Source organism: Neltuma alba, unplaced genomic scaffold (genome assembly GCF_004799145.2).
Source record: "Neltuma alba isolate B1F8T4 unplaced genomic scaffold, ASM479914v2 tig00011541_pilon, whole genome shotgun sequence".
Lineage (NCBI taxonomy): Eukaryota > Viridiplantae > Streptophyta > Magnoliopsida > Fabales > Fabaceae > Neltuma > Neltuma alba.
Genome location: NW_021636203.1, coordinates 460,850 through 532,557, shown reverse-complemented (window position 1 = coordinate 532,557; position 71,708 = coordinate 460,850). Strand labels below are relative to the sequence as shown.

Here is a 71,708-nt window from a genome sequence, read left to right as displayed (position 1 = left end):
TCAAATTATTGCCCGCACATCTTATTAAAATATACGAAAGTTAAGAAGTACTCATTTGAAAAAAATAAGGAGACATGGTAAAGAAAAAGATACCTGTGTGCATATATTTCAATGCACGTAGGAGCTGATAAAGAAAAAACTGATGATGTTCACGGGTCAAATCATCATTAGCTTTAATGACTTGATGGAGATCAGATTCCATGAGCTCAAAGACTACATAAATATCTTTGAAATCTCTCTTTGAAGGTGGCATCATTATCCGCTTAATTTCTACGATATCAGGGTGCCTTAAAAGCCTGAGTAATTTAACTTCACGAAGAATTCTAATGGCATCAGATGCATGGTCAAAAACATCGTGGATCTTCTTTATTGCTACTTTTTCTCCAGTGTGTGTGTCAATCGCCGCACAAACAACTCCATAGCTGCCCTTCCCTATAACTTCAAGAAGCTTGTATCTATTGGCATCCCCATACTCAGTGAAGAAACCCAATTCTTTAATATCCTGCGCATTAATAAATCTATGAAGACTTTTATCTTTAAAATAATCACCATCAGTTAACAAGAAAACACTAGAATCGACTAGCAAAGACACCTAGAATCAAATACAGAAACACTAAAATCACCAGAAGTAATGATTGTTGAAGCAGGCCAAAAGAAAAAAAATCAGACAGAGAAAATATCAAAGTCAAGTAGCTTGTGGAAGAAGGTAATGGTACTAAGGAATTTTTTTGGCTGGAGCTAATGCCATTGTCATGCTCATCACAAACACTTGGAAAGTAAACCGCTAATGAAAAGTGGGAAGCAGAAGACTTCTCCCCAATATCCAATCACACAATCCACATGAAACCGCATAATTACAATTGTCATCCTTCATGTTTGATCTTTTTTCGAATTGTTTTTGCTCTCCGCAACATGTCAGCCAAATTTTCATTTACATGATCATTTCCATCAATCAGATTGTACCACAGTAATGATTTAGCGCAGAGAGAGAGAGAGAGAGAAACGTGAATCGGAGAGCGAAAGAAAGGACCTTCTTGAGCTGATATTGCTGCATTTTGTTCTTCGTAATTTTCCTGTTCTTTTCCTCCCTAATCTTCCTTTACCTCGTATTGTCTTTCCACTTTCTGAAATATAAATAAAAAAGCGAGCATAGCCTTCACAGTAGAGCCACCATCATCTAATTCTCCTCACCCAGTGCTGCAAATCTCGAGCCAAAAATCCCCCTCGCACTATCGCTTGAAATCCCTTGGATTTAAAATCACACTAACGCCAACAACCACGTTTTCCTCTCTCAACCACTTCCTCACACAAAACCCAGATCAAAGATCGGACTTAGACGATTCAAAGTTGCAAACTTCGAAATTGGGGTTTCATTGGATGAAACCCCAGAGAAGGAAGAAGCTGGGATTGGAAGCGGTGCAACAGAAACCTCCTTCTTCAGAGGTTCTTAGCGCAGGGTAAAGAAAAAGCCAAGAGATTCCCAGGAAAGCAGGAAGAAGAAACACGGGAGAGAGGAGAGAATTGTGCAGAAGGTGGGAGAAAATATGACTGATCGTCTAATTATTTATGGATTGATGTATTTATTTACGAAATGAAAACGGTCTCTGGGTCCTACGTCGGCAGCCGTATAATATATAACTAAATTAAATTGTACTACAACATAATGAGCCTGATTCCCTAACGGCTTCCTTTTAGGGAAAATCAACATCGTATTCGTAGGTATGCGTCAACATATTTTTGAAACAAAAAAAAATAAAAAACATGGTCGGAAGGTTGACGCGTGGCAAGTTAGAAGTAGGTAATAAGAGTTGAAAAGAATTCGGGTTGGTTTTTAGGTAATTCTAATCCGTCGTAGTCAACCCGTTAACTATTATTTTCACTTTTTAAATATATTTTTTTGTATAATATAGAAAAAAAATATATAATAAAATTGTTATCTTTTCTTCAGATAGTTAATTAAAAATACCAAATAAATAATATAATTTTTTTAGATAGGATATAAAATATAATTATGTTATTATAATAATTTATAAAATAAAAAACAAATATGGGTTAAGCTAAGCAGTATGGGTTAAAAAGTTTCATTTGCTGACAATTTAACTTTTAGCCAATCATAAACAATCATTTTTTTATGGATTGGTTGGGTTGCATCCATAGGTCCAACACATTAATAGCTCTAGTTCAAGGCTTATAATAATATAATTTATTATAAAATACCCAAAAAATTTAATCATTTGATATTTATAAATTTGTCTCAATTAAAATTTAATCTCTAAGAATTTTGACTTCATATAGTTCAATCATAGTTAAAGTACACATTCAGTTCTTTAATTTTAAATAAGAATTTATTTGGTGTCTTGACTTTAAAAAATACTACATGCGGTTCTAAATATAAGAACCAGCTAACACTATAAGTTAGCTTTTATATTTAAAACCAGAAGTAATATAGTTTTAATATTTTAACTCTAAAATCATATTAAATGATAATTTTTCCTAATAATTATAGTTGTTTTAAAAATTTTGACTTGATATAATTCAATCACTATATTTTAGTTAATTATAATTTTATTAATTCATAGTTTTTGATTGATATTGATTAGTGTTGTCAAAATTCTTAATGAACTTTTCTCGGTCCTTAGTACTCCTTATTGTATGTGTGCGTCTCTCTCTCTCTTTTGGTCAAAGTATGCGTGTGTCCCTATTAAACTCAAATTAAAGTTTAATTTGCTAATTTATTAATAGAATATTTCATCAATATCAATATGAAACATAAAATGTTTAGACTATATATCATAGTAGTGTTTAAAAGTTCCATATAAATTATTCTGAATTTCATAGAAATAAATAATGCAGGAATACAATGGAGATACCTAATCTCAATTCATTATAGAAATAACAAAGATTTTTATTTATGATTTGAATCACTTCAAAGAAACTTCAAAAAGACTGACCAAAAAACAACGTGCGTATTCTTTTTTTTCCTTTTATGAAAAATAAATGCCTCTTTATAGTGCATATAATATATGCTTTAATTTTCTTGCAAGTATTCTTTTTCCTTTTACTAGGCTAAAGAATTATTCGAGGAAAGGAGCTCGTATACGAGTGATAATAAGATTTGGAGTAAAGTATAAAATGATGATGAATACATCAAGTTTAAATAATTAATATGATTTCAATTATATGTAACATTAGCCAATTATTAGCTCAAACTTTTAAGGTGATGCTAATAATACAAAGGTAAATGGAATTAGAAACTAGGACATGTCCCTATAGTTTTATTTTATTTTTAATTATGTAAGGAGTTGATTAAAAATCAGGTAAAATTATAAGAATCTAATTAAAATCAGCTGAAATTATAAGGATATTATAAAAAGAAAAATGAAATCTAATTGAAAAATCAAGTGAAATTATATGAATCTACATATTAATTTTCTCCAGAAATTATATATGGATTTCTAAGACTCTCGCACTTTTTTAAAGCAGAAATTATACGTCATTTAAGGCTTCACATATGGTTCGAGATACTTGTCTTGTCATAAAATATGATACAATTAATCAAAACAAATACTTGTTCAATTTTAAAATGACAAATAGATAATTTTAATATAAACATGTCAAAACCATTACAAGAATAGTTAAAACCATTTTAAGAATAGTTAGCATGACCTATATATTTATCAATTTGAAATTTAACAAGTATTTTTTTTGGTCAATTTCCCTATTGGTTAATATTAAATAATTATAAGCAATCACAGTAAGAAAACCAGGATTATGGATTATATGTAATATGATTTGCTAGAGTAAATACTAATATAATATTAATCTTTTACGTCTCTTAAAAGCTGGGTTAGGTACCCATTAAAGGTTCTTTTTTAAAACTTCATATCATATCATATATATTATCAAGAATAATTTCTTTATTAAATAATCAATATGCTATTGGCCAGTAGTGCCTTTTGCTAATTAATTATTTGTTTAGAAAGAATGTGTTTTAATTTTATTTTATATTATAAGGCCCCCGCCCTGCATTGTTTTATTTTTGTCGAAAGTAATGATATCAACTTAACCAAAAAGGAAATAAAAAGATAAAGATCCACATGGTGCATTTAAATAATACATTGACATGGAAAATAAAATAAAATTTGAGGGCGTCGATTTTCATTAAATGGAATGTTTTTGAAATTGAAATGATTATACTATCTAATGTCCTCAATATAATATTCAGTTACCTAATTTGAAAAGATTAAGAAAGTTACTAAATTTCTATTCAAAAAAAATATTAAATTACTTAATTATAACATATGTTATATGATCTCTCTAAAATATTTATGTGTATCATTAGATTATATGTCAGTTTATATGAGACAAATTAGTTTGGAGAAAAACGATAAATATATATAATTGAATACTTTTATTGATCTCTCCAAATTAATCAATTGGATTTTATATATTAAGAACCAGAAATAATATGATTTTTTATGCGTGACAATTATCTAACTCCACTAGAAATCTAGAATGTTCAACTTCAATTTGGATTTGATCCCATATTATTATTATTATTATTCACTGATTTGATTTGTTTTTTCCCGGTGCAAGCTAAATTATTGCTTCTCTTTCTTTCCTTCCCCCACAAAAAAGATACTTTATGATGTTATTAGCTTAAAATTAATGAAAATATTATTTATGAAAAAGGATATGTATTAATTATGATTAAACATCTCTTTCATGATTTCTGTAATTACAAACTATTTACTTTCTATTGCAAAGATGCTTCCTGCAATGAATGAGAATGGACAGTCAGACACAAAATGAAGATAAGTTTTCAAGGTTGAAAAAGCCAAAAAAGTTTTAGGATCGATGAGTGCGTATGAAATGTGAAAACCTCCATTTCTATATTTAGATTATTGTACACCCAATAAAAAACTTGGAGGTTCAATGAAAGTTATACTATTTTTTTCAACAAATATCCAATGCCAATATTATTAATTATCTTATATTCGAAATAATATCAAAAGTAACTTTACATATGTTTTAATTCGATTCTTTAATTTTTTTTTTAAATATTTTTTCGGTTCTTCGACTCTAACACACAGAGTTACTATTAAATGATTTTTTTTGTAACAGTTATTGTTATTTTAAAATTAAATTTAACATGTCAACACCTGAGAAGGTTTTATTATTAATATTTAAAATTTTAATGCCAATATTTTTTTGTAAATAATGTTAAAGTTAAAAGACCAAAAACACTGTATGTAAAATTAAGTTACTACCTCTGATACTAATTACAAAAGCTAGTTGACTAATTTGAGGAGATTAAGAAAAGAAGTTAAGTTAGTTATTTGTAATAAATAGGTATTGTCTTTCCTAAAATATCATTATTAATTAAGTGTGTTGGCTAGAATTATCATTGTTAGAAGAATTACCTTGGAAAAAAATGTATAAATATGAGAGACAAAATGGATTGGGGTCTTATATTTAAGACCAAAATAAAAATCAAACAAAGTCTTATATTAAGGACCGAAGGTAGTATTACAATAAAGACTTGTATCAGGTTAAAGGAGTAAAAGTGTCTTTTGAGCATTATTTGACCTTAAATATAGATTGTTTTATATCTCACTAGAACTTTTTATCCACAATATTCAAAGTTTAAGACGATGTTTAAAGAAATTCAAATTCTTTTTATTGGAGACATTTACTCATTAATAATAACAATAACTTGCTTATTCTGAAAAGTGAAATCATCTTTGCCGACAAATACAAGTTTTTTAACCTTTTGGGCTCCAACTCAATGTTTATCCTAGCGGATAAAGTAGCCTTTTATTTTCTAGTCTATAAATTCGATTGTATATTATTAATTTTAAAATAAAATATGATATTTTTTATGAGCACCCAATTTTATTTCAATTTCTTCTGTTTTTTTCTCATTAAAATTTTTAAGTAAATTAGTTGAGGAATATTTTCATCATGAAATAACCATTATCTTAGGTGAAAATTGGAATATAAAACAGTTGATATACGGACAAATTAACTTATTTAAATCCATGTATCTGAAAAACATCACATAGTATTTGATATTAGGTCAAGGTGGATTTAACATCTTTGAAATATTTTCTCAAGTATATTTATCATCCTGAAATATTTTGTGGTGTATTTGACACTCTGAAGTAATTTTTAGATGCATCTAGCACCCTCAAGTATTTTTTTGTTTTAGTACTAGATGTACCAAAGTATATTTTTGGATGTTAGAAGCATCTAAAAAAATAATAAGGGTGCTGAATACATCAAAAAATACTTTAAGATGCTGTATGTACTTTAAAAAAATACTTCAAAATGCTAAATGTACTACATGATACTTTAAGGTATTAGATACATTTAAGAAAATACTTTAGGGTGTTGAGTGCATCTTAATTGTATGATATTTTTTTCGAATGGATAATTGTATGATACTTCAATTTACATTTGGATGTTTCTTGTGCACCTCAATTTGGCATATTTCAATAGTGACCAGCATAAGCTGTTTAAATACATTTTTCTTTCTAAGGGTAGGATTGATTTTTTTCTATAATTAGCATCAACTACTCGGGTATTTGCAGGTGTTTTTAGAAGTATTTCAAAATTAAATGAAACTTAGAAAAATAAATTAACCTTTACATCAATAAATAACAAAATAATAGAGCTTATTTGTTCTATATATAATATATCTACGCACTCATATATATATAATTATTAAAATATTGATAATGGGTAGGGAAGAAAGAGGGGGGGACACAAAAGGAATGAAAACTGAAAAAGAGATGAAGTAGATTTCTCTTGAAATTTTATTTACTCTTTATATCATATTCTATCTTACTCTTTTTTTTGGGGGGGGGGGGGGATAATCAAATTGAAAGAATATAAATTTAGAATATGTTGGATGCATATATCCATCTTATGATCTTAAATATAATATAGACGAATGGATTTGGTCGATAATGATTCGTTGTCAAAAGTACGAGTCATGAAGATTACAAGGAACCATTTGACAAATATGACTCCATGAGCTGTATTAAGAATATTCTTAGTTACATTTTTTTCCCTAAATCAATTTTACGTCATTTGATGCATTGCTTTTCGTGAATTAAAGTAGGATATTGTTTGGGATGTAATTGATCTAATCGAACTGCTTAGATTTTTTTTTTTTAACTCAGAATATTCTCAAGTCATTTTAGGGTTGAAACTAATCTCTGTCGAGGTAGAAGCATTGAAATTGAAACCCTTCCAATAAGTGTACTTCTCAAAATTTAAACTTGTATCCGTATAAGTGAGATCACTTATTATCTCAACTAACAACTAACAAGCTGGAGTTAGATTTTAATAGTAGTCTCCTTGATGGTCTTGGAGCCCAGATAGAAACGCCACCCTGTTAACAAATAGTTGGGGGATATGTTTGACGTAAAAGCCAAAACTTCTCAATGTTGGATTGATGGCAATATAAGGTGTGTCATCTTATTTATAAAAGGTGAGGGATCAAAGTCTGTGGGAACCAAAGGTTATTTGCTAGATTGGCATTGATGCCACCCCAAGCTGTCCATAACCAGCCCTTTGGTACTATTTGTGTATTGAAATGTCACTTTCCACAGTTGTGAGTTTAATGGTCACATATAACTTAAAGAAAGAGGAGTCATATCATCCATTACCAAATGTCACATACATAGCCAAAACAATACATATATGCATTGTCTTTATACAACATACGCAATAGGTTTCATTTGCATTATTGGGATAAAATATACTCCCCCATTTTTGCATGTGGTGTTATTTGAAAACTATCAATAATAAGTAGGAACTTCTATTGAATTTAAAGAGTGTTTGATATGTCGTTTTGTCTCTTAAAGCTTTTTTTTTTTTTTGGTGTTCCAGTTGGCTTCTATGCTATCCTCCAAAACTTGATCATGAGTATTTTGGTTTGAAATTATGTGTAATTAACTCTCTCTCTCTAGGCTGACCATGGGCCTTTCTCCCAAGGTAAGCCCATTTACCTTTTTCCCCCTCTCTCCCTTGTCATTACTTTTTGGTCCAAATAAAACTTTTTCATTGTTGGGCTTGATTTTCTCCATCTTGAAGGGAGGAGAATTGAATTTCTTCTTGTTGAAATTTATTGAGGGAGTTTGACCCCAATTTGTTGAGTTTAATGTTGTATATATTCTTTTTGGTGAGAGATTTATTAGCTGCCATATATAAGATGATATACTATATGAGCACAATTCTTGATGAGATTTAAATGAACTAGAAAGAATTTAATTGTGCCAATATCATTCTCTTAAGATCATATGAATTATTATCGATCTTATAAGGAAATTGGTTTTATTAAAATTAAAATAATTTATGAACTAGTTCACCAAGAAAATAATCTATAGATGAATAATAGGGGAAGGGGACCTTTAAGAGATTTGTTGCTTTAATAGAAGTCAGCACAACTATTATATAGATGAAAGTAAGAGCATCTTCTAATAGTAGTAAGGACTTTTAAGGACTCTTAAATTTGATTTTTGCTCAAAATTTGAAAATCAAACATTTAATCACTTGTTTAAGAAAAATAAACCATGTCCTCATGGCAACAAGAGTTTGTTATATATCATTCTTAGGTTAAAGGATATTTTTAGTCTTTTAAGTTTACATGAGGTCTCATTTTAGTCCCTTATGTTTAGAAAATGTATTTTTGATCCTTTAATTTTAACACCGTTAATGTTGCTAATGGAAAATGCTAAGTAATCAAATTTAATTGCTGACTATGTATTGTTGACAAAGCATATATAAAATTTTAATTTTTTGTGGCAAAAAAAATTCAATTTTTTAATTTAATATTTTACATTAAAAAATGAAAATAAACCTGGGTATTGAAATGCTTCCTCTTCTTCTTTTTCAACCATAGCCTCTCTACCTCTTCAACTCACATCTGCCACTGCTACAACTAAATGTACTAACCCCAATCTTCAATATTTCCTTCACCTAGAGCTTACCAGAGAAAATTCTTGAGGATTTGGTTTGGTTTTTTCATCAACTGGGCAAATTTGAAGTAGCAAGTAGAACGATGAGCCACTGACAAAACCCAACTGGAGAGAAGTTAGTGAGCCCACAAAACCAAAATGACAGAGCACCGAAGCTGGAAGATTTTTTGGGGTACTCCAATAGCTAAATAGAGACACAAGATTAGAGGAATGAAAATTTTGATGTTGAGGACGCTTTCTTTAGGTTTTTAATTATTTTTCAATTTACATATCTTTAAATTAAAGATTAATACGTCATTATTTAATTGTTGAGTCAGCATTTAAATTTGCTGAGTTGGCATTTTTAGTTAGCAACATTAACGGTGTTAAAATTAAAGGATGAAAAATCCACTTTCTAAACTTAAAGGATCAAAATAAAACCTCACGTGAACTTAAAGGATCAAAAGTATCCTTTGGCCTCATTCTTATTTTCATTCTTCTAAGGAAGCCAACTCAGAAAGATACTTCTTCTCTATCTTTAAAGCATAATTGTTATTCATTTTTAACAATATTCTTGTTAGATAAAGTGCATTAAATAGAGATAGTTAAAATTATGACACTAAATGGAAGACAAAACTCAAAAGAAAATATTTCTTACTTAATAGTATCGGTTCTTCATATAAAAACTAGTTCACATTTAATTTAATCCTAAATATAAGAACTTAATTCATTTTATTACGTATCTTCTCAAAATATTTTTATTGATTATAAGATATTCCCATCAAAGTGTAGTTCCAATACGTATGATTAACAATAATAGTTTCAGAAAATCAATATATATTTATTATAAATAACTAATTTAACTGATTTTTTTAGTTTTCTTAAATTGGTTATTTAGTTTTTATATTGAGGAATGGTGTGTAAATTTTCTGTTCTCTTTGATGATATGTGTGATTTTATTATATAAACTATAAAGAAAAAAAAGGGTTGATTAGTTGTATGGTTGAAAAGGAACGGAGGATGCTTTTTTTAACTTTTGGAATTGACTATGAGTATGAGGAGAAGAATGAATGAAAACATTGGAACTTGCATTCCCAAATTAACATGAATGGCCATTGGTCTTTAGCTTCGGCTGTCCCATATTATTTACTTCTCCCAAAGCCTTTTCTCCCACCCAATGCAAAACAAGAACAACCAGCTTTGTATCACCCCACTTTTTCTTTTCTTTTTTTTAAAGATAAGTAAATTATATGCTTTTATCTGAATTTTTTTTAGACATAATTATCTTCTATTAGAGACAATCATCTTCTAGCAAGATTTATAAAGCACTTTGAACTATACCTCGTTAAAACTGAAAAAAAAATGTGATTGAGTTATTAAATGAGTCTGAAAATAAAATAAAACATTTAAATTTACATACCAATATTTAATATCACCAATTATATTTAAGAAGTTATAGAAGACGTAATTAATGAGATTTTAAATAGAAGTAATCTTAAAAACACAATAAATATCTTATTTGGTGACTTAATATAAATAAATTAGGGAATATATATGTATATATACTTTTTTTAATGTCAATAAAATATGGTTTTTAATTGATGTTTTAAAATTTTGGGCCATAAAATGTCATTATTCTCCTTATTGAATCCTAAAATATCAATTTTGGCTAGCAAACAATAAAAGAAGAAGCAGTTCAGCTTTGTGAGGAGCATCCGGCAGCAGAAATGGTACGATGATGCTTTTCATGGTGTCCCTATTTTCCCCTTCACGCCTTTTCCTTACTTTTGAAGCTTTTTGGCAGAGATGATAGGACTGGGAGAGAGCAAAGTAATATTTGGAAGAATAGCTCACAAGTGTGATGTAATAGAATTAAATATAACATTTTCAAAAAAAAATTATGCTTATAAATTTAAATTTAACAGTTTATATCTTCCAATCCAACTTTTATATTTATAAGTGGAGTTGTATTGGTTATAAAGTAAACTTGCAAAACTTATTAAAAAAATTAAATTTTTTGAGATCTTTTATTATATGTAGTTTTTCAAAAAAATTTATCATTTAATCTCTGCAAATTAATTAATTTTTAAATTTTAACTTAATGCAATTCAGTCACTAAAATTTTGATTTGTTATAACCCTCCATAATATTAATTAAAATATTGATTTTCACATTTTAGAAGATAAAATTATAAGAACAAAAGTTATTTTAAAAAGTTTTGAGATTAATGTTTTAAATGATTAAGGAGGTGTTTGGCAACCATCAAAAGTACTTCTCAGAAGTATTTTTCTGTAAAACGAGACAAACTCTTTCACATATTTACTTCGTAAAACGTAAAATCACTCCTGAAAGTATGGTTTGATTTCCATTCAAACACTGCCTAAATTACAGATTCTACCAAATTAAAGTTGGAATTGACGAGTTAAAGTTTAAAAACTGAGTTACTACTCAAGAAAAATTATAAGGACTAAATAATCAATTTCTCTTTCAATTTTTTAATGTACGATCTATAGATAATTTTTCTTTAAAAAATTTTTTGTCTTCGTCTCACAAGTCGTATGTATATAGTAAAAGATATAATATGGTTGATTTATTTATAAAGTGAATTGAATAGAATGGAATCAAATCTTTTGCTGCTTTATCTTTTCCCAATGTCATCTGTATATCTCTTTTTAGTCAACTTAGGCCACCTAACCCTTCTTCTCTGTTCGATTTAATATTAACCATTTCTTTTTTCTGCTTATATATCGTACATGCTCTCAAATAATGGAGGGTGGAGAAGAAACCAGAGAGTGACAAGACCTTCATAATAGATCGATTTAAATGAATATTAATGAGTTCAAATAATTCGAAGCTATAAAGGATTTAATTTAATTACTAGCAATGTGCAAACAATAATAATAGTAATAAGAACCTTATTTAAGTCGATTCTAAAACAAAAAATAGGAAAAAACATTTACTTTTTAATAATATTTTTTCTAAATTAATTGACATATGCAAATAGATAATGCATGGCAGCAATGATCCAATGACCTCTGTTAAAGACAGCTTGTAAAACAGCAAATACGACTTTATATTTAAAAGATTTAGATTTACTAATCTTAAGTTGATGCAAAATACAACTTATAAATTGTTTTTTTAAAATATTAAAGTTACTATTAAATTTAAAGAAGTTACAATTTCAAATTATTTTCTCGAAGCTTGACTATAATTTTTAAATAAATTAATAAGAAATATTATAAAATATAATCACATAAATTAAAGCCTTTCTTCGTATCGGGAAAGGCATATTTTACTTCAACTTATTAACAATGTTAAAAATAGGGAAAATTTAAAAGAAATAACAGTTAAATTTTAAAATTTAAACTAGAAATTATCACAAAAATATATTATTATTTGTTTTTCTGAATAATAATTAATATTGATTTAAAATTTTAAAATTTAATAGTTATTTTTTTTAGATTTTCCTTTAAAAATATTCTTACAATTTAGGTTGTTAAATGTGATTGATTTAAAATATAAAGATAAAAAAACACAGTTGTCTAGCTTTGCAAAAAGTGACTTTCAAATCAATATGACTAAGATGAAGCTAGACCCTCTTGAAAAGACTCAACATGCTGTGCACAATTATTTACATAGGTTCCATAAATCTTTAAAAAAAGGAGAGGAAGTTTTGAAAATCATGAGCATAGTTAAACAAATTATTGCATCCAAGGCCATCTACTTTACTAATTATCATACGCATGATTGAAACCAATCAACCCAGCTTCTCTAGTATTTCATATTTGCACTCCATTTATACATGCTTAACCAATAATAAATAACTTAAAAAATGATTTGAGATGTCAATATATTAAAATATAAAAATGTATATATAACAAAATATATGATAAATCACATATAATTCAGAACTCAACGCATAAATTACTGTTAGCTTGAATGGTCATCTCATCAAAAGTTTAAACCCTGTTGATATATCAAGAGGGCGGAAAAAAGAACTTAAGTTATGAAGGATTAATTTCTCAAATTACTTATAAAACACACCGGACTAATGTGTGTATGTTTAATTAACTTAATCTCAAAACAAAACTCATGCTTCACCAGTCTATTTTCAATATGGTTTAATATTGCTTGATCAATTAGAGTCAAGTTGATTCATTAGGCGCTATTTTGCATATGTAAAATAAACAAAATAACTTAAAAGTAGAAATAATAATAAAAGTATAATAAATTCTATATATTTATTTGTAATGTAATGTAATGAAGAAAATATAATTTAACCTTTTTGATTACCCAATTAATTATATAGGGTTTACCACCACCAAGAACAGTCCAAGTTTAAAATTCAGTCTTGTAACTACTTTTACCATCGTGGTAAAAGCCCTCACGAACCTTGCAGCATAATGAACAGTATGATACTGGCTTAAGGAACTCCTTTTGCTGATAAAAAAACTAATGCAATGAACACAGCCCAAAGCTAGAAATGATTTTGAAACAATAAATATGGAAAAAAAAATCAAGTATATAGAGGATGCTATTATTGTGTCATCATCAAATAATATCACCAATAAGCTGAGATATATAATTTTACATGGAAAACTGGTATAGATATGATTCCAATAACCGAGATATAAACTCTGTGTGGAGAATATAATAATGAAGGGGGATGAAGAAAGAAGAACTGATAAAGGGAAAAAAATCTGATAAGAGAGTGAAGAAAGAAATGAAAATCATATATATATGAACATCAAAAAGGAAACCTCAGGGATTTGTCCGTGCTTTTGATGATTTCCATTTCTTCTGATTCTGAGGAATGGAATTACCAATAGGGTTGGGACCTGAGTGCACTTCATGCAGCACTTTCCTCTGAACATAATATCTCCCACCTCCTAACTGAAAATAATAATATGATTATATATATGTACAGAGAGAGAGAGAGAGGAGGAGGAGGAGGAAGAAGAAGCATATATTGAAGATTGAATCAAAGAATATGTATATAGCTTAATATAATGCTCACCATATGTTGATGATTCGTCGAGGCTTGTTCAGTGATTTGCTTAGTCTTGGGTCTAATGGCGAAGCTTGGAGTTTGGAAGGAGATGGATAAAAGAAGAAGAAGAAGCAGAAGAAAGACGAAAGAAGAGTTCATGTTTTTTGTTTCATGAAGAAAGAAGAGTTTGAGAAAAATGATTATCAGTACTTGCGCTTGCTTTTCTCTACCTCATCAGAGCAAAACATATATAAATTTTTAATCCATGAAATACATTGCTATTCCAATTCTTCTTCGGTAAGATCCATATGGTCGGAAGTGGAACTTACTATTTTTGTTTTTTTGTTTTATTTCTTCTATGGTCATCAATTTCAAGAAATATGTTTCACCTGCGATAATTAGGCAAGTAAAATTAACTGGGTCAGATTTAAATATGGTCGTGTCTAACTGGAAACAACTCTTTCAAGATATCTTGTGCATTTATACAGAATTGGACTTGAAATCCGATGATTGAGGAAACAAAATCTTCCCGCCGGAACTAATGCTTATTGTTGAGTTTTGCTGCTTTTAAATTTCATATATCATATATGGATTGAAAATATATGGATTGAAAATAAAACAAGAGGATGTTTAGATAAAACCATGGTTTGGAGAATAATTTTTGGATAATAGATTTTGTGAAAAATAGGTTTTATAAAAAATGATTCTGATAAAGTAAGAATGTTTAGATAGTTATTATCAGATATTTTTATATATGCAAATTACTAAAAAGAGCATAAGTTAATATGATAATTATATAAAAGATACATTTTATAATATATTTTAATTTGAAGGAATAAAATTGTTAATAATATATTTTTTACCAACATAATTAATAATATATAAGATAATGTAATTAATAAATAATTAATATGTGTCTATACATTTATAAAATATAAGATTAAATATATTTATAGAAAAATAATTGAAGGTGTTAAAGTCATATTACCGTTTGATTACTTTGATAGGCACAATCATATTTTCAATTTGAGTTACGAGCAAATGGATTCATTTTTTCTGAAACTATGGTTTTGAGTCTAAAACTGTGATTTGCTGATTTTCTCCTCTGTTTGGCAAATTTTGCCAGACAGGCCCTAAAGCACGCACGCTCACATGTTTTGTCCGCAAGAATTGGGTCAATAGGAGAATTAAATTGTACAGATTAAACTGTCTTTTAGTTTAATTCATGTCGGTGACATTTGAATGATTGTTATTCACTTATTAAAGTGAATCCTACTTTAATTATAAAATAATTTATCTAATTAATTATCTAGTTTTTCTATGCGTCAAAAAGGACGTGTTTTGTCAATAGAAATTGGCCCCATCGGTAGAATCAAGTGACATGGACCAGAAATCTTCCATTTGATTTGCCAATGATTGTCGTTTAGTGGTGGACATTTATCAGTTACTGTAAGTATTGCCCTATGAAGAGAAACCCATCTATCTTTTTGTTTTTGGTTGAACAAAACCAATTCATCTAATTCTGTTTTCTTGCTTTTGGTGAAAACCAATTTATCTAATTCCTAGCTTGCTGACTCTTTTGTGGGAAAAAATAAACTTGTTTTGTTAACAAGACTAATCTCCATTAGTAAAATTGAATTAATCAAAAAAAAATCTTCAGTTTGTTCCATTAGCAATCTTTTATGGTAAACAATTAAACATTTACCAATAATTGTTTATCTTATTGTAGTGACAATTTATTCAATTTTTAAATTCATATATTTTTTCTCTCGTAACATTAACTAATTATCAGAACCCATGTTGAATAATTCGGATTGAATTAGATTCAACATATGAGTGTAAAGTATTCTCAACAATAATTTTTTTTCTATACAATACTCAAATATAAAATTTTATTCAAAAGAAAGTGTTCTTGTTAAAAGGATTTTATCATTAGTGTTTTTGTTTTGACAAAGATTAGTTGTAAGTCCAAAATGATTTAATGATATTTTGAGTTGAAAAAAATTGTATGATCTTTTGTCCGGAAAAATAAACATGTTTTGTCCATATAGTTGCCTCCATTAATAAAATCGTGAATCTTCATTATCAATTACTGAGAATTTTGTCTTGAAACTAAAATATTTACTTTGAAATAAAAAAAATGTTCCCTCTGAAAAGGAGCCTGCTTTCATACACTGGACAATAGTCGGGCAAATGTCATGGATATGATAGAGTGAAAGCTGGTGATGATCCATATTTAGTACTATTGAAGTTTACTTTTATGTTCTTAGCTGCAAAGCATAAATGCCAAATGGGGTCAGTGTCCTAGGAGTAGGACATAGATTCTAGATAAAAACTTCCCATCCTGACCTGTTCATCTTCCCTAAAAATAGTTTTCTAATGGAGCATCAAATTATTTTGCCTTTCTCTCACGTCCTTTTCTCCCCCCCCCCCCTCTCACTTTTTTACTTCTACATAGCAGCCAAATAAGAGACATTTCTTCCTCCACTTTTAGCCTTGATGATTTTTTTAAAGAAAAAAATTAGATGAATTGAGTCCTGAAAACCTAATAAATTTATGCAAATTTTGCAACCCAAAGAGCATAATGTACAAATGTATCATTCACCAATAAAGTCTCATTTAAGCAGTGAGACTTGAGCCTACATCCTTATAAGTCGAGTCCTTCTTAGTTGGAGCAGCATTTCGTTATTTGCTCTTCTCTTTTCTCTATTCAGATATCTGAGGGTATTATTTAGGGGTATTTGGGTAAAAACAAAATTAGGTTTCAGAAATGCTTTTACGATATACAAGTAATATGTGGAAAAATTTGTTTCGATTTACAAAAAATATTTCTAAAAATAATTATGGATGTTCCAAACACCCCTTTTGCAAATTCATATTTGCAGGCCTGCTCAAAATGTTTGAAAAAATCACAGAATAATTTTTAATTTTTTATGTTTTTTATGTAAATAATTCTCATAGTTCTAACAATTCATGATTGCTACTTAAATAGGGATGGTACGTACTTTTGCTCCCTGTTCTGTAATCTATATGTCCCTTGGCGTATGAAATTATGAATTACAGTTTCTGATGCTGCACACTATGACTTTCAAACACCAATGAGAAAGTGACTCTTTTGTCACTATATATCAAGGTTTATAGTATCCCTCAAAAAGCTTTAAACTCCATAGAACCTAAACCATAATCATTATCCTCATAGCCTTTTTTGACCTTTAAGGAGCTCTCACTTTCCAGAAAGATTTCGAGAAAGGAAGAAAACTAGGGTCATTTGCTTGCTGGAATATTTTTATGTCTGAAAAATGAGGATAAAAATGAGTTTCAATGTAAATGCCAATCTATGGAATCATTGGGATTAGATTAACAAGACTTAGAGAATTATCTGTGAAGGAATCATGTTGTAATTAATCCTAGTGGATCCTCGTAAATATCAATAAAAGCATTCACCATGAACAGAATCATCAAGCAATCCATTTTCTCTCGGTCTTTACAACAATAATCTTCCTTTGCCACTGGTTCATTCACGCGATCTCTGAATGAAGATTAGAGTTTCGTTCAGGAGAGGAAATGAAGCAAGGGGCAGAACTTTGGCTGCGGAATGTACAAAGAAAATGTGTGGATGTCATTGAAAAACAAGTGAGCAACGGCAAAATTTTTTCACATGCAATGGGCAGGGAGACTTGAAGCAAAGAAGAATATTACCAGAAAGGAAGGTTTCCTGGCAGTGAGGTAGTTGAGACCACCCCAATCATGGAACATTGCTAACAACAATAATTATGGAAGAAAATATAGCTAAGAGGAGGATGGAGATGTTATATGACAGCATTACAAATATTTGAGTTTATGGGATGGGGGAGTTAGGAAAACAATCATGAAATGCATGTTTAGTTGCATGTTATAAACCACCAAAATCATGTTTTTTAGTGGAAGCGAGTAGTAGCAAAACCATGATTTTAGTAGTTTCCAACATGAAACTGAACACACTCTAAGAAGCATATCATAATCATACGCATACACATACATACACGTATGCCACATATATCACCCCTAAAAGTAACCAGCTTGTTTTATAAATACTTGTGCGTACTAGCCTGGACTATTGCTTTCTGTGTTTTCCAGCGGCAAAATGACACTGCAGAGGCATTTGAGCTCATCTTAGCTCCCCCTGTTGTACCTATTTTCTAGTTTCTATTGCTATTTCCAAAAGGAAATATAGGTTCCTGTCATAGATTTGATTCTTGCATAAATGGGAAAAAGAGAGAGAAAGAAAAGAAAAACCACGGTCACATTGGCAGGAGAACCTCCATAATTATTAAGGGCGTGATTTCCTCATTCAGCAAGTATCATCGGCTCAACAAGGGCTGAGAAAGCCATCAAAGCATAAGGTTTGTTTACTCAATATATGCCTTCTTGTGACAAAATCACAAAATATAGAGTCATGCATTTCAGCATATCGTGGTGCGATTTTTGAGAATTCAGTTATTTCACTTTTACATCTTCACTACTTTCATTGATGGAATTCCTCCCGCACTGGCAGATGTGGGACACACTAACCAATACACGTTATATGATGCATATAGTATTTCTCCTTTTATGGGAATGGATGCGGAATTAAAGTATAATAATAATGTCATTGGGGTAATTTTCAAGACGTATCAGTAATTTTGGATTTACTCGCAAGGTTAATCTCCATGGTGAGACAGTGGTAACTGGACTATGATATATAGGGTTCAAATGTTGGTTAGCTGGTACCATCATGTTGATGATGAGTAATTTGGGATTCAAGGTTTACTTCTTATCAGTAAATTGGGTTTAACAATAGTTGTTTGAGTCTTGGAAAATCTCTGCCGTGCTACCATTCATATTTTGGTTCCTGTATGAATCAGAATTACTTGCACCTTGAGTTACTTGTCCTGATCTAGCAGATGCACGGTGTTGATTGTGATGCTTATATAAAGGCATGGGATCTATCTTGATATTTCACCATTTATTACTGAGGTTGAATTAAAATAAACTTGTTAATTCTTGTTCTTAATTCCTTGTATTTCATTCTACACAAGTAATGTTTCAAGTTCAATAAAAGTTAAAGACGATGATTATTGGAAAATAAAATAATAATCTAGCTTTAGGAGAAATGAAACCGCACCCGGTTATGAAATAAAGATGATTATTCTGTCCATTTCACAGAAAATTCTGGTTAAAAAATGCATTGCACTGTCAACAACACAGAAAATCAGGCAATTTATTATTATTATTAGGAAGAAAATTCAGATAACATAGACGACATATTATTTCCAAGAGCCAATCACTACACAAGAACAAGAAGAAGAAAAGAAATTAAAAATGAAAATATTGATACAAAATTGACCTCTGACCACTTGCTAGCATCCTCAAAGGGATTGAAGGAGATCCAGAACAGATTTCCTATCAGGCATGCCGGGAATAGCTCCCTTCACTTGAATACAAAGAGAAGCTGCTGCAGCTGTTTTGACGGAAACAAAAAAGACAAGAACATTAAGGATAAGGACATATCAACTGATAAGCACATTTCCATCTATAACAGGGGAAATGCTTGCTATTATACATACCAGCAAATCTTAAGCACTCTTTTCTGGACTTGCCTTCCACTAAGGCCACGGCAAAAGCAGCAGTAAAAGTATCACCAGCTCCAGTAGCATCAAGGACTGTTTCAACCAAAATAGCAGGTTGTATAATTGGTTCTTCGCCTTCTACAAAAAGGGCAGACCCTTTGGCCCCAAGTTTGACAAGCACTTGCTTAACTCCCTGGAAATTCAAAATTTGGAGAAAAAAGTAACTTAATCAAATCAGATGCATGATCTCAACGAATTACTGAGTATTGCTTTGCTAGTGCATGGCACAAGGACATTGTTGAGTATTAATCCCCTCAAATCAACCTCAACACTGCACAGTAGTATTGGCACTGCCAAAATTATACTCCTTAGTGCACTTGAGTATATAAAAACAGGAAAAAAGAATAAAAAAGGAAGAAATTCAGTGCTGTGTTAATTATTTTTAAGTTGTTTTTCTACTTTTCCAATGGCGCATATGTGATCTATTAAATACAAATTGAAGCAAAAGTTGAAGGCAAAAAGCATCATAAAATTAGATATTTCCACTTTAAAAAGATCTACGTAATAATATAACAATACACAAAATACAAATATTTAGCATTACTTTTATATTATCAAATGATCTTCACTTGACGTGAAGTCCTTGAACTCTGTTCTTGAGATGACATCATGGCCATCAATAAACTGAGACTGTCAACCATTAAACTTACAGTATCATACTCCAGAAAGGATTTGACAAGGACCTATGCTATTGCGGGCAGTTCAGCCATTGTGTGCGGTTCGGCAATGAACACTTATTTATCTAGGTATCCCTTTAGAGGATCTGCTTCTTCTTTTTCAGATCTTATGGTACAGATCTCTTTCAGATTCTCACAAAGTAATTTAAAAGACAAAGAACAGTATGCCACCAGTAGTTAAAGTTTTGGCAGAATATAGAGGTCATTTGGCCGCTTCAAAAGCATCTTGTAACACCAAAAAAGATGAGGATTCAAGTCTTGGTATAATGGATACTAAGAACATTGTTCTAGTTGTTATGTTATTAAGGGGATTTCCTTTGGAAATTAACCTCTTCGGCAGAGATTAGTCAGTAGTCTTGATAGATGCTGACATCAGAATCTATACTGCCCATGCAAGCACATAAAATATTCAACTCTCAAGTATATCCTTCCTTTCGCCCTCACCTCACTTTCATATTGAGGGACATTCATTTCTGATTTTAAAAAGGAATCAGTGGTGGGCTCTGGGATTCAGTTCTGTAAATCCTTCTACCTATTTCACATTTATACCACGCTACAACTACAAACTGTTTTTTTACCTCATATGTTTGTTTTAAGAGGGTTTATTGTGAAAATCTTCCTTCAAGCAAGTCAAAATACAGGACCTTAAACAACAACAAATGTTTTTCCCGATCATGAATGAAAATAACACAGGGTGATATACAACTAACCATTTTATGGACTTTTAATGCAGCCTGAGTAATTTCATCAAAACTATTGGTTGGCAATCCTGTTAAGCGACCAAGTTCACTTTCATTTGGACTTAAAATCTCAACAGAACTCAGTAATTCTTGAGGCATTGGAGCATCTGCACCACCAACATCCATTATTACTGGAACACCAGCGGCCTTCGCAGCCTGTAATTTTAAAAGCACAACAAAGGATGTGAAGAATACATAAGGCAAAAGAAAGAAGGATTATGACAAACACAGGGAAGGGGCAGATGATGATAGATATTCGCTACTAAAGGATGTTAGAGCCAAAAACAGCCACAAATAATGAAGTTTATATAAACCACAATGTTATGAATGTAACCAACCACCCTTGCAGCCTTCCTGCCAATTAACTAGATTTAGTCATATCAGATCATGCGGACTGTTAAAGTTGTCACAACTCACAAAAGAATTAATTATCCAGTTCCAAGGGTGAGCTTGTAGGGAAATGGGCTAGCCTGGCCAGAGAACCACAGGTAAAAATATATTGGGCTGACCTGGGAAAGCCTGCTTTTGGTGGGCTGGAAATTTCTCGGCCTAGCCCACCAAGGATGGGCTAGTGCACTAAACAGCCTGCTCACGTTTTGTTTTGAAGAAGAAAAAAAAGGACAGTATTTTTTCCCCCAAGCAAATTAAAATTCTTCTATCCACAAGCACAATGCATATTGCACAAGTCACAAAAATAAATTAACACTATTAGCTTTTCACAATTCGCAATTCACAAAATTTTAATTCAATTCACAATCCAAAATATCATCTCCAATTCTCCACAAAATTCACAATGAGAATTCACATTTTACAATGAATGAGGAGGGAAGAAGGGTGACAATGGAAAAAAAAAATTAGAGTGAGGAAGGAATGTTTTAGAAAAGAATCTGGCGGGTGCAAACTGGCCTTTTCAAAATGGGCTGCTAACCCACTCTAATTTTACACGCTAAAAAAGCCAGACCCATTACCAGCTCTATGAATTCTATCCAATTATAGTGGCCATCAATTTACTATGTATGGATATATCAGAAGAATGTAATTGAACCTCCCCTATTCCCAGGAAGAAGGAGAAGCGAAAAGGAAGACATTAAAGAAGAAAATGATGGTGATAAGGAGGAGGAGTAATAGGATGAAGAAGACTGGAAGCAACAGGAGGACATGAATCTTTTGAAAGTTATGGCAGACAGTGGTACAATTCTCTTCGAATGTTAGTCCAGATGCAACAAAAAGCTGGCACAATGTAATGATGCTGATCGTTAACACTAGTTCAGCAAAACCAAAAGACAGAGTTCGAGTCTCCCATTAAACTCACTTTGTCCAAAATTATTATAGCCTATGGTACCTCCGAGAACTATTAATATTTGTAAAGTGAGGTTGAATAAAGCATCGCTTACATTAGCTCATTATTCACCATGGACAGAAGTTAATGTCTAAAGAGAGAAGATAACGCAAGTACATACTAACATGACTACTGGAATACTTGTAAGTAACGAAAATTATATTGAGAGGATTAATGAAGAATATAAACGCAAAAATTCCCACCTTTGCCACTTGAATGTTAACAGAATCTGGGATCTCCCTCTGAAGTAAAACAATCCCCGCATTTCTTACAATCTCCAAATTTTCATCAGCTAGAGTTTCAGGCCACCCACTCGTGTTGGCACCACCAACGACAATTATAGAGTTCTGGCCATCTGGTTGGAGCATCACCACAGCGTGCCCGGTTGGTGCACACCCAACAGTGGTCAAATGATCGAGCCGAACCCCACCATTGCCCAAAGCCTCAGAGATCAACGTCCCATGTGCATCCCCACCCACCTGACCCACAAAATACGTTGGGTACGACAATTTCCTACCACATGCCGCCTGGTTAGCTCCCTTTCCTCCGGCGAGGGTTTGACCGGTCTTGGCCGTAATGGTCTCACCCTCTTTCGGCAACCTCTCGATCTCGACGTATATGTCGGCATTGGCGGATCCGACCACCACAAGTGGAGGGATTGTGGGGGCGGAGGGGGCTGGCGTGGTTTGATTTTGGGAAGGATTTACAGAGAAACAAAGAAAAGGAAACCTATGGCTACCGTGGTGATGCTTATTATTGAATCGAAGGACTTGAATTGGCTTCAATGCTTTGTTTGATTGATTTTCAGTTGTGGGTGTCCACAGACTTGCTGGTGAAAGCGTTGTTGTATTCATCTTTGTTTCTCCGATCAAAGGTTGCGCTCATCTATTGACTTTGCTTGACCAGTGCGAAAGAAAAGGCACAGCTTTTGTGAAAGTTAAAACGAAAAGACACAACTTTACAACTAAAGGTTCGCCCTTCTCCCTCTCAATTCCCCATCCTCCTCTTCTACATTGAACATTTTTGAAGACAATTTAACACTTTTTACAAAAATTTTGTCAAAAAATTAAATCTGAATTGTTCATATGTTAATTTAGAACGTTCATCTATTGTTGTATTCATTCTAGATGGTTTGTTTCCTTGTCAATCTTTTGTGTTATGGTCTAACTGTAAGTTCATTTTTCTTCTTAACCAATTCATTGTGATCCTTCACATATAATAAGCATAGATTGAACCAAAACCCCAAGAAAAAGTACATACCATACACTGATTTTCTATCCTGCTATCTGTGGGGCAGTGATTTGTTATTGTGAATGTATCCGCTGGAGTTATGACTGGATGTTCGTGGGGCCTCTTGTATACATATCTATCCAAGGAAAATCAAACCTGCATTCTATTTCATTTTTTTGCCTTTGTCATTTCTCCATTGTGACCTCCAATTTTTAACGAGGTTATTGGATGCAACTGTTTGATCAGCAACTTATTTAAAGATTTGGTTGTTGATAGAATATAACAAGTTCTAAAAATCCATGTAACATGTTCCGTCTAGTTGGATATGGCTTATGACAATAAAGCAGCATGAAACATAAGAAATTCCCTATAAACATGTTTCATGCAAGTTAAGACAAAATTTTTCTCACATACTTGTCTCGTATTCTGTAAATTACTATTAAAAAACTATTTATAAGCTAACTATAAACTGTTTCAAACGGGTCCAATAAAAAGGAATAATGCAGTTTTGATTTTCTTAGGATAGATAAAAGAGGAAGTGTTGGCAAAAAGGATACAAGAGTAAGCATAATAAAGAGCTCCATGTAACCAGCAAGGTAAGATGGTAAACGGTCTTATTTTTGTAAAGAGAAAAATATAAGTTCAAATATCAAAAAACACACTTATTGGGAAGACTCTATTCTTAGTACTTCTAGCCCGACGAATATTAGTTTTAAGCCCAAAGTAGTTTGAGAATATTCTGACTCATATAAAAAGGGCAAAAAAAAAACCTCCATGTATATAGCCATCACAAAAACTTTGTTGTTCCGAGACCTCGCTCTCCCTATCTTCTTAAAAGCCCTGATCGATCTCTTCATTTGGGTCGCTCTCTGAGAGTGTTGATGAATTAAATAAACATTATATGATTCGGTACAAAACGCACTCAGTGACTAAAGGCTTATTTGAAATGGCGATTGAGCCGCTTACAAATAGAGATGAATATGCTAGGAGAATTTTATCTTAACTTACGTAATACTATTTTCGGTCCTAATTATAAGACCTAATTGACTAATTTGAAGAGTTTAAAAAAATAAATTAAGTTAGTTATTTGCAATAAATATGTGTTGTCTTTCCTAAAATATCCTTGCTAATCAAGTGTATTAGCTAGAACTACCATTATTAGAAGAACTATTTTGGAAAAAAATACATAAATATGATAGATAAAATAGATTGGGGTCTTATATTTAGAACCAAAATAAAAGTCAAACTAGGTCTTATATTAAAGACTGGAGGTAGTAGTATTTATACTATCTCCACTCCTAATTATAAGAACTAGTTGACTAATTTGAGGAGACTAAGAAAATAAGTTAAATTAGTTATTTGTAATAAATAAGTGTTGTCTTTCCTAAAATTTCCTTACTAATCAAATATATTGGATAAAACCACAACCATTAGAAGGACTATTTTGAAATTTTTTTTATAAATATGAGAGATAAAGTGGATTGAAGTTTTATATTTAAAATTAAAATAAAAGTCAATTGATTTCTTATATTAAAGATCGGAGATAGTATTAAGCAATTCCAAATAAGCCTTCTTGTCCCCGTATATATACAAGTACATGACCTAAACCGCAGTTGCTTAGCAACTGGTTATTTCTAAATGTGGTAACTTTTATTATATTGATATGGATATGTACAAAGAAATGAACCACGAGTAAGAGTATAGACTATAATTAATTAATTTTCATTAATTATGCATTACTGAAAATGGTCGAGAACCAAACTCAAGCGTATGATATTAATGTCTTCCTTTCTTTTTCTTTTCCCCCCCACCCCCCTTCCGTTTGCTTTTCAAAGACTGAGATTAATGTCTTCCTTTGTTTATTTAGGCTCTTGTTTGTCTTTTCCAGTAGTAGCTTGTAGATTGTAAACTTGGAATTATAAATATATCATTTTGCTTTTATCTAAAAAATGTATTCAGTTGCAACAGCTTTCTGAATCTTTCTTCATAATTAAACGTTGAATCACTAATAATTTGTTTTATTTCTAAAAAAAATGTTAAAGCATCAATTTGTCATATTCATATCTCTACCATTAGAGAGAGAGAGGAAAAAAAGGCGTCCCCAAGATCCAATTTTCCAAGTACCCAAAAAAATAAGAAAAAGTGTACATAATTAAATTATTTTTGTTAGTTCTATTTTTTAATTCTTATGTGTGTTGCAGTTTAATTGGATCGTGATTTTACTTTAGCCAATTTATTGTGATCACTCATACCCAATAGTCACTACATATTGAAAAAAATTAAAAAAAAAAGAGGCACTAACAGTAATAATAGTAAGGTGGTGAGAAGATGATGAATTTAATATTGGACCAAAAATATTTAATCCAAAGCCACAAATATAGAATAACATTTGATCACTTATTAAATTTCACTTAAATTCTTAGCAAAGTTATTATCATCTAAAACATATCCACCAAAACAGATTGTGGAATATTTAGGATAAACATCGCAGAGATAAAACAGAAAGATTGAATATATGAGGATGAGCATATTCAAAGGTGACAACATTTCCAATCCCAATCGGAAGGCCATCGTTGACAAGGCAATCATTGGGACCTACACGCCTGAATACATTCGGAGAAATAGGAATCTCCGACGTAAATGACTCACACTTGAGATAGAGATTGCTTATTCTGCAATTTGAGGGGCAAATATTTGTTATTGTGACGAAGAACACTGGTGTTCCGCTTGGCAGTGTCCCTACCGGACCTGTTGTATTTGCATTCACAAAATCAGAACTGCATGCTAGGTCACCTTTCACTTTCACCATCTCTTGGAAATTCTCTCCACCTTTTAAAAAAAAAATAACGAAAAGTAAATAAAAATAATAGTTTTGTGAATGAAAAAGTCTAGAGAGATATTAGTAAAAGAGAAAAACATGTAGTGTGAGGGTGTGAAATAAAACAATATTGCTCCTTTTATTTTATTTTATTTTATTTTTTTGGATTATATTTCTTTCATGATACCAAAATAGAATGAGAGAATTGCAATAAAATCCCATGTGAAAGAAATAACAATAAAAAGTTTCAATGGAAGTGAGAAGTTTTCATTTCCCTTATCATTACAAGTTGCTCATTGTTATTTAAACTTTATAGTAATTATGTTATTTTCTTGGGACTTTATTATTACAATTTTTCCTAGTAGAATCTAAAGTTATCAATTTGCAAAAACACCAAATTATTTATATTAACAAGATTTTACAGAGATTTGATTTTTTTATTTTGTTTTGTGAAGTCATATATTCGTATAAATACATATGATATGCCCTCTGCACTTACACTTACCTTGCAAAACCAAAGCAGCAATCGCCATTTCTGATCAAAACAAATGAACAACATAGTCAATAATTGGAACCACATGCAAAAGATAATGAATTGAAGTGCTTAATTCTTCTCTATTTTTTAGAGTAATTAAATGAATGTGAAAAATACATAACAAAATATAATAAAATTAAAATAGATGAAGGCCAGAAGAATGTTAGTGCACAAACCGGTGAGAAGAAGAATTAACATCCCAAAATATATGGCAATCACATAAACTCTGTTATTAGCAGACATTATGATGACTCTCTGCTCGAACCAAAATCTCTATTACAAGTTCCCTTAAAGTGTTGTTGATGCATTAAAGGGACATATGGTTTGGGTATTTATACTATAAGATGTGGTGCTATATTATTTTATTTATAGAAAGTGATTTTTTTTAAATGATACAATTATTTGATATTCAATATATATAAGTATCGTTAGACCTAATTAATTAAAGGTATTCAAATCTCGAAAAGCATACTTATAATTATTGGGAAGTTTCTAATCTTAATGCTTTTAGTCCGACAGATATTAATTCCAAGCTCATAATAACTTGAGAATACTCTAAGTCATATGAAAAAAGGAAAAAGAGCTCCATGCATATGGCCATCACAAAAGCTTTGTTGTTCGGAGAGACCACTCTCTTTGCCATCTTAAATGCTCTAATCGATCTCTTTATTTAGGTCGCTCTCTGCAAGTATTGATGACTTAAATAAATATTATATGATCCGGGTATTTAAAATATAAAACGCACTTAGCGATATAAGGCTTACTTAGAATGGCCATTGAGATATTTAAAAATAGAGATAAATATGTTATGAGAGTTTTATCTTAACTTATGTAGCAGCATTTATATTAAACAACTCCAAATAAGCTTTCTTGTCCATGTATATATATACACATATAGGACCTAAACCGCAGTGGCCTATCAACTGGTTATTTCTAAATGTAGTGACTTTTATTATCCTGATGGATATGTACAAGCAATGAACCACAAGTAAGAGTATAGACTCTAATTAATTAACTTTCATTAATTATGCATTACTGAAAATGTGAAAGTGGTCGAGAGTCAAGCATAGACGTATGATATTAATGTTTTCCTTTCTTTTCTTTTTTTTTTTTTTTGAAAATTCCGTTTGCTTTTCAAAGACTGAGATTAAGAGGGTGTTGGGGTAAGTGTAAAAGTGCTTAAAGTACTTTTCTGTAAATCGAGACAAATTCTTCTATATATTTACTTCGTATACTGTAAAAGCATTTTTAAATCATGATTTTGTTTCTATCCAAACACCCTCTAAAACTTTTGTTTATTTAGGCTCTTGTTTGTCTTTTCCAGTAGTTGCTTATAGATTGTAAACTTGGAATTATAAATATATCATTTTGCTTTTATCTAAAAAATGTATTCAGTTGCAACAACTTTCTGAACCTTTCTTCATAATTAAACGTTGACTCATTAATAATTTGTTTTATTTCTAAAAAATGTTACAGCATCAATTTGTCATATTCATATCTCTATCCTTAGAGAGAGAGAGAGAGAGAGAGGAAAACAAGGTGTCCCCAAGATCCAATTTTCCAAGTAACCAAAAGAGAAAAAGAAAAAGTGTGCATAATTAAATTATTTTGTTAGTTCTTTTTTTAATTCTTATGTGTGTTGCAGTTTAATTGGATCGTGATTTTACTTTAGCCAATTTATTGTGATCACTCATACACAGTAGTCACTACATACAGGGCGAAAAAAAAAAAGGCACTAACAGTAATAATAGCTAGGTGGTGAGAAGATGATGAATTTAATATTGGACCAAAAATATTTAATCCAAAGCCATAAATATATAATAACATTTGATCACTTATTAAATTTCATTTAAAATTCTCAACAAAGTTATTATCATCTAAAACATATCCCCCAAAATAGATTGTGGAATATTTAGGATAAACATTGCAGAGATGAAACAGGAAGATCGAACTTATAAGGATGAGCATATTCAAAGGTGACAACATTTCCAATCCCAATCGGAAGGCCATCGTTGACAAGGCAATCATTGGGGCCCACGCTCCTGAATGTGTTCGGAGGAATAGGAATCTCCGACGTAAATGACTCACACCTAAGGTGGAGATTGCTTATTCTGCAATTTGAGGGGCAAGTATTTGTTATTGCAACGGAGAACATTGGTGTTCCGCTTGGTAGTGTTCCTACTGGACCTCGTGTATTTTTATTCACAAAATCAGGACTGCATGCTAGGTCACTTTTCACTTTCAGCATCTCTTGGAAATTCTCTCCACCTTTAAAAAATAATGAAAAATAAATAAAAATAATAGTTTTGTGAATGAAAAAGTCCTTTTTTATGAGAGATATTATTAAAAGAAATAAACATGTAGTGCAAGGGTGTGAAATAAAACAATATTGCTCCTTTTATTTTATTTTATTTTTTTTGGATTATATTTCTCCCACGATACCAAATAGTAGAATGAGAGAATTACAAAAAAAATCCCATGTAAAAGAAATAACTATCAAAAAGTCTCAATGGTAAGTGAGGAATTTTCATTTCCCTTGTCATTACAGGTTGCTTAGTTGTCATTAAAACTTTATAGTAATTATGTTGTTTCCTTGGATTTTATTACAATTTTTCCCAGTAGAATATGAAGTTATCAATTTGCAAAAACGCCAAGTTATTTATATTACAAGATTTTACAGAGATTTTATTTTTTTTTTAATTTTGTTTTGTCAAGTCATATATTCGTATAAATGCATATGACATGCCCTTTACCCTTACACTTACCTTGCAAGACCAAAGCAGCGACCGCCATTTCTGATCAAAACAAATGAACCAACACAGTCAACAATGTGAAAAATACATAACAAAATATAATAAAATTAAAATAGATGAAGGCCAGAAGAATGTTAGTGCACAAACCAGTGAGAAGAAGCATTAACATCCCAAAATATATGGCAATCACATAAACTCTGTTATTAACAGACATTATGATGACTCTCTGCTCGAAACAAAATCTCTATTACAAGTTCCCTTAAGGTGTTGTTGATGCATTAAAGGAACATATGGTTTGGGTATTTATACTATAAGATGTGGTGCTATATTATTTTATTTATACCAAGTGATTTTTTTTTAAATGATACAATTATTGACATTCAATGTATATAAGTATTATTAGACCTAATTAATTAAAGGCATTAATAACTCCCTCGATGTGAACACTCACAATATAAGGTGCTTCTAGAATATCACTCTATTTTATTTATAAGTCATTTATAGAGAGAAAGCTTTCTAAATATAAGTCACTTGTAGAGTAATTAACGAACTTTTTTAAATTTTACTCTTGTTGACTTAAATAGGTGAGAGAAGATATAAAACATTTTTGGAAAAATTACACACAAGTCCAAGGAAAAGACTTTATTCATCTAAGGTCTCATGAAATGTCAAAATTACTAGCAGATTCCCAATTATATTCTAAGTTCATCTAAGGACCTTAGAGTATTATATTCTAATTATAAAATGATATCATTGCCCCTCAGATTTCTAATTCATATTTTCTTTGCCATTGCGACTGACAACTTTAGCAACGACTATTAACAACCCAATGAGAAGGTGTTGACAATCTAAGCAATATCCGTTAACAACTTACTTTATAAGATCACATAACCTCTACATAAGAATAAATTACAACCAAATAGTATAATACAACAACTTTAACACTGAAATATGAAGCTTTTCAAAACCATTAAGAACTTTAACTAAATTCAATAGGATTATAGCAAAATTTTAATGCGGAGATCTATTGACAACCTCAACGGTGAGTATTAATAACCCAAGGAGAACTGTTGACAATCTAAGCAGATCAATTTATTGTATTATACTATTTAGTTATAATTTACTTTTATGTGGAGGTTATGTGATCATATAAAGCAGTGGATACTGCTTAGGTTATTAATACCTTCTCATTGGGTTGTTAATAATCACTGCTGAGATTGTTAATCGCAATAGTAGAGAAAATGTGAATTGGGAGTCTGATGGGTAATGATATCATTTTACAATTAGAATATAATACTCTAAGGTCCTTTGGGACCTATTAGTAATTTTAATATTTCGTGAGATCTTAAATGAATAAAGTCTTGTCCTTGGGACTTGTGCATAATTTTCCCAACATTTTTTTACTACCATTGTTTTAATAAGGGAAAAATGGTGAAAAATTATTAATTTAATATATATTTATTGGTTTGTCGACTTGAGGTACAAATGACTTATAAATAAAAATAAAGTGGTAATGGCTAGCATGGTCCGAACTCAAAAATGTAAATTACTTAGAGAATATTAATGATTATTTAATCAATTTTGACTATGAAATTAATGTTTAAATATAACTTAGCTCTTTGTATTTTTTTCTCTCATTAACGACCTCATTTAATATAAATAAAGTTTAAAAAAAACTTTAAATTTGAGATAGATTAAACGAGTTAATTACCATTTTTTGACATTAATAATAAATATAGTTAAAGTGATTTATGTCGTGGATGGAAGAGACTCAGAGGGCATTTGCATCACAAGATCCATATTAAAGATAAATAAATTTAAACAAACGGTTTGTAACTCTCTTTAGTGTTATTTATGATGTGTAAAATGAATGGGTAGTTTTGTTGGTTCACGTCTTTGACATAATTAGAAGTATGAGGTTCATAGAGAAATGTGTGATGGCATTAAATAAGGTTCATGTATAATCATTAGGGCTTGCAGAGTCATAGAGTGCAATTAATATAAATAGCGTTTTTGGCCAAAAAAAATAATATTATTATGAATATAATAATATCTTTGTAGATGTCCATATATCTCCTATTATCTCTTGTATCTCTTATAATCTCTAATATCTCCCATTATCTCTATATCCCACAATTATCTCATATTATTATGTAATCTGTAGATTCTATCGAAGGTGTAAAGTTGTGCCTATAAATAGAGGTCATGTATAATGATTTGAACACATTTGAATGGAATGAGAAGTACTCTCTCTTGTTGATCATTTTTTTTCCTGTATGATTCTTCTCTATATTCCTTCTTTATTTATAACATGTTATTAGCACAAAGCTCTAATGAAGGTACGTATGATATACTTTTCTACCCCATTATAATTTTAGAGCACCATCTTTATTATTTTTCTAGAGTATCATTTGCTCTGTTCAAATAAAAATACCTCGAGCATCATATATATGGTGTTTCAGAGTATCCGTATTCCTATTTAATTTATCTAAGATAATCTAAGCCATTATATACAATTAAAAGGATTATCTACTGTTATTTTAAACACCGGGTTCTATGGCTATGATTGGAGATTTTGTTTTACTTTTTAATGCTATAATTTAATTTTGATATAGATATTATATCTTTCAAACTAATTATGATGAAATGATTTTTTTTTCTCCCCATCTATTCCTTATTGACTTGACGTCACTATTTCGATAGAACTCGAAATTCCAACAGATACTAGCAGTATCCTTAAAGAGTTACCATCTAAAGTTAAATGGCCAAAAGCCATATAATTCTAAGTTTTCATTTCATTGAGATTAAATGGCTAGAAGCCATATAACTCTGATTTTTCATTTTTTCAAATTAAATGGCTAAAAGCTATATGATTTTGATTTTCTATATTATAGTTAGAAGCTATACAACTTTGAGTTTTTATCTTATGGCTAGAAGCCATATATATTTGATATTTTATCTTATTAAATAACATGGCTAGAAGTCATATATATTTGATTATTGTTATCTTATTAAATGGCTAGAAGCCATATAATTTGAATTTTCTATTTTATGACCAGAAGTCATATATATATTTAATTTTTTTATCTTATTAAATGACTAGTTGTCATGTAACTTTGATTTTCTATCTTATTATCAGAAGCTATATATATTTGAATTTTTTTATCTCATTAAAAAGCTAAAAGCCATATAGTTTGTATTTTTATTTTATGGCCAGAAGCCATATATAGATTTAATTTATCTTTATTTATATATATCATATTGAATTTCCTATTTTATGGCTAGAAGCCATATATATAATTTTTAATTTTTCTATATCTTTTTAAATGGCTCGCATCCATATAATTTTGATGTTCTCTCTTATGGCCAGAAGTCATAAATATTTAATTTTTTTGTTATTTTATCAATTGGCTAGAAGCTATATAACATCAAATTTTTATCTTATGTATATATCTTTAATTTTTTTATTTTGAAATTAAATAGCTAGATGCCATGTATCTTTATTTTTTTATTAAATGGCTTGAAGCCATATAGTTTTGACTATGAAAAGGATCATTATATGATTTGTTTATAAAAAAAAAGTTATAACAATTAGAATTATAAATAATATAGCCTAGAAAACTAATGACTATATAGTGAAGGATGTGTTGATAAAAGAGTTTATCTTTTCTCTTTATTTCATATTACATTTAATTAATTTAAAATTCAAGTTTTATTCTTATCCTATTCTCGTATATTCTTGACATTTAATTTGATATTTATTAATATTATAATTTCCTATTACTAAATGGCCAGCAGCCATTACACTCATGTTATTGAATGACATGAAAATAATAACTTATGGTGTTTTTTAAGCCCCAGAGGCTTATTGTTCAAATATCAAAAGATACAAATGATTTTTAAAATATGTATTTATTATATAGAGTCTTGAAGACTAATGACTTATAAATAGCCCTGAAGGTTTATGATTTAAATCTTCATAACTATATAGTTTGATTTTAGTCCTTATAGATCTTTTAAAATTTTTGTTGAATTTATAAATTTATGAATAAGTTTTGAAGTATTACATAATATATACAAAGAAGTGAAGCTTTTGAATAACAAGTTTCCAAAGAATTTTATGTTTTGAAAAAAAAAAAAATATACTCCATACTTTGAAAAAGCATAACAAGAAATAAAGTATATCATATAGTAAAAAAACAATATATGTTAGTTTTTGAACAAAAATATATATTAGAGTATTTGTTTATCAAAAGGTCTTAAGGTGATGACTTAATTCGATTGAAATCCATTATCATATATGAATTAGGAAGTATTTGGATTTTCAAATTAAAGATATGTTATTAGCTTACTATATGCTATTCATTCTATTTGAAATATAGAAATGAGAAAAATATATTTATATGACTCACACTTGAGGGGGAGATTATTGAAATACAAGTGTGAATTATGTTAGATGGAATTTGTTATTATTAATATTAATATCATTCCTTATATCTCATATTCTTTTTGCAAAAAGCTCCAGAATAGTCAGTAGCACTCAATCTTTTATGAGTGCACACGTTTCTACTATTAGGTAAAAGATGAAAAATAATGCTTTAGAAGAGCTATATTATGATTTGTTATCCTGGAGATAAAATCCATAATTGATAACATATTCCTTATAAAATATTAAGGAGAAAAATAAATAATATAACATGGTAACAAGAAGTTTACCAATAATTGAGAATAATTTTACGATAAACCAAAAGCTTATGCATTCATAGTTTGGCATGACCAGTCAGATCATCCCGAATCATAATGATGCAAAATATCATGAAAAATGTGTATTGTCATTTATTAAAGAACCGGAAAATTTTTAAAAAATGATATATGATTCAAGAATTTTTATGTGTTGTTTGTTCTCAAAAGAACTAAATAAGAGAATATCACTTGCTATACTCAAAATTAGATCCGTGCATATTTATAATGTATCAACTTTATATATGGGCCCATTTAAATACCATATGGACCAAAGTAATACTCTATAAGTGAAAGATGCATCTATGAAATGGTCATAGGTGTTTATGATCAACTTGCAACTTGAAGTTTGCAAATATGTTTAGATAATTATATGGAGTACATAAGTTTTTGATTATGAAATCAATATGATTTTCGTTGAGATTGTTAGTGATTGTTCATCTCGTTGCTGATGATTATATGTTTAGTAAAAGCCTTCATAAATAGCTAGATCAGAGTTTATGAGAACAGAATTCCCATTTGAGTATTGGGATGATTGATTTTATATATTTTTACAACCAACAATGTATTATGAATTCTCCCATTATAATTGACTTTTGGTCAGGAGCCAAACATTTTTCATCTTAGAATGTGCAATATCTATTATTCTACACAATAATACACATAGATAGATATTAAAAGTAAGTTGGGATCATTGTTGGACAAGAATCTCTTTATTCTTGTTTGTCTCTAAATGAAGCAAAATAATGTTTCTAAAGAAGATTTATGGATTTGAGGGGCCTATATTACATGTTCCCAATATGAGAGGGAGAAAATATGTAGCTGGAAAAGAAAACACATAAAATGTATTTTCACTATCAAATATAGATCCTCAAATATAGTAGTATGAACTAGAAGTTCATAAAGTATTGCATTTGTAAAACATTACTAATGTCTGCCAGATGCAATTATTGACCGAAATGAGAATTTTTAGTTCTTACATTCTAGCAAAAAAATACTCCTATTCTTGAAGACATGCTAAAAACATGAGATTATGATCGGTTCCAAAAGAAAAGAAAAAAGAGCAAATGATCATAATGATCATACTAATGAGGCATGAATTGTAAAAATGGTTAAGACATAACTCTTTGACCCTTGAAGAGGTTTAAATGTTTGAAAGCAATAAAGAGATCTCGATATATTATGTCATAAAAGAAAATAGGACCGATAAAGGAATAAAATTGTCGAGAATAATTTGATTGATGATATCACATGATCAAATGAGGATCTTATATATAAATCTGTTATGAGATATACACAGAAAAATGATTGGCCAATAGAAAAGAAAAGACGCAACATTATAACAGGAGATTTGTGTATCTCTAACCCAAGCACCTGAAGTGTAATGGGCATTTGTACAAGAAAAGAGAAATACAATTTTGTGGTGAATTAAAATTTTTATGTATCTTATCAATCTGACATTTTGATAATATATGAAAATATCTCATATGCGTCTAGAAAATACAGTGACTCACTATATAGTGAAATTATATATGAATCCCAGAAGGATTCAAATCCTTGTATAAATATGAACGATCCAATACATGAATAGATATAGATCATAATGTATGAAAATCCTTAAAAGATTTAAGTTTCTAGAAGCATACAATTATGTTCTCAAGAACACTATTGAAGTAAGTCTTTATGTAAGACATATGTGGTTAATATCAACTGAAGGAATGATGTAAACTTATTCCAACTTATATGTTTGTAAAAAGATTCAAAATGAGTCTGTTATCAGTACTATTTATAATGATAGTATCAGAACTCCTGATAAGTTTTCAAAAGTTACGAATTACTTAAGGAAAAAATTTGAAATGAAAGCTTTCAGAAAAATACATATAGATAAGTCACATCTATTATGTAGATAAACAACATCCATTATATGTTTCAGTAGTTGCAAGATCTTTAGATATAGACTAAAGATCGATTTAGATCTCCAGAAGGTAATGAATAAACACTTGGTTGAAGTACCATATCTTAGTATCACTGAATCATTTATATATCTAGCCATACAGAATCTGATATATGCTGATTAGCATGATATAGTTCTTTATCAACATGAAGATGTTGGAATGGAATTAAAAATATTCTTCATTACTTTAAGAGTGTCATGGAGGTAATATTATTTTATTTGAAGGTACCCAAGACTAATCTTAATGTCTATATAGATAAAGTATTTTTGTTTGATCCTCATGTCAAAAGATCATAGTATGATTCACATGTGGGTAAACCATAAAAGGACTATTTATCTCATAATTTTTAGAAGATTATGAAATTCATATTTGACGTTTTTATCTCATTACAATATTTAGAAGGGTTGTTCGTTATATTAGATTTTGCAAGATCGAAGATGTCAACTGATGTTGTTAAAAGGGGGAGTTGATATATGCTGTACTCTTTTTTTCTTGTCTATGGTTTTGTCCCACTGGGTTTTGCAGCATTGCATAGTGTATCAATAAATGATGTACTCTTTTTTTTTTAACTAGGTTTTTATCCCATAGGGTTTTCTTAGTTGAAGTTTTTTAACGAGACACATTCATATATATTGGATATCCAAGGAGGAGTGTTATGAATATAATAATATTTTTATAGATATCCATATATCTCTCATTATCTCCTATATCTCTTATAATCTCTAATATCTCACATTATCTTTATATCCCACAATTATCTCATATTATTATGTAATCAGTAGATTCTATCGAAGGTGTAAAGTCGTGCCTATAAATAGAGGCCATGTATAATGTATTGAATATACTTGAATAGAATGAGAAGTACTCTCTCTTATTGATCCTCTCTTTTTTGTATGATTCTTCTCTATATTTTTTTTTATTTATAACAAATATAAATAGGATTAAGTGTTAGGGTCTTTAAATTTTAATTTGAGTAACTAAGATCAGATAGCTTTGAGTCATAAAGTTTGTTTAAGTTTCTTTTAAATAATTAAGATTTTAAAATAATCCTTTTCTTATAATTTTGTGTGGCTAGCTTCTAAAAATAATTAGATTTAATAAGTGAGAGATGACATTTATAAAAATACATAATTACTCTGGCAAATGAAAACAAAATTACATAAAAGCATCATAACATAAAAGAGTTGCCAATAATAAATTATTTTTAATAAAGCAATTTTGCATGAAGTCTTTTTATTTATAAAATCTTAAAATTTCCTGAAAATAACTTATTCTTTTAAGATTAAACAAATGAACCATAAATCCATATTCTACATCCTTGTACAAATGTGAACGAAATTATTATGAACAGAACTGCCATTTGTAGAAAATGCACGATTTTCAGTTTATAAATATATATAGACACTTTTCTTGTCTTATTTATAAGTCATTTACAATATGTAAAGAACAATTTTAAACTTCATTAACTTTCATTTAAAATTCAACAACTTTTCAACTTTGTTCCTATTTAATATATATTACACTTTATGTAAACAAAATCAATACAATAATAAATAAAGGATAAAATTATATATCCATATAAAAAAAATTTTCTAGTGCGATAAATGCAAGACCAAAAATGTCTTCTTTTTCTATCCTATAAATAACACTATAGAAGTTTATATATACTACCTCCGACACTTAATAGAAGATATTGTTTAACTTTTATTTTGATCCTAAATATAAGGTCTCAATCTACTTTGTCTCTTATATTTATCTATTTTTTTCCAAGATAATTCTTTTAATAATAGTAGTTCTAAATAACAAACTTGATTAGTAAAGATATTTTAAGAAAAATAATATCTATTTATTATAAATAACTAACTTAACTAAATTTATTAATCTTTTTAAATTAGTTAATTGGATCTTATAATTAAAACTAGAAGTGGTATTTTTTGACATTTTTTTTTTTCAAAAGAAAGACCGTCCAGTTGGCTAAAAAATTTGGTAAGTTCCACATTTAGTGGAAAGAGGACAGCTGGTGCAGAAACTATTGGCTGTGACGCAGCATAATTCAAATCATCATTCCCTTTTCAATGTACGGTAGGTCACCGGCCAATCCAACTTTTTCCATTTTCAGTGTATGGCTGCTTCACAAGGATTTGATAAAACCCATTCACATTATGCAACTCCCTCCATAAAGAAGGTTATCTCATGTGTCTGACATGGACACCCCAAAAACAAAAGGTCGAATGTTTCTACACACATGGCCCACGCCATATTTGACAGCTTTTGTCCAGTTCATTCACCCATCCATAAAAAACTGACACTATTCAAACATAAAACATAAATAATTACTTTTCTTAATATTAAAAAATGGAAAATTGCTGAAAAGTTTTCCATTGTAAAATTTATTGCCTGGCAACCAAGAGCCTAAGTCGTTGATGGGTGTAATTTTTTTCATCTATGTGCTTTCCGTTTTACATATAGTTAAATATATATTACACGTAATTGAAGAAGAATTGTATTTATTGAGGATAACTTATACTACCTCCGGTCCTTAATATAAAATTTTGTTTGACTTTTATTTTGATTCTAAATATAAGATCTCAATCCACTTTGTTTCTTACATTTATATATTTTTTCTTAAGGTAATCCTTTTAATAATGATAGTTCTAACTAATATACTTGATTAGCAAAGATATTTTAGGAAAAACAATACGTATTTATTACAAATAACTAATTTAACTTTTTTCCTTAATTTCCTCAAATTAGTCAACTAGCTCTTATAATTAGGATCGGAGGTAGTATTTGGGGTTTTTTAAACAAATTTTGGCTAAAATTATATATTTTTCTTGTTTAGTCTTAACTTCTCTACATGCATGTAATCATGGTTTTTTAAACACTCTGGGATGCTTGGTTGCCTCAAAAGTATTTTTATGTAAGTTGAGATAAAACTTTTCTTACATATTTACTTCTTATATTATAAAATTACTTTTAAAACCATGATTTAGCTTTTATCCAAACACCCCTTAAATTCAACATTATTGCACAACTTAGGTTTCAAACAACTTGAGTATATACAGAGAGGGGACAATAAGGGTATGTTTGTATTGACGTCGTATCGTGGGCAAACACAAATACAAACATGGACTTGTCTTCCATGCAAGATGGCATGATAGGTCAAATCATCACAAATATAAAAGAAGTCATGAAATTACCACATCTAATTCATATGTGAAATATAGATTCGATTAGTCAAAGTTTTCTGGCTCAATGACACTATGCCCATTGTGATGCACGAGTTTGATTATCCAACAAAATAAAATCGATAACATTCTCTGTTTTAGGAGGGATTTTCATGTCACTAGACTATAGGTACATGGACATGACTTCATCTACCAACTAATTTAAGCAAAAATCAATTTCACTAATTATAACTATACAAATATATATTGGATGTACAAGTACATAAGTAAAATTAAAATTATATAAATATATAGTTATGATTAATGTAAATTATCCATTTTTTATGTGGATATAAAAATCTGATCCTGTGTATAAAGCGCAGAAGTTACCTATACATCTTGATTTTGTCCACCTAGCAGCATGTGGTGCGCTTTATTCTTTTTGGTCATAAACTTCGTTTTCACACGTTCAGGGATGGGCCTGCAGGTTTTTCATGCAACAAAATGATGAACTTTCCCACGCTTTTCAACGCCTCAATTAACGCCCATGCTTCATAAATTAAATCCTGTGACTTATATATTGAAAATTTCAGTTCACTTCAGCAGAGCTCAATGTGAACTACGCGATACTACCTCTCCTTTTTGCTTCTTCTACCATTCCAGAAATCTCTGAGACAAGTTCTTAGAACCATCAAATGCCCTTGATCTTCTTTAACAAAATCCGAATCCTCATTTGAGAGTTTGTCTTAGGTATCTTGAATTTTTATGTTGTCCTTGAGGTCTTCCTCAACTGAACATCTTATACCGCGATAATTTCAGAGTACACCTTCAGGTTCTTCAAAATTCAGAGCCAGTTAGTAGAACCAAATGAGCAAGTCTTTGCTTTTAGGCTTTTACATCACGGTATCCTGCCTCGCTTTTGTCATATCCAAGATCATTATCTCAGTCCTCCTCTACAAAAGATGGAAAAGAAAGCACATGATTCATGAAGAAGGCTATGCAGGTAAATCATGAACCATGAAAAAGACACGCATATATAAGATTAAGCCATAACAGAAACAGACACAAATAATACATAACTAGACATGTTTTCCCATGATTTGCATGGAATCTAAAGAATGAACTGTACTGTCCATTTCTTGTGAGAGATCTAGAGTGTGCTGTCTTGTATCTATGTCGATGTCTATGTTTTTTGGCTGACATCCAGTAATGAAATGACACAGGTGGGAAGATAGTAATCTTTAGGTCTTCAGTTCTGCAGTCTCTTGAATCTGATACGATCTTGAAGAAGATGATGAACCTAAATAATATGGAGGTCATTGGATGTGGTGGTTATGGGACGGTTTATAAACTGAAAATAGATGACTCAAAAGCTTTTGCAGTGAAAAGACTGAACAGAGGAACTGCAGATAAAGGATTTGAGAGAGAGCTGGAAGCAATGGCAGACATAAAACACCGCAATATTGTAACTCTTCATGGATATTATACTGCTCCATATTACAACCTCCTCATATACGAGTTGATGCCAAACGGAAGTTTGGATAATTTCCTCTACGGTATCTATTTGTGTTCCTTCCCTTTAGATCCTCTCCATTCATGCATTCAGAAAGATAATGACAGAAGAGAATGTGACTATGCATGGGACTCATCTTGTAATTACATTAATTCACTTTTTTCTTTTTAATCTCTCTTTGAATGCACCATCTATACTAATTTTTGTGAATAAAGAAAATTCAGACCAGTATTTCTTACTTCTTAGTCATTAGTTTGCCTAAGATTTATGAGACTTCCCCTCCCAAGGTTCCTTAAAGAATGAATAGTGAAATTTATTAACTTTGATATGTTCTGATCTCAAGTGGAATGTGATGCAGGAGCACCAGAGAAGAGGAAAACTTTGGACTGGTCATCAAGATACAGAATAGCTATAGGAGCTGCTAGAGGAATATCTTATCTTCACCATGATTGCATCCCTCACATAATCCACAGAGATATCAAGTCAAGCAATATATTGTTGGACGAAAACATGGAGGCTCGAGTTTCTGATTTTGGATTAGCCACGTTGATGGAACCTGACAAAACCCATGTTTCCACAATTGTGGCTGGAACTTTTGGATACTTGGCTCCTGGTATAGATACAACACAGTTAATCAGTCTTAGCTTCAACCCTCCATGTCAAAGTAAAAATTTATAAGATCTTTTTTCCCTGCAGAATACTTCGATACAGGAAGAGCAACGTTCAAGGGGGATGTCTACAGCTATGGAGTTGTACTACTGGAGCTTTTAACAGGGAGAAAACCCAGTGATGAAACATTTATGGAAGAAGGAACGAAGCTCGTCACATGGGTAAGACAAACTCTTAGAATATCCTCAATGTAATTTATAATTAATAGAAAAGTTTACATCTTACAACCTCATTAACGATTTAGGCCATTCAAATGATCAAACAGACTATGAAGTCTAGCACTGTGAGAATGCCTACATATAAATGTAAATTGAACACCACAAGAAAGTTTACCATTCTATTTGAATTTTCCATGAAATTATTAGAAGTGGCTTTTAATAATCATCAAATTGATCATAAATGCAACATTGGCATTTTAAAGAGAAAAAAAAAAACAGAAAATATATTCTACTGTGAAGGGCATAACATATGCAACATAACTTCTGTAAAATAAATTACTGTCATTTTTGGGGCAGGTGAAGGCTGTTGTTCAAGAAAAGAAGGAGGAACTAGTTCTCGATGATAGGCTAGGGACGTGTCCAATGCAAGAAGTTAACAATTTGTTCAATATTGCCATGATGTGTCTTGAATCCGATCCCTTGAAGAGGCCAACAATGGAAGAAGTTGTCAGCTTGCTTGAGCAAACGAAGGCGGACAAACTTGCTACAGCTTACTGATGTTCACTTGAAGACTAAATCAGCATACCAGCCTAACATAATTTCAAGATAATTATGTTCACCTGGAATGTTGTTCACAAAACATAAACTGACACGCCCTCCAAATTTAATTTATACAGGAACACCCTCTATTGACATAACTGTTAACGGAGCTTATACTCTGCATTTTTCCTTCTGGGAAGCTCAAAGAAGCCTAATTTATTGCAGCACAAATCATCAGAAGGCCAGCTTATGCTTAAGATAACTAAAAGCGATGGGCCATGCTTATTATTTTCACAATCAGAGGGGGTGAGTGTAGGTTCTAGAAACTTTGTATGTTCTCCTATAAAATGTAACCAGAGGAGGTTTTGAAACAGGAGGTGAATGCGGTTTGTTCCTTTTTTTTTTTTTTTGGTAATTATATCAATATATTATCGCGTAATGAGCAATACGATCACCCATCTCTAGCAAGGTTTGTTTGATAGTTTCAAACTGTTCATAGAAAATGAGCTGGATACATTAAACAACAGAGCCATCATCTCAACAAACAACGGATATATGATAATGCCTGAGGATGTAATATACTTTCTTCTACTTGAGTACTTTTGATAAGCCATCAGCCACTGATGCTTTCAAGGTGGAAGAAACAGGACTATCTCCAAAAAATACATCAAAAAGTGCAGAAGCAACATTTGCAGATTCAATTGTAGCATCCGCTGCAGATGGAAGCCCTTGAAATGAGACAAAAACCTGAAACCACATGAAATCTAGTTAAAGTATCATCACAAATGCAAGAGTGATGACTGAGAAAGTGACATTCTGCAACAAATTCAAAACATAAAATAAAAAGAAATAAACTGAAGCTACACATACAAGCAATTTAGAGGTGTCCAACCAAGTCAAAAATATGAAAGTTCCTTTCTTGAGAGGACGATTTTGAAAGACACTACGGAATGTGGACAAAGCAGCAGCATCTTCTGGTGTTGGTGCTTTAATTCTTGGAGAGATGGCATCATCTAAGGCATCCCAAAAAGTTTTGCCATCAACATCTCTGACAAGAATAATTTGTAATGATTTCTCAAAGGGAGCTGCAATCAAACAAAGGGATCCTTGTAAGCTTTAATCTTTCTCTAGCTTTAATTAATTAAGGGCATTGTGGGAAATTACACTTTGATAATTAATGAAGTCACTACATTGAAAAATGGTTTTGAACAAGGAAGAATTCCCTTGAATCGTATCTACTGGTTGCCCTTGCCAAGCATTCAGCTGACTTGTGATAGATTGATTTAGATACAATCCAGCAGCATACACCTTGACGCCGATGATTGCAAAAACCTTCTCTCTGTATCCTGAAATCATCATAACTTATAATAGTAAGGCAAGAATGCTTACCATTTAAGTGGAGCTAACCATATAAAGACAAGAATTCTAGGCGATAATAAAATGCAGATAAAGTATAACTGCAATTCAAGAACTTCTAGGTCACAACGCCCCAAAGTTCCATTGCCCTGTCCAAACGTGCGTTTAATGAGTTTGAGTAACTAACCAGTTCCAAACAGCGTTAATGAATTTGAGCAACCCGGCAAACTCAAAGATGCCTCAAATTTCACTTTTGTTGCTGGTTCCTCTACATATTCTGCATTTATGGCTGCAGTAATCAATTACAAGCACAGAAGATGTCAATTTTTAATAAGTTAGTGAGACAGAGAAAGAAGAAAAATCTATAGCAGTTTAACTCTACTCCTGTCTCCACCCTATCAAAACTAGAGTACACTAATCCAGAACCAGTGAATTAAGTTTTGAATTACTTTGCACTGCATACTATTCTTCCAACAAGAAAATTGGAAAAGTTAAAAATGGAAGCATTGGAAATTTTAGTGATTCAATGAATATGCAAGGAACAAAATGACGCAAGTACTCACGACTTCCAGTGGAGTTAGCTAGACAAATGCTTAACAGTCATTCTAATCTTGCGTAGATTTCTGCCAATAGTCTGGCCAGGGTTAAAAAAAAAAAAAATTAACAGGGCGGTACTTGGTAGTTTGAATTGACCTTGAATAACTTCACCTGAAAAGGTGCAAGCTGAAGGATTTCCAACAAAAATCATAACATTTTACAATCAACATGATACTTGCCAATGCCACCTGGTCTCAAAGACACCAAGGGGGTGCTCAATTTGGGGAGAAAAAAATTGAGCGAGATAAACCATGGAAGCTAATTTAACAAAGTAAAAAGTTTATTTTTTAGGTCACCAATAAAAACAATGATAAAGCAAGATATATGGCCAATATAATAGTGTATAAAATCTCAACTGTAGCAATACCATTAAAAGATCTTTCGAGCTTTTCCACCCAAACATCGCCAATAAAAATAATGATAAAGTTAGATATTATTCTGTTAAGGAAAAAAAAGGGTTCGGGTCAGATATCCCATGATACCTACATTTAACAAAGGAAAAAATATTTTTCTTTATAAAGGATCACTTTCCAGTTCGGCATTGTTGTCGATTTCAATGCACAAAGGGGATTTCATAAGAAAATCAGCAACTTCTCCCATTCATGCGCATAAAAAGAATCAATTGAACAAGAACCGAACCAATAATTCACAAAATTGGAAGAAAAAAAGAAACAAAAACGCGAATACAAAAGACGCTGAGTGCCCAAATGCAAATACCCGAAGATGAAGATGAAGATGACGCAGCTACTTTATGGAAATGGGTTTGTTGTCTGCTATTTCTGTAGAAAGAGAAATGCAGATGATTCAATTGAAGTCTTGATTTTGAACTTTTTGTGAGAAAACCAATTCTGGGAACAGAATTGCCGTTGGTGAAGTTGAATGGTGGTTGAAGCCACAATGCAGTGGAAGTTGCAGTAGCTCCGAGCATTTTGGAAGCTGAAGAAACAATCGTTGGGTCCAAACTTATAGCACTCCTCCGAGCTTCTTGCCTTGCTTTGGTTTGTTCGCCGCCGGGAACTGGAAGTTGTTGGAGTATTTGAACATCAATAAATATTCCCACAACAAGCAGTAACTAACTCAGCAAAGCGAAAATGAATATGCGTAAAATTATCTTAAATTACATTTTTCTTTCTATTTTTTAACTCATAACAAACATTATTTTTAAATACTTTTATACTATCTTCAGTTTTTAATATAAAAGTTAGTTAAAAATTAGTTAAATTAGTTATTTTTAATAAATAAATATTTTTTTCTTAAAATATTCTTATTAATCAAGTGTATTGATTAGAACTACCATTATTACAAGAACCACTTTAGAAAAAATATATATAAATATAAGAGCCAAAATAAATTAGGATTTTATATTTAAGATCAAAATAAAAATTAGACAAACTCATATATTAAGAACCGGAAGTAATATTATATTAGTATTAGAATATGATTACGATTATATTTATGAAATAACTGTCAATTAAGACAGTTAACTGTCAATTCTTCAAAATACTCCTATTAGAGATATTGTCAGGTACTAAATATAAACACCTCTCTAAGTAAAAATTCAAACCTTAGTCTAACATATTGTGAGAGAATAGTCACTTTCTTCTAGATCCTGATTAATGTAACAATATTAATTAGGGCAACTTATTATATATTACAGACTGAGGTGGTGTGTATGAAAACAAATACTATTAGAAGGAGTCCCTGTTAAGGTGCTTGATAGTACCTCGAGAGATTAATTTCTTATCGTTCGGGTGAGAGGATACGCTAGGTAACAAAAGAAAAATCTCTAAAACGATAAAAAAAAAATTATAGAGAAGTGCGCGCACATGTGTATCAAAATTTAAGAGAAACATAAAAATTGAAAAGAGTGCTATGAATATTATCAAGTATGGATATTCATATCCTCTTCCCGTTCAACTTCATCAACTCCCATTACTTCTACTAAGAATTAATCTTCCACTACTCCTCCACTATATCTTTAATCTTGTAACTCACCATCCACTCATACTCATGTGGTTTATTTATTATTTAAGTATAAATGTAATCTATGTGTAATATTATGCCTATAAATATGGCATACCATTATATTGTGAAGCAAGTGAAGGAATACAATATTATTCTCTCATTTTTTTGTCTATGTCTTTTTTTGAATCCACTTTTTTTGTTGGTTAATTTCATAACAAATACTCCTCTGGTCCTTAATATAAGACCCATTTAACTAATTTGATTAGATTAAGAAAGTTAGGTAAGTTAGTTAATTATAAAAAAAATGATACATTTTTTCTAAAACACCATAATCATCTTTCTTAATACCTCATCTCCTTCTTCTACTTGATTATGGTTGAGGGAGTATCCATAGGGGTAATTTAGAGAAAATTGATAAATATGAGAAATTGGTCTTATATTTAGAACCAAAACCAATTAAAGAATTGGGTTCTATATTAAGGACCGGAGGAGTAACACTTTAAACTTGATACCTCATTGTATGGTAAAAAAATAAAAATATAAAAACGAAAATAAGTGAGAGAGCTCTCTTTCATAAAGCTGCTTTTGAAAAATGATTTACATTTTTCTATACATATTTATTGCTTTGAATAAAGATGCATTTAACATCATGATCTTATTTTCTAACTACATTCAATAACTTGATATTTTATATAATACATTCAGCATTCTAATCTTATTTTCTTGAAATATCCAGTACCTTAATGTTATTTTTTTAATTACATTTAGCACCTTAATTTTGTATGGTGCTAGATATACTATAAATAAGATTAAGATGCTGGATACACCTGGAAAATAAAATCAGGTTGTTTGATGTACCTTATTGTTTTTAACTAATTTTAATTAATGGCAAGAAAGACTACTAATGACGAGACTACGTTTTACATACAAAACAAGACATGTTTTCATCAGTGTATGAATCCCATCTTTTATTACCTTCAGATAATTTGTGTTTTGGTGAAAACATTCAGATAATTTCCAAAAAAATATCACTTCAGACTCTGCGCAATAAACGGATCAGTACACAGAGCAATCTTCTGGCTTAAATAAAAGAAGATTATTGAGCAGATCATAACCAATTAAGAAGTTAATCTGAGCCAGGACCCCATAGGTGCCCAAACCTGAAGTTGAAGCAAAAGGCCGAAGAGCAAGGCTCAAACGTTTTACTGGGCTATTAACACGTTTTGATTTAGTGTCAACCACTTTTGCAACTTCTTCAAATTTGTAGGAAAACTCTTGTGGCAACGCAGTTAGTGTTGTTGTCCCTGAATCTATGATCGTACTGCCCTCCCTCATTGCTTTCATGTTTGAGCTTGAAACATTATCACCTGCAAGAAACACTCTAGTCGAATATGAAAACGAAGATGAGTGTCACAAATGATAAACATACAGAGTTGTTAATGTTAAGATACAAATTTGCCTTTGAAGTATTCACTTAGGAGTTTTGAGCATCCAAAAGTTATTTTTGAGTACAAATTTGTTACAAAAATTTAAAATTATAGTAATATAGCCCCTTATTGTTAAAAATATTTTTTGGTATAATTTTACCCCTCCCATAAATTAGAGGTAAAATTGAAAAAAAAAATCATAGAAAAATGGGGTAAAATTGCACTTCAGAAATAATATTGGGAGTTAAATTGCATATTTAGCTTGGATATGTGCGTTTTGTGTTAAAGTCACCAAGATTGAATCATGTCACCTGCAATAAAGTTTAGTCTGGTGCCTTCCACACTGATTCCTTCCATCCTGAGGTAATATAAACTGCTTCCAACCGTTGGTACAACGGGGGTGGACACAGTCCTAGGTCCAGAAACCGTAGCACTTTGACCAAAACTCAATTTACCAGACAAGTCACCACTAAAGAATGGATCAATCAAACAATACGGAAATTTGCATTTAAAAGAAGGACCCATTTGTGAGATCAACGAGAATTGACCTTTCACAAGGCCAACAACACCAGATGTCTGCGAAGAAACCTCAACGCCACCATTATCATATCCACAGCGAAACGAGTCCCAGGAAATGCAGCGTTGGTACCATTTGTTAGGGCAAGTGTGAGTGTGTCATAACTTACAAGTCCCTTTGTAACCAGATCATTCGCATAATGAAGAATCACTACAAGAGATCTGAGCCATAGAAGATCTTGCATAATGGCATCGTGGGGTGTTGAAATTAGGGCTTACGTAAGTGGATGACTTTAGGGGGGATTACAACCAAGTCCCACGAAAGAAAAATAATTACCGAAAGGTTCTAATAACAACCTCAACAACTTATAATAATAAGCCTTATAGTGAGAATGACAACCTCTAAGACTTGTTTTTTAATTGTTTTTCTTGTTTGGGACCTCATTGTAATTCTCCCATGACTTTAATGGAACAAATTTTGGCAATGCTGCAAATAGTAAGTTGCATTTTGGCTAAAACGCTGTCGTTTCTGGACCTTTGGCCGTCTCTACTCCGCTTGTGGCCGGAGACTCAAACAATCACTATTATGTTACCCCTTAGGGATTCAGTGTGCATGGAAGACACAAGCATAGATTTTCCAGCAGGTAATTAGCCACTTGACAATCCCGGCCACTTTCATTACATAACCTCGCAATTCATTCAATCATTTTTTAATTGACAAAATAATTTCGAATTCCGTTGATTTTCTTCTAATTGTGGGTTCAATCTCACTTTAAACCTCAAATCAACAGTGTATTGATCCCTGCAATTAAAAAAATTACTCCTCTAGTTGTAAATGTAAGAACTAATTAGGGAGTTGGGTTTAAACCTAATTGTCAAACCTTCATATAGGAGTATTTTAGGAACATCATGTCATATTTGTTAGAATTAAAAGCAGCTGTTACATGTTATAATTGTATTAAGATAATTAAGAGACTAGAGTTGATCATTGCAAGATCACTAGTGGAGAGCAATACAGCGATTGACTCAGGATCAATAATGTCATTTTTGCCGCAAGATTTGTACTTCAAAGTGGAATCAGAGTCGCAAAAAAGATTATGTGAAATCGCAGTAATGACCCACGCAATGTTTTCAACCTTTGATATGAATCAGAAGGTATTGAAGGTGTCAAAGCTCCAATTATAACTGCTCACTTGTCACCCAAAACGAAAAAAAAACCGCTCATTTCAAAGGTGCTGATGTGAGGTTAAATCCGATTCATACCTTCGTTGTAGTTTCTCCAAATTTAGCATGCTTTGCTTTTCACGTTTTGGAAGATTTAGGACTCATAGGCAACTTAGTTCAGATGAACTTAAAGGTTGGCTTTGACCTTCAAAACAATATTGTCAACTTTAAGCCAATGGATTGCACCACGCTCGAACCACAAGGAGGCTTAGAGCATCAGGGCATGTTTGTTTCGCCGTTTAATAAATCTATCTGCTATTTTAGCATTACTTGGTCAAATTTAAGTTTATCTCATTCAATTATGAAAATCCTTGAAGGATATATTTCGTAAGGCATGATACCTCAAAAGGGTAATTTTTTTTCCCCAAAAAAAAAAAAAAGAACAAGAAAAGGGCAAACGAAAGCCCCTCAGTGAAAGGCTTCATTTGGTGAAACAGTACGTTATTTTAAGCTTGATTGTGCAGCACTTCACTCTACTTCAATCAGTCATTATAGTCCCAATTCAGTAAGTATAGCATCATTTGAAGGTGTAATTTTAGATTATTCTTGAAGCAATTAGATTATATAAAAATGCAGCAAATACATGTGGGAAATTGAAGAAGAAATTAGATAATATCGGGCCAAACAGATTAGTTCAAATTTCAATTTCGAAGGAGAGATGGAAGAAGCAAGTCAGCATTTGATCATGCGCAGATTCGGATCGAAGAAGCAACTAGATTAATGAGATTGAAGAAGCAAGTCAAAACAGCCACTCACAAGCCACCATGGAAGGTTTGGATCGAAAAAGCTTCTTGTTCCCACTAATTTCATGCAGTTGAAGACCTGGATGAAGAAGCTTCTCATTCTGCAACAAACAAGGATTTCCGAGCTTGAAAAATGAAGAGGCGAGGATTCTGAAATTCATACCACCGTCTCACCCATGGCACCTTCGCATGCACAGACGCATCTTCTCGCCCTCAGTTGAAGGGTTGTCAGCAATGCATCCAGGATAGGATAAGGAATCTAACTTTGGGGGCTGAAGGGGACGGTTATGATTAGAGGATTTTGTTCAAAGGTTCAGATATTTTGATATTAATAGATCAGTGCATTGCATACTAGATGTAGAGAGCAAGCACCAATTCTAGCAGCAGACATTCAGGTCCCGCAGAGAATTAAGGTTCATCAACCAACCCAAATATCCTTGCAATTAAACAGATTTAACTTCTTCCCACAGTTTAAAAATCCGAAAAGAACACCTAGATTGGTCATCAATCACCTTCTGAATTCGTGCATCTCATACCCACAGAGATTAACCCTAAGTTAAACCCAAATCATATCATCAAGCAGTAAAACTCAAAACCCAAGCGCTGAAGATGTAAAATCACCAAGCAGAAACAAGAATCTAATGCCATATAAGAAATAAAACTCAAGCCCATGTGAGATTGCATCACCTACCCCTAAAATCCTTCAACCTTAACCAAGAAATCTCATGGAATGAGAGAGTAAAGATGTGTAGCAGGTCTTTCTCAAGATTTTAGCATCCCAAGGTGGTTGAACAAGTTCCCAAGACCAAAAATATAACACCCGAGCACAGCTCCATTTTTCTCCTCCTCCCTTTCTCTGTTTCATAATGTTGCCAGCCTTCTCTAAGTTCACCATCTGATGTGATCACTGTGGCCAAAAATCCATTCACCGAGGCCAATTCTCCTTGTGCCACAAAAATTCCCCTCCGAAGAGGAAATTTGCTGCGTCCAAATGTGGTGCTTTTGAGCTAAATCATCTCCCATCCACATTTCATATGAATGTGGTGTTTCGATGCTCTTTCTTGAATGAATGCAGCCATTGAACACATAAAGGTCTTCTTTTCAGTTTAGATAGTTCTCAGTTGTTAGAGGTCAGACAGTTCAATGATCATCCCAAAATTTTGTTTTTTAATACTAAGGATTAATCTGGCCAAACCATGCTATAAACAAATCAAGCTTTTCAACTCGCAATTTCAATCCAGCTTTTTCCAGCTTCCTTTGTCCCTACTGTCTTGACAGCTTCCCTAACTTGGCTTAAACTATCCCACATTCCCAGAGCTCCGTATACATTTGACACCGTTACATATGTAGAAGCATCTTCTGGTGTGGTAGCTAGAAGATGCTCAGCAACAATCTTTGCAAGCTCCCGATTCTTGTGCATGACACATGAATTGAGCAAAGAGCGCCATATGGTTTTGTCAGGTTCAAATGGCATGTCATTAATCAATTTTGCTGCTTCTTTGAAGTGTCCTGATCGGCCAAGCAGATCAACCATACAATGGTAGTGCTCTGGGCATGGTATTAGTCCATGTTCAGTTTTAATAGAATCAAATATAGCCCATGCCTCCTTGACTAGACCAGCGTGTCTACAGGCAGTAAGAACACCAATAAAGGTGATTTCATTAGGCTGGAAACCTGATTTTATCATCTCTTGCAGAAGCCTAATTGCCTCGACTGCTCTTCCATTTTGTGCACATCCCACAATAATCCCTGTCCAACATACAGTATCTATTTCTGAAAGACAACTAAACAAAGCTAAACCATCATTGATGTCACCACATTTTGCATACATGTCAACAAGTGATGTCATGGTAACACCTTCTGATTCATATCCCTTTTTGACACAATAAGCATGGATTTGCTTGCCACTTCGCAGAGATGATAAACTTGAAGAAACTTTAAGAAGGCTGGATATGACAAATTGGTCAATTTCGAGATCTAACTTGACCATATCCGCAAAGAGAGAAAAAGCTAATGCACCTAAACCCAGTCTAGCACATCCAGCAATCAAACTAGACCAAGCCACAGTATCCTTATCTGACATCCTTTCAAACAATCTAAGTGCACTGTCAATACTGCCTTGTTTTGCATATAGATCAATAAGAATGCTTCCAACAACAGAGTATAACTCATAGCCACAAGTTATTACCAAACCATGCACCTGAGATGTCAGTCTCAAATTCTTAAAGTAGATGCAGATCTTTAAAGCAATACTAAAAGAATAGGAATCAAATTGTGCACCAGAATTATGAATATGTGCAATCATATTAAGAGCCTTTGTGTAATCTTCATTGACAACATATCCAGAAAGCATAGAATTCCAGAGCGCCAAACCTAGAGTGACAGGACAGCTCGTAGAGTATTGATCAAATACCTTGATTGCTTCAGTTAAAAACTTGCAATTTGAATACATGTCAACCAATGCTGATATATTGTAAATGTTAGACTCAAAGCCAGACTTAATTATATGACAATGAATCTGTCCTCCTGTGATTAAATCATCAAGATAACTGCAGGTTTTAAGCGCACATGAGAATGTGTATGCATCTGGTTTAAGGCCCCTCCTATGCATCATAGATACAAATTGCAATGCTTGTGGACTACCGTTATATGCGAGGCCAGCAATGATACTGTTCCAAGTTACAAGATCGGGTTCTGGCATTCGATTGAACAATTCCAAGGCTTCGTCCATTAATCCTTCTTTAGTATAACCCAAAATAAGGGTGTTCCACGTAGTTGAATTTTTACACAGGATTGAGTTGAAAACTTGCTGAGCATCCCTCAAATTTCCACATTTGGCATACATGTCCAGGAGTGCATTCATCAAAGCAGTGTCACACTTCAACTTAGCTCTAGATATATCTTGATGAATCAGCTTACCCAACTCAGCATCTCCCACGAGACTACATGCCTTCAAAACAGCAGAGTACAAAAATTCATTGGGTTCCTGTGTTCTAGATTCCAGCATCTGACTATAAAGTTTAAGACCCTCACGAGGCCTCCCACGGTTGGTATAAGCGGATACCATTGTTGTCCAAGCAATGATATTTCGATCATGCATTTCATCGAAAAGCTTTTGTGCGTCATCTAAATGAGAGCATTTCACATACATGGATATCGTATTGTTTGCAAGAAATACTTCACTCAACAGTCCAAGTCTGATTAAATAAGAATGAAATGATTTTCCATGTTTTAAAGCTTGAAAGCGCCCACAACAGCTTAAACCTATCTGGATTCTGTTTAAATCCATTGAAACCCATCATCTTCAGTAAATTGTCCTTGTTGATCTGAACCATGCAAAATTGGAAATTGTCCTAAAAACAACATCTTTAATGCATATCACAGTGGCCATGGACAAAAACCAGTATGAAAAGTATCTCCACCCCGCAAGATGAAATTGGCGCCAAGACCGCTATAGCAAGGCAACCTATGATAACAAACAGCGTTAGCCTGACTCCCCTACAACATCTGATCTTCCAAAAACCTTCCAAATAATAATGGCCAGAAAAAGGGGGGAATTCCAAATAGTAAGAAATAGTGAGCCATGAAAAAGAAGTATATTATCAGCCAAACCAAATAAAAAACCTCTATACAGACACTCACAAAGCCGCTAAACAATTAAACTTTAAAAGGGTAACGAGAGATATAGAGGGGAAGAAAGGGTGAAAAGGCCAATTTGTTTCTTATCAATGTGCAGCCTCTCGTCGCCGCCGTTACCCCTCGTCCGCCTCCGACAATTGTCCCCGCCGTGGATCCCTAGATTTTTGCGCCTTGCCCCAAGTTCGCACCCATCAACGAGAATTGATTGAGACCGTCCGATAGATCCCACGGCCCAAACCTTAGACTGGAACCAATGAAGATGGAGAGAGCTACGGAACGGGGGGCCCAACATGCTTCATCACTACGAATTTACGCATTCGTTTAATTTAATTATAATAATTTAAAATTGCAATTTCAACCTTTTTTTAATAAAATTAATGATGGTAATATTAAAAACGAAAAATAATAATTTATCAAATCAAGAGATTAAACTCAAACTTTATCTAATTAGGACCGTAATATGCACTTCTGACATTCTATTATAAATTTTAATTTATTAAAATTCATTAATTTTTGCAATCGTTTTTTTTCTCCTCCAAACTCACCTAACAAATCCAAAGGGCCGTTTGCAAAAAGGGGAATTTGCATGAAATTAAACTATACTTTAAAGGTATTTTTTACAGATATGAAAAGATGTTTGGCAAGTAATAAAATATTTTTAAAAAACATTTTTTTATAAATTGTAATAAGTTTCTCTACATATTTACTTCGTATATCATAAAATCATTTGGTATTCATCCAAACACCTCTGAAATAAATATACAAAAAAGTTTGTCTCATTTTATAAAAAAAGTGTTTTTTAAAAAACATTTTTTCATATTATCCTGTATCTAACAAAATGGCTTTTAAAAAAATATTTTTAGAGAAATTGAGATAAATTTATGGGAAAATTGTAAAAAAAGATCTTATAATTACAAAAACGCAGATAGAAACCCTTGACAACTTTATTTTGGGTTTTGATAATAATAATATGTCATGAATTGTTAAAATCTAAAGTGAAGTTGTTAAGAGTCCTTATATGTGTTTTTATAATTTTAAGGTTTTTTTTTTAAAATTTTTCCTATTTATTTCATTTATATCGTAAAATTTGTATATCATGAAATTTAGAGTTTTCACCCAACCCCTCAACTCGACCTGTCGCGGACCCCATGGATAGCATCTGAGCAACGAAAACCCAGTAAAATTAAAATCGAAACCCTCGAAAGTTAAGAGTGTTAGAAGCTTCATTGACTCGTCCTCGAATTTTGTCTCCCCTACCATCTCTCGCATGAAACAGCTGCCCCTCATAGACAGGAATATACTTTCCGGACCTGGTCACTGTTTCACTCCTTCCCTCTCACATTCCCTTTTGCTTCGTGTTAGCCGGTAGCTGAGTGTAAAACCCTACACGCTCACTGGGTCTGCTTTGAACCTTGGACCTCTGTGACCTGTTGAAGCTATGTCTACTCTTGAAATCGAAGCACGAGAGTGAGTTTCGTATTTCTGAATGCACAAACTTCATTGTTTTGGTCCCATAAGTGTTTTAGGCTTCTGTCGGATTGTTAGTTTATTTGTTTTCAATTACGTGAGAACTGTTTTGCAGTGTCATCAAAATCGTCCTCCAGTTTTGCAAGGAAAATTCCCTGCACCAGACATTCCAGACTTTGCAGAATGAGTGTCAGGTTTCTTTGAATACTGTAGACAGCATTGAGACATTTGTTGCTGATATTAATAGTGGAAGGTGGGATGCGATATTGCCTCAAGTGGCTCAACTTAAGCTTCCCAGGAATAAATTGGAGGATTTGTATGAGCAGGTATTTGCATGTTAGTTTGGTTGATTAATGAGTTTAAATCCCCTGTGGCTTTATAACAATCTTAACTGATTGCCATTGACTTTGTATCTAGTTAATGCTACAAAAAAAACCTATCATTTGTTTGAGGATTTTCGCTGGGCACTGAGTTTGAGTGAAATAGTAGGGTGCGATTAAAGGAGGGAAGACAAGAAAGTGGGAGTTAAAGCGGAGAAAGTAGTGCTGTGTGGTTGGAGAACATTAATAAAGGGTGTTTCTTAACAAAATAAATTGAGTGACAGGAGAAATTGGGTTAGTATTACCTAGTCGAATCTATGGAAAACTGGAAATTGATCTTTTAGATGTTTTTATTTTGCTGGTAAGCTTTTAGGTATGACCTCTTTTGTATTCTTTTAAAATATTATGAAGCTTTTTATGAAGTGAAGTAAATTTTAAATCCTTGAAGGCATCCTATTGATCACCTATGTTGCTCCTTTTCCCACCCTGGGAGCAATAATGCATTAACTTTGATCTGGAATCTCATGGTGATTTCGTAATAGTCAAGGGCAGTACTGAAAATTTTGCCACTGTTATAGACTCTGAACATTTGAATGGAGGCATGGAATCTGGTTTCGATCAGTTTGTGAAGGTTTGAAAGACAACAGCGAGTTCTGATCTCTCTGTAACAAAATTTACCCATGTTAATCTCTTGTGGGGATCTACAAATGACAACCTTGCATCTCTGATATTTGTAATATTTGGAGGACCCCAAACTTCATTGCTAGTGAGAGATAAGCATTGAGAGGGTTGATATGTATGAGAGGGATGGTGATTTAGCGTGTCTAGAGAATTGATAAACATCTGATTGAGGAAATGTACTTTTAATCATCAACTAAAGGTACACTTTTTTTATGCAATGAAAATTTGAACGGCCTACTGATCTGGCTTTCAATGTCATGATGAATCATCAGTTCCTTGATTGGAATAAGTAAAAGATAACAGAACACTGCTTCACTTCTCTGGTCTCTCCATCCATTTGAGCCCAATACTCTCTAGCATTGCTAGTCTTTTTCCCCAATTCCGAATGGTGAAAGTAAAAACCAAAGGTATCAAATTTTGTCTTACACTTCAAACCTTTGCTAGATAATCTATAGACCAAAGTTATTCATTTTTCCATGCTACAGGTATTTCACTGTCAAAACAGTTTAGTTATGTGTGAAGTTTCTTTTCATATGTGAATGTAGAAAGAGGAAAAAGCTAATGAGTTACTGACCTAAGTCTCCTCATCTATCTTCTGTATGATGATTAAGGTTGAAGTATGCATAGTCCATCCTACATGTACAACGAGAACATAACATAGCCTGATCCATATAATAGCAGTGAGGATGGAACTTAGGCAAACATGAGAGAGCTACACTTTAAGCCAGACAAATTGAAAATTGATATTGTTTGAAAATACATTCCAGCGAAGGTGTAGAAAATCTGAATACAGAAAAGTTGGTTTGATTATTGATTCCATCAATCTTGTAGACAGGGGGAGGGGGTGGGAGGGAGGTAAAGTCTGTTGAGCAGAACAGACAGAGAAGCTCTCCATTACTTATGTTAGGATGATTTGTAGGCATGTATAACCTTGGATGTCCATAACAGTTTATTTCCACATATTTCAGTCCAATAACAAATGTTTCAATTTTTGTTCACATGTTTGCAGATTGTATTGGAGATGATTGAACTTCGAGAACTGGATACTGCTCGTGCAATTCTACGGCAAACACAGGTGATGGGTGTCATGAAACAAGAACAACCTGAAAGATATTTGCGGCTTGAACATCTCCTTGTTAGAACATATTTTGATCCTAATGAGGTTGGAGTCTACTTCATGTTATTCGTTTTCTAATAGTTCAAATTAATACTTCTGTTGCTGAGTATGAGCTTATTAATATCAATATTCAATATTATATATATATTAAAAATTATGATTGAATTTGAGATCATGTGGACTTGTATTAAGGTAAAACGTTTTAATTTTTTAAGTAGATAAATACATTCAAAATATTGGGACCATACTGGTTAACTATCTAAGTGAGGTGAATTTTTAATTAAAGGAACAAGTAGTATCCCTATATCTGCTGGAGAATCGAGCTTCCAAATATTAAAAAAAAAAGAAGAAGATAATTGTCTGCGGGAATTGTTAATGTGTGCATTCACATTTTTTGTTGTATGGTATATAAGTTTAATTGTTCTTTATGTTTTTCATACTGTATGAGCATCATATTTTGAATATGCTCTGATGTTCGTTATCCCTTGAAGCAGTCCTATGTAACCATGGAAGTACCAGGTCTCTAAATCTTAATATGTCTCTTTTTTCAGCTTGTAATTTAAGTAGCTTATAGGTCATTGTCTTCATCAGTACGTGAATCCTATGCAAATAAAATTTGGCATCTTTTTCTGCTCTGGACTACAGAGTGACATGTTTTGAATCTATGTTGTTTGCTCCCTTTTTTGAAAAAGAATTGTCCATGTGATAGGCTTATCAAGACTCAACAAAAGAAAGGCGACGTGCGCAAATTGCCCAAGGTATTCTCCAAAATATTTTGTAGCTGCTGTGCTTAGCTGTGATATTGATTTTTATGGCTGCAATTATAGTAAATGTATCTTTCTTGATTGGAAAAAAAATGTTTTCTCCTTGATTGGTGGTGGAGTTACTATTTATTATCAGATTCTCTTCCTGTTGAGTTGCATTTCAAGATTTTTACTTTAAAAACGGAAACTTGCTTTTTTAAAAATGAAGAACTATTTTGTCCCTTGTTGAGTGGTATGGGTACTCACGGGATACCCAAGGCAGGCAATTCTACGTTTACCTGCCATGGCTTCTGAGGTGGGTTTCCTCATAGGTGTATTAGTGAAGGTCATCATAGCATAATCCCGAATAATATATATTCTTACGACAAACTAGGGCTGATGGATTTTCCATTTTTGCTCCTTTGTTATTGTTCAAGTATTTATTGCTGAGGTTAGCTTCTACTTCAAAAAACTGAGGTTTTCTTCTCCTTTGCTTTTTACAGCTGTTGCTGCAGAAGTTACTGTAGTGCCACCTTCCCGATTAATGGCTCTAATTGGGCAGGCTTTGAAGTGGCAGCAGCATCAAGGTGTATTTCTGCGGACAGATCAATTCTCCATTAGCTTACTTTCTGTGTCAACTTTTGTCTGAAATGAAAAATGGTCTATTCTTATGATATTTTGCATGGATTCTGCTTTCATTTGCAATTCACTATTTTCTTTAATTTCCTTCATTTCTGGCACATGTACGATGGTATGGGCATTTCTTTATTTCTTCTTAAAGGTGCAAAGAATGAATTAAATCGTACATTTTTTCAATTACCATGATGAATTTAAATACGTGGAGTGAAATACTTCTTTTTTGATGCTTTGGGATGCCTAAATTTTCCATGCTTGGATAGTAAAGGTGATAACTTGATGATTCTATATTGCCTAACTTGCAGTGAATTTATCCCTTGATGGTTTTATGCTTTTCTTTGTGACTTTCAGGATTACTTCCTCCTGGAACACAGTTTGACTTGTTTCGAGGGACAGCTGCTATGAAACAAGATGTGGATGACGTGTATCCGACAACTATTTCTCATACAATTAAGGTATAATTCATACCAATGCTGCATTGTTATGTGCTTTCAGTTATATCCATAATGGATTAACTACTATCATTTACTGCTTTGGCTTGAAGATTTTGCTATCTGCTAATGTGGAGTTTGTATTGTTGTTTTAACACTTGTTACCTGTAGTGTTTTTCTTCAGCCCTTGATTTCTATCAGGACGTTTTGTTTGACCTTACAAGTGAAAAATCAATATTCATTAACGTTCATCTTCGTTGTCATGCTGAAGGGTTTATAATCCAATAATTGTGTTTGCTTGTGTTCTTCTATAGTTTGGCACAAAAAGTCATGCAGAATGTGCCCGCTTTTCACCAGATGGGCAGTTTCTTGTCTCTTGCTCAGTTGATGGATTTATTGAGGTACGCATTGTGGTATAATGTTTGGTGACAATTTTTAGTAATCATGTGCTTTTTTTCTGATTTCCAAAGTCTTGGTTATCTGTAGGTATGGGATTACATTAGTGGAAAGCTGAAGAAAGATCTCCAGTACCAGGCTGACGTAAGTTATATTTGTAAAATTAAACTTCTTTTACCTTCTTCAGTGCCCTGCACATATTATCAGTTTCTCACTTACTCACCTGAAGGTCCGCACCCTTTCCATGACTTTTAAGCACGATGCTTTGAAAGATGAGTGATGCAGGACAAGGAGGGAAAGGGGAGGGAGAAGGAAGGGGAGAGAGGGATGATAAAACAGATCAAGGGAGAAAGAGAGGAAGGGGAGAGTGTTTGACTGCAAATTTCCGGATGATAACTCTATAAGGCCTACAAAGAAAATAACCCAAGGGCTATTTATAAAGCCCTAAATACAATAGTAAAAAATTAAAATAATTTCTACTTAAATAGTTACCTAATTATAATTAAAGGAAACCCCAAATAACTTTAATAAAGACTTTACTGAAACATAAAATAATAAAATAAATATAATTAAAATATCTACAATTTTCTACTCCTAGGGTACCTCTTCAGTTTCCCATGGGTGAAATAGATTATCCATGCTCTTGTGCTGGCATTTCTAGAACAGTTGATTTGTTGTGGCCAAGTTAGAGATACTTAGTGATACATTTACAATGTTTATGAAGTTGCGCGCCGCATGACACTCGTAACTTTGCAAAGATGTTTCTGTATTTGCACGTTGTTTTTTATGCTCTCTCTCTCTCTCTCTGAGAGGTTGTAGTCATAGATGGACATGTCTTCTTGATATATCTTTGCTAGTTTGATTGCAACAATTAATTTGCTGGGGCTTAGTTAAGCCTAGTGGTGTATTTATTGATCGATACATGCATCACATCCTCTTCTTGCAAATGGGTCTCTTATTCTTTAGTTGGAAGCTATATTTTGACGCTGTGTTCTCTGGCCTATAAAATTAAGTTTTCTATACTGTATCATCAAGTCTAGTCCTGAGCGTTGAGCATTTCTGATGTGCTGAGAGATTGCAGGAAATATTCATGATGCATGATGATGCAGTACTTTGTGTAGATTTTAGCAGAGATTCTGAGATGCTAGCTTCTGGATCTCAAGATGGCAAGATTAAAGTAAGTACTACTTGACAATTTTTAAGGGCAGCATCTTTTCAACAAAAATTCTTTCATCTATATGTTTGTTTCATTTGTGTTCCTAATCATGAATTGTGCAATGCTTTATACACATACGCTTTAACTGGCCCATAATGATAAGATTGAATGCATTTTGAAAATCAAAATCACAGAAAAAAAATAGGAAAGATTTGTAGCAGCATAATAATCATGAAAAAATCGCATCAAATACTTTAGTCATAAAATACAACAATTTCTATTTCTTTTTTTTTTTTTCCCTTTTATCCCGAAATTTCTTCCAAACTTCTTGAGTGTAAGCTTTATCATATTGACCATAATTAAGTTATGCCTTAGTTTCCTCTTTGTTTTTAGAAGGTTTTATTTGTTTTATCAGCTATATCAAGAGCAGGCAGGAGGCCATCATCTCGTGCTCTTTATGTGGCAAATAAAAATCAGTCAACGCTGATGATCCCAAAGCATCCTCTTCAAAATTGCTTTAAGTATGGTTGCTTTAGTCCTGGTTATAATGTAGTGTGAAATACAGTTACACAAAAGCAGCTCCTATAACAATGCTGTATTGGAGCTACGTAAACATTGTAATGCTACTCGCATGGCAGTGCTAATAGCTGTAGCATGGTGCTACAAGCTACCGTGTGGTATTACTAAATATGATGGGAAGATAGTCATTTTTAGGTGGCATACTTTCATTTAACATATTGCAAGTCTGATAATTTTCCATGTCTCGCATGTCCAAATATTTTTTGAAAATTACAGTGGTGTACTTGAAGAAATATGGTGCAAAAGGATAGAAAAATGGATTTGAAACTTATTCATTTTGTGGTGGTATGTGCGTACACATATATAGGTGGGAGAGAAAATTCAATTACACCCACAATTTCAGAAGGCGTAAGACGTAACTCCTAAGCTCTGCTCTGAAAACTGAGAAATGGTGAAAGTAAGGGAAATAAAAGCTAAAATGAATGGGAACTAACACAAAAAAGAGCTGTTATAGATCTTAGCATAACCCATAATCTCCAGCATTACTCTTGTTAAAAATAAACAACTAACTAGGACAGTATTGTACTTTGTAACATGAGCATTGTATTATTCGTGCTATACGCTGTGATACAATGAAAGTCTCACATTTCTTGTAATAACTGATCCCACTTTCTCATTCTGTATGCATCTACATTATGTGCTTCCTTGTCCTGTCTTAATGTCCAGTTGCTGGCATTGAAGGTTGTTAATGTTTTGATCTTTTCAATTGTTAATATGCAAAGCATTTAAATATGTAATTATATCATTCTAGGTTTGGCGGATAAGGACTGGTCAATGTTTGCGGCGTCTTGAACGTGCTCATTCCCAGGGTGTCACAAGTATTGCCTTCTCTCGTGATGGAAGCCAGCTATTAAGTACTTCATTTGACAGCACGGCAAGGTTTCATTTCCACGAATTTCCTTACTTAACTTCCTTGATATGAACTATTAAAGTCTCTTCACCTATTGCTATTGTTCACGGTCAAAAACCTACTAAGTTTAGTCCTCTGTTTCTGAAGTCAAATTAAATTTCTGATCAGCCTGTGATGGGTCTGTTTTTGAAACCTGGCCGTGGCCGACAATGAATTCTGACTAAATTTTTGGAAGTTGGTTTCGAAGCCTAGAAAGTGGCAAGTAATTATGGTTTTTTCACATGTAAGAATTGTCTTGCAGTTTGGAAGCGCCTTTAAACCCAAGTGATTTGGGATTTTATTGTGTTACCTTTCCAAACACCCAAAAAATTCTTTAGTTCTCCAGCTGACAAAATAATGTATCAAGGATTAACACAAACAAATACTTAAAATTCGTGTTTTCATAAATTATCTTCCCACAGAAACGGGACTTTAATTGCTGCTGCTGTTATTCTATGGTTTTTGTCATCTTAGATTTGATACACTTTTCTTCAGTAGTCCCACCCCGCTTTATTATGTTGCCTTAACTATAAATGATTTGTGTCTTTGTGGATAGTTTAATAGTTTTTATCTCTATAATGCCTATCTATATACAACTCAAATTTTTATTCATGGGTCAACACCGATGTTGCTGTTGTTCTATAGACAGTTTAACAGATACTCAAGTGCAATTGTTGTTCTTCACATGTAGAATCCATGGCCTAAAATCTGGAAAGCTATTGAAAGAGTTTCGTGGCCATACATCTTATGTGAATGATGCAATTTTCACAAGTGATGGAAGTCGTGTTGTTACTGCCTCCAGTGATTGTACAATCAAGGTCAGCACCTCAAAACATACTGGGGGTGTGCGCTTTTTGTCCTCCTTAGTTCATGAGAAATAACTTGTTTTCTCTATATTTGTAGGTCTGGGATTTGAAATCTACAGATTGCATACAGACTTTTAAGCCACCTCCTCCTTTAAGGGCAAGTATTCAGATACTTATGTCATTAAGTCTCCTTGTTATTAAGTTTTGTACATTCATTTTTCCTGTAAATATATTCTGCCTAATATCTGGTTCCTTATGGACTGTTAGGGAGGTGATGCTTCAGTTAACTCCGTTCATATTTTCCCAAAGAATACAGATCACATTGTTGTATGTAACAAAACATCTTCGATATACATCATGACACTTCAAGGGCAGGTATTCATCGGACATCATATTCCTCTTCCCACTCACCATGTTCCAGTACTGGATCCAAGACTGATGACATTGTTTTCCCATTTTTGTTTTTTGTTTCCCTTTAAAATGTTGTATGAGAAGGCTAAATTTATAGTTTTGCGTATTCATGTTGGTAGATATCTAGTTTCAAACACTCAGATTCGGTTGGAGGAATGGTCCTTCATCCTATCTGTGCATGTGAACTGCAACTGCTGTTATTCATTGAGAAATTCTTGGATACTATACGAGTAACAACTCATCTATATATTCTTTGATAGAAATATACCAATTTGATAAACATAAGGCTACTTGTCATTAATTTTTAATTTATACTCCCTCCGGTCCTAAATATAAGACCTATTTTGTAGTGTAAATTACACTACGAAATGGGTCTTATATTTAGGACTCGAGGAGTAATATTTTTATTATTTTCTTTTAAACAGCTCTTTTATTCTCATGTTGTCTTCTTTGGTCCTCTCTCCTTTTCTCTCTCTTTTTTACGCTCCTTTCTGCTCCATTCCCTCTTCTCTCATCATCCATCCTCAAATTTCATTCTTTCACTCCCCTCATTCTTCTATCCATATTTTTATTGTTTACAAGGGATCCAGATTTACCAACTACTAGTTTGAACATAATATTTCTTTGTTTATTAGAAAAGAATAAAAAGGTTTCTCTACAATTTCAGAAAGAATGAATAATTGTAGCATCTTAAAGCTAGCTCTGTTATCCTGTTCTTCTCAGCATACTTTTTCTTTTTCTTCTTCCTGATATTGATGTAGGTTGTGAAGAGCTTCTCGTCCGGTAAAAGAGAAGGTGGAGACTTCGTTGCAGCATGCGTTTCACCTAAAGGGGAATGGATATACTGTGTTGGTGAAGACAGGTACTTGCAGATATATGTTTGATAACCTTGTTCCTTCATGCAATTTCATAGACAATGATGTTTATTGAATCCTACGGAGCGATTTGGCCAATAAAAAATAAACTAATAAACAAATAAAAAAGATAAAGAATCTTATAGAGCCCAATTTATGTCAATTTATGATTCACAATTCTCCATCTTTTTTCACACGCAAGAGCTTTATCTGCTCTTTACTTTCTCAAAATATGATTATTTCATCACGTTATGATGGAAAGAGAGTCACAAAAATTGGTTATGAAATCTTAAATTCAGTTATCTACCCTTATGATTCTGATACTCAGTTATTTTGGTTAATTCACCTTAATGTTATTCTCACATGTTATCTGCAAATAAAATTCAGGAATATGTACTGCTTCAGCTATCAATCTGGCAAATTGGAGCATCTAATGAAGGTATCTTTACTTTGTTGCTGTTGTTGGTGGTGGTGTTATTTATTTTGATCAGCATATCTACTTGTACGTATCATAAAATAGTGTAAAACAGTTGCTTGTAGTTGCCACTTCAATTTTTAAATTGAGGGCTGGTGTCAAAGTGTGGATTTAACATGAAACTAGATATGTTTTCTCCGAAGAAATAGTTGCAATACTCAAGGCTTGTGGACAGTGTGTGTTATGTTAGATAATTTTTTGGGGAAAAAAAAAACTGGGTTAATGTGTAGTTTTGCCCTAAAATTACATGAATGCCTTGAAGAAAATTGTGGAGGATATTGCATATAATCATTCAAAGTTGCTGTAATGTTCCTTCTTATGAAGGTCACCCTTGGGTTAAAAAATTGACCAAAAAAAAATGTTGGGTTTAAAAAAACTCCCAACTTGTACTAATAGTTGACCTGACATTGACCGGATAAGAAATTACAACATTGCACTAGTTTTGAAATATTACGTGCTATATTATTGCATAATTTTATTTAGGGCGATTGCCGTTCTTTCGGAAATACTTCCGAAGTAGTAATGCACTGAACGTTGACCTTTCTTGGTGTTATGCACCGAAGCACAGTTTGGGATGTCTTGGATGGTTTTTTATACATTCTACGTGAATAAACTAGACGGTAATTTGGTTAAAATGGTCGTGCAACTTTTTAGACCTTGGGTCGTTTTTTTCCTTTCCTTGTGTTATGGTTACACGCTGCCAAATCAAAGATGCTAGCTAGTTAGTGTGTGTGTGAGTGGTGTGATCTTAATATATCTCGGGCTAATGGCAGGTCCATGAGAAGGAAGTTATTGGTGTGACGCATCATCCTCATAGGAATCTTGTGGTAACTTATAGTGACGATGGTACAATGAAGCTGTGGAAGCCTTGAGAATGGCTGCCTGGATGCTGCAATTTTTTTCCCTGAATGAACATCTTTTTCCTTCTTGTTTATCTTGTCCCCCCCCCCCCCCCAAAAAAATTTCTGTTTAATTTGGAAGGTTTATACTAGTAGCAGTGAAATTGTAAGTGATAAATTGTATGCCACTGCTACAAAATTAATGTAGCATCGCGCTATTTATTTGTATGTTGTGCGGTTTTAGCTGGGTCTGTGCACCGTTTATCTTGGAAAAACAGGTAGGCGGATAGAATAAATTGGCTTGCAAAAAAAACATATATATATATATATATATATATATATATATAGAGGAAAGTTCACAAAAAAAAAAAAAAACAGCAATAATAAATTAATGAATATTCTTTAAATATTTATTTTTTTTTAGGGAAAATCATATTAAAGGTACCTATACTTTCTCTTAATTTTTAATTTAGTACTTATGTTTTTTTTCTTTTAATTAAACATTTAATTTATCTTTTTAGCAACATTAGCTCTTATAATTTTGTTCTATTGATATTTTTAGTCTCTACATAAGGATTAATGATGTTAATAGAGCAAAATTAAAGATTTAGTTAAGAACAAAAAACACAGGTACTAAATTGAAAATTAAAAAAAAGTATAAATACTTCCAATATGGTTTTTTTTTTTTTTATATACTTAGCTCGTATTTTGTTAACAAAGAATGATATGATTTTTTTTTATTTGGGGTAGTGCTGGTCAGGGTAAGCAATCAGCGCAAGCTGGTCAATCATTCAAGCTTGCTCTATCCATCACCACTAATTTGTCTAATGTAAACCTGTTTCGGCATCCTCCATTGTTCACCTTGAGGCTCTACTAAAAAGGCTTTCTTTTCGATGGGAATGTAAAGAAACGTAATGGTGAAATGTAATGTTGATTATAATAAATTTGTTTGGTACAATGCTAAGAGTAATAAAATTAAATTTATTATTTAATACAAATAAAAGCAAAAGGACAAAAATGTCTTTATCCCATTCTTCACCTTCCTCCTCATCTATCGCAAGTTGTAGCCCTCGCCCCGTCGTTACTGCCCATTGTTTCTCCTTCCTAATCCGCCTTGCTTTCCTCTTCTTCAACCAAGAGCCCACCAAACATTATATAAAAAAAAAAAGAGCCCACCAAACATCCAGATGAAAGGTTTCTTCTTGGGCACAGATCCATTTCTGATGGTGTCCACATAGTTTTATCCATGAAATCGCCATTTGAGATGTGGAGCTCAATGAGGCAAACATTGTCATTAGGCAGTTTCTTAAAATCTGATGAACTATTTTAGTTTGGGGAATGAATCCTTCAAGTGATGATACCATGAGTTCATAATCGACATTGATGAGTTAAGGGCAGGAGCATATAGGAAGGTCGCTGGTGAAGCAGCGTCGACAATGAAGGTGGAGAAAGATGATCGACAAGAACAAATAGTGTCTTTTTTTTTTTTTTTTTAGATTCCTCCGTGTTGTAATCCCCATTTTTTACTTTTAGGAGCGTAATCCTTATTACCTCATATGATGTAATCCTAATACATATGGTAATCCCTTTTAAAACCTAAATGTGCCAAGCAAACATTTGAAAGACGGCTTCGGATCAGAATTACAGGGAATTCTTATGCAGTGCATCGAGCCAAACGTTAATCCACTTACCATGTGCTTTAGGCACTCACTCATTTACATCCTCTTGGTTCTCTGACTTTTCATGTTGTAATAACCATATGACTGACTGACCAATCAAAAGCCTTCTCTTTCATGTCTTCTAATTAATTTCACTATCCAATCTATACATAATAATGCTTATGCTGGTCAATCCTGTTAGTACTATTTCTATACCTTTTGTTCCCCTTATTTGTCCATGATACTCTCTCCGGTTTGAAACAAAAGCATAAAATCTTTAAAGGGGTTTGGTTTTTCTTATAAGCGTCACTTTTGGTTTGTCTGATCATGTAATATAGTTTTTCATTTTTTACTCCTGATTAATTATATATGTTTCCCTCACCTTTTTTCCTCTCATTGAATCTTCATTATGCCAACAAATTCTAAACATAATAACAAAGAAAAATGTGAAGAATAGCTTGAATTCATTTTAATTAAAGCCACTTCATCGAGATGATAAATGAGAAAAAAATGTACAAATGACCAAAACAAACAGAAATCATTCTAAATATTGTATATTTATTAGAACATAGTGCAATCTGTGGGCTTAAAGGAAACAATATTATTTTGAAGGTCAAACCCAACCAACAAGTTCACTTGAGCTAAGTTCCCTGTCAACGATACACTTCGCATCATGGGACGAAAACCAAAGCAAACTCTGCCCGACGAAACTAAAATGAAGGTGTTCATTGGATTTAACTTGACATGTGCATTACTTCTGAAATGAAGAGTAATAATGGGAGCTCCAAAGCTTTCAATGCTTTCTGATGCATACCAAAGGCTAAAAGCTCGTGTTATTCTTGCTTGACCTGATTTAGTCTTCGCTATGACTTCTGATTCCACTTTGAAGTATACCCCTTGAGGTAGTATTGTCAACCTTGACCCAGAATCAATTACTGTGTTGCCCTCTTCAATTGGCCAACCATGCATCTATAAAATAAGGCAAAATTATATAACTGCTGAACTTTATGTTATCTATAACCTTTAAAGCTGGGAAATTTTACCATAAATCCCTCTAAATTCTTACATCTATACATATATAACTCCTTACTAATAGTTTTGTTTATTGCTTATCTCCATATATGTTAAAGGGCTTGTGTGCAAAACATGATTTTAACATTTCATCAGCAAATGATGATGAAGATTCAGACTTTTTGTTTTTGTTGATTAAGTCCACTCCCCCCCCCCCTTTCATCAACAAAATATTGAAAGAATTGGTATATGGTGAATGGACGGGCACTGGAATATATGGACTTCTTACCAAAATTGAACTGTATTCTTTTGTCCCCCGCCCTAATTGCTTCCAACGTAACGTGATAGTAATTGTCATTGTCTGTCTTCACAAGTGGAGTAGAGATAGTCCCAGAACCAGAAACGACAGCTTTTTGACCAAAATTCAACTTGCTTAATTTGTCAGAAAACATTGGAGTCAAACAGTACAAGAATTTGCCTTGAATCGAAGAACCCATTTGTGAGATTAACGAAATTGAACCTCGTCCCAGACCAACAATGCCAGAACTCTCAGAAACAAAGTAACCCGTAGTTTTATCAGCACAGCCAAACAAGGTCTTAGGAAATGCCACTTTACCACCATCAATATCACTTGTAGAAGAAGGAGCAAGTGTGAGCGTATTGTGTACGACGTTCCTGCTGTAAGTGATTTATCCAAATACGATATTTCAAATTGGCAGCTAAAAACGACGTCGCAGAACGTGTTACTTACTGAAGCTTTTGCTACTTTGCATTGATCAGAATTGCAATAATAGGTTCGGTAAGTTATGGAAGAAGAATATAAATCAATAAGAGGCTCTTTTTGTTTGTGACATTCATAACAAGGATGACATTGTAACCAAGTTAGGTCACTGCCTGTGTCAACAACACCATAAGTTTGGAAACTAGGGTTTGCTCCTAAGGAATAGGTCATGACTTATTCTCCATTGGCATATTTGAGTTCAGATTAAGGATAATTATCAACGACAACCTTAGCCTTGGGAAAGGAATGAGTCGCACGTTTCATGGATCGATGAAAAGCATTGAACAATCTCTGAATCGGTGTTGTGGAGTTATCATAGAATGGAGATTGTTGTGGGGAACCTAGGTGTATGAGTTCAACACCAAAACCAAGTTGGGTTGCTCTGGTTAGGAAGAGGAAGCAAGTGAAGATGGTGATGAAGATTGTGGAAGAAGATATAGGGTTTGGAAGATAGTCATTTCTATTCTCATGATGGAGAAAATAAGGGGGAGTATCGTCCATGCAAGGTTGTTTGTTACTTCCTCTGGTATTTAATATAAGAGCCAGATTGACTTTCTATTTGGTTCTAAATATAAAACCTTAATTCATTTTGTCTCTTATATTTATTTATTTTTTCAAGGTAGTCTTTATAATAATTAGACATGTTAAAACTCTCATCAAATATTAAAGCTAATATACTTGATTAGCAATGGTATTATGGAAAAGAGAGCACCTATTTATTATAAATAACTAATTTAACAACTTTCTTAATTTGCTTAAATTAGTTAACTAGCTCTTATACTAAGAATCGAAAGTAGTATAAAGCAAGATACGGATAAGAGATATTTAAAGATCCAATGTATGAGGTTTATGTAAATCGGAATAATGATTTTTAATTGCATATATTCTTGAACCCATAAGGTTCAATGTGCCTAATAACTTTGGAGTATATCAATTTTCTTCTTGAATACATCGTGTCTTAGGTAGATTGTTACTGCTACATATCCAATGTTATCGATCTACACAAGTTCTAGAAGATTTTCTAACCGGTTTTAGAATCGATGTAGAAAGTAATAACTTTCCCTTTTTACTAGTATAAAAGATGCATGTAAAAAACATTACTTTTTGTAATTGTCATCTACTATTAGCTTTTGTCTGTGGAGGGAGAAAAATATGACATAAATTTTTTGTGATTATTTATGTATTATTGATGCCGAATGTTTCAATACATTGAATTGCAACAGTTAGGATTGTTATTTCTGTTTATTTTTTTCAGTAGCACTTGGCACCCTAAAGTTGAAGGCGGCAGTGTGATGTCGTCGCTAAAGCTATAAAGTCAGAGCATTGTTCCTCCATTAAATTTCTATAATTTTAAACGTTAATGGACCGAAAAACTACAAATAAGCTTCTTGTAAAAAAAAATTAATAGTACTTATATTCTCAAAATTACAAATAAATACCAGAGATCAATTAATTTCTTAACTCTTATAAATGATGATCAATACCGGTTTAACTAGTTATTTTATTTTAATTTGATCACCATTGCCGGCAGTGGCACTACTGAGAGCGCATACACACACACACACAGACACGTGTGTGTGTGTGTATTCAAAGTAAGAGATTGTTACATTGTCCAGCAATTGCATATCATTTATCTATCCCCAATAACAGTCCTTGTTTAGAAAGAGAATATACAAGAAGAAAAATTATTGCTTAGATGAGAGAGAAAATGTACATCCATGTAATAAAAAAGCTAAAACAATTAATGCTAATGAGGATTGAGTTTAGCATAAAGGACTAGTCCCTCACAGTATAGCAATCCAATGTTTGAGTTCCCGTTAGAAGAAATGTGCACATTTAATACCCAATAGTATCTCAAACGGAATTATCTCAAATAGGAAAATAATTGTTTTTAGTATTAAAAAAAAGATGAAACAATTAATAAATATAATTAATTTGATTTGAATGTTTGGATTCAAAGCACATCCATTCAACATAAATTACATCTCATTGAAGTCAACCTCGTCGAGAGAAAATAAAGATAGAAAAAGAGAGATATAGGAATAAAATGAACACTACCACCTTTGTATATATGCTCTTCTGGGACCTTAACGTATTTCCCTATTGTGAAGGTCATAGCCAACCAAGACGTTGACCTGTTGGGTGTTCCCTATAAGTACTCGCCCACTTGGAATGGAATGAAAAGCAAAGCAAACAACACTTTGACTCATTCTGAAGAAGCAATTGTTTGGACTCAATATTACATCTGCTTTGTGGCCATTAAAATGAAGAGTGATCATGGCAGCTGGGAACATTTCATAGCTTTCTGATTTACAGCACAGGCCTAGATTGTAATTGAATGGATCATGAGAACGTTCTAATTCTATATTTGCTGCAACTTCTGATTCCACTTTGTCGTAGAAATCTTTTGGCAACATTGAGAATGTTGTCCCTGCAGAATCAACCACCGTGTTGCCCTTCTCTGCAATTAAAAACAAAAACTCTAATTAGTTGTCGGAGGTAGATTATTAATTTGCAGGGATTGAGAAATTAATTAGATTAGTTATTTATAAA

At 32.3% G+C, this 71,708-nt stretch overlaps 8 protein-coding genes across 9 annotated transcripts in view; 2 read left to right on the top strand and 6 right to left on the bottom strand.

Moving 5' to 3' along the window:
• LOC114714776 (mitogen-activated protein kinase 19-like) overlaps positions 1-1,526 on the bottom strand; it is a 7,104-nt gene extending 5,578 nt beyond the window's left edge. Inside the window, exons 1-2 of the mRNA XM_028899543.1 lie at positions 1,031-1,526; positions 94-502 (exon numbers count right to left, since the gene is read on the bottom strand). Of these exons, the coding sequence (XP_028755376.1) occupies positions 94-502; positions 1,031-1,054 (433 nt within the window). The 5' untranslated portion in view covers positions 1,055-1,526. The remainder of the gene's footprint in view (positions 1-93; positions 503-1,030) is intronic.
• A 17,649-nt stretch (positions 1,527-19,175) lies between these two features.
• LOC114714765 (ribokinase) lies at positions 19,176-23,342 on the bottom strand. Its single transcript, XM_028899533.1, has 4 exons — positions 22,564-23,342; positions 20,992-21,177; positions 19,542-19,737; positions 19,176-19,435 (listed from the first exon to the last, which is right to left on the bottom strand). Exons 1-4 carry the CDS (start codon positions 23,212-23,214, stop codon positions 19,344-19,346), a joined length of 1,125 nt encoding a protein of 374 aa, XP_028755366.1. The 5' UTR covers positions 23,215-23,342; the 3' UTR covers positions 19,176-19,343.
• A 2,721-nt stretch (positions 23,343-26,063) lies between these two features.
• On the bottom strand, positions 26,064-26,941 carry LOC114714756 (TPD1 protein homolog 1-like). Its single transcript, XM_028899522.1, has 2 exons — positions 26,914-26,941; positions 26,064-26,419 (listed from the first exon to the last, which is right to left on the bottom strand). The coding sequence occupies exons 1-2, from the start codon at positions 26,939-26,941 to the stop codon at positions 26,064-26,066; spliced, it is 384 nt and encodes a 127-aa protein (XP_028755355.1).
• A 12,846-nt stretch (positions 26,942-39,787) lies between these two features.
• On the top strand, positions 39,788-42,619 carry LOC114714786 (receptor-like serine/threonine-protein kinase At1g78530). The gene is made up of 5 exons (XM_028899556.1): positions 39,788-40,561; positions 40,782-41,114; positions 41,430-41,684; positions 41,768-41,901; positions 42,256-42,619. The coding sequence occupies exons 1-5, from the start codon at positions 40,426-40,428 to the stop codon at positions 42,454-42,456; spliced, it is 1,059 nt and encodes a 352-aa protein (XP_028755389.1). The 5' UTR covers positions 39,788-40,425; the 3' UTR covers positions 42,457-42,619.
• A 301-nt stretch (positions 42,620-42,920) lies between these two features.
• LOC114714755 (uncharacterized) lies at positions 42,921-48,544 on the bottom strand. Its single transcript, XM_028899521.1, has 8 exons — positions 48,372-48,544; positions 48,095-48,252; positions 47,500-47,723; positions 45,109-45,463; positions 43,982-44,083; positions 43,629-43,784; positions 43,309-43,523; positions 42,921-43,185 (listed from the first exon to the last, which is right to left on the bottom strand). The coding sequence occupies exons 1-8, from the start codon at positions 48,542-48,544 to the stop codon at positions 43,027-43,029; spliced, it is 1,542 nt and encodes a 513-aa protein (XP_028755354.1). The 3' UTR covers positions 42,921-43,026.
• Positions 48,545-51,428: 2,884 nt separating this feature from the next.
• Positions 51,429-54,005, bottom strand: LOC114714768 (pentatricopeptide repeat-containing protein At4g08210-like). Its single transcript, XM_028899535.1, has one exon. It carries the CDS (start codon positions 53,553-53,555, stop codon positions 51,486-51,488), a length of 2,070 nt encoding a protein of 689 aa, XP_028755368.1. The 5' UTR covers positions 53,556-54,005; the 3' UTR covers positions 51,429-51,485.
• A 1,131-nt stretch (positions 54,006-55,136) lies between these two features.
• LOC114714762 (suppressor of mec-8 and unc-52 protein homolog 1) lies at positions 55,137-65,820 on the top strand. Of its 2 annotated transcripts, none has more exons than XM_028899528.1 (16): positions 55,137-55,372; positions 55,488-55,698; positions 57,383-57,535; positions 58,200-58,248; positions 58,737-58,820; positions 59,221-59,324; positions 59,615-59,701; positions 59,787-59,840; positions 60,778-60,873; positions 62,183-62,310; positions 63,012-63,138; positions 63,224-63,283; positions 63,394-63,501; positions 64,299-64,399; positions 64,779-64,830; positions 65,640-65,820. In XM_028899528.1, the coding sequence occupies exons 1-16, from the start codon at positions 55,344-55,346 to the stop codon at positions 65,736-65,738; spliced, it is 1,542 nt and encodes a 513-aa protein (XP_028755361.1). In that variant the 5' UTR covers positions 55,137-55,343; the 3' UTR covers positions 65,739-65,820. The 2 variants fall into 2 exon arrangements, with proteins under 2 accessions (XP_028755361.1, XP_028755360.1); XM_028899527.1 differs by having other exon boundaries at positions 58,737-58,838.
• Positions 65,821-67,924: 2,104 nt separating this feature from the next.
• On the bottom strand, positions 67,925-69,326 carry LOC114714754 (aspartic proteinase CDR1-like). The gene is made up of 3 exons (XM_028899520.1): positions 69,253-69,326; positions 68,716-69,052; positions 67,925-68,332 (listed from the first exon to the last, which is right to left on the bottom strand). Exons 1-3 carry the CDS (start codon positions 69,324-69,326, stop codon positions 67,925-67,927), a joined length of 819 nt encoding a protein of 272 aa, XP_028755353.1.
• Positions 69,327-71,708: the final 2,382 nt, after the last annotated feature.

Coding starts and splice junctions, on each gene's coding strand:
- LOC114714765 (XM_028899533.1), bottom strand. CDS start 23,214: ATGAATACAACAACGCTTTCACCAGCAAGTCTGTGGACACCCACAACT. Junction 21,178..22,563: donor TTAACATTCAAGTGGCAAAG/GTGGGAATTTTT, acceptor TTAAAATTACAG/GCTGCGAAGGCCGCTGGTGT. Junction 19,436..19,541: donor AGAGTGCTTAAGATTTGCTG/GTATGTATAATA, acceptor CCGTCAAAACAG/CTGCAGCAGCTTCTCTTTGT.
- LOC114714756 (XM_028899522.1), bottom strand. CDS start 26,941: ATGGCGATTGCTGCTTTGGTTTTGCAAG. Junction 26,420..26,913: donor TGCTGCTTTGGTTTTGCAAG/GTAAGTGTAAGT, acceptor TTTTTTTAAAAG/GTGGAGAGAATTTCCAAGAG.
- LOC114714768 (XM_028899535.1), bottom strand. CDS start 53,555: ATGGATTTAAACAGAATCCAGATAGGTTTAAGCTGTTGTGGGCGCTTT.
- LOC114714786 (XM_028899556.1), top strand. CDS start 40,426: ATGAGCAAGTCTTTGCTTTTAGGCTTTTACATCACGGTATCCTGCCTC. Junction 40,562..40,781: donor TCATGAAGAAGGCTATGCAG/GTAAATCATGAA, acceptor GAAATGACACAG/GTGGGAAGATAGTAATCTTT. Junction 41,115..41,429: donor TTTGGATAATTTCCTCTACG/GTATCTATTTGT, acceptor AATGTGATGCAG/GAGCACCAGAGAAGAGGAAA.
- LOC114714762 (XM_028899527.1), top strand. CDS start 55,344: ATGTCTACTCTTGAAATCGAAGCACGAGA. Junction 57,536..58,199: donor CATATTTTGATCCTAATGAG/GTTGGAGTCTAC, acceptor TCCATGTGATAG/GCTTATCAAGACTCAACAAA. Junction 64,400..64,778: donor TACTGTGTTGGTGAAGACAG/GTACTTGCAGAT, acceptor AATAAAATTCAG/GAATATGTACTGCTTCAGCT.
- LOC114714755 (XM_028899521.1), bottom strand. CDS start 48,544: ATGCAAGATCTTCTATGGCTCAGATCTCTTGTAGTGATTCTTCATTAT. Junction 45,464..47,499: donor CAGGTTTGGGCACCTATGGG/GTCCTGGCTCAG, acceptor TTGCTGAGTTAG/TTACTGCTTGTTGTGGGAAT. Junction 43,785..43,981: donor ATTAACGCTGTTTGGAACTG/GTTAGTTACTCA, acceptor TGATGATTTCAG/GATACAGAGAGAAGGTTTTT.
- LOC114714754 (XM_028899520.1), bottom strand. CDS start 69,326: ATGACCTATTCCTTAGGAGCAAACCCTAGTTTCCAAACTTATGGTGTT. Junction 69,053..69,252: donor ACAGGCAGTGACCTAACTTG/GTTACAATGTCA, acceptor AATCACTTACAG/CAGGAACGTCGTACACAATA. Junction 68,333..68,715: donor ACAATGACAATTACTATCAC/GTTACGTTGGAA, acceptor CTTATTTTATAG/ATGCATGGTTGGCCAATTGA.